Genomic DNA, 72,089 nt, shown 5'->3' on the forward strand with positions numbered 1-72,089 from the left:
GTTTGAACCCTACAAGAGGTCGATCTAGAAGGCCGAAATTCCACTTTACCCAACTTCTCATCTATTCCCCGTGCCAACCTATGTCCCATGCTGAAAAAAGACATGGCAGTGAAATGTTACAGTGCAAAAAAGGTTAGCTGCACTGTTAGACAGTTGTCCCCTACTACAATATGGGCTTGGAGGCCAGTCTGTAACGTCAGTACTATGACATCAGTACCCATTGTCAGTACCACTGTAGAACTTGATGTGAGCAGGGATTGAGAGAGTAATTATACTCAAATAGTTTATGACGGTAGTCATCTCTATGGCATCAGTACTGTGACGTCCGAGCACACAAATGACAAATAAAGCATCTAACCAATCAACTATGTGGGCATTAATGCTATTAAGGCAAGGCATGTGTGTGTGTCACAGACAGACGCACCTCATCGATCACACGCATCCATTTTCCATGTTATCTTGCTGTAGGCAGTGCCGGTTTTATGGCACATGGACACTAAGCCCCTTTTCTCCCATATAATGGAAGTGAACGGAGAAGCTGCCCCATCTGACGCGTTTTGAATATGCACAGCCAATTAAAGTGGTCTCACTCTGGAAGCCTAGACAATGAAGGGTTGTTCAATAGATACTAGTATTAACGACATAAACCTGAGTTATCATTGAGGTGTTCATGTTATCATTGTTGTGAGCTTGTAAATCAGCGAATGTTCCCCCCAGAATAGGCATGGTGGTGGGTGGGGTTCAAGTGGTTAAGTCCCAGGGTGTGTCAGTTAACATGACGCGTAAACATGGAAGTAGGGTGCTTATGACCTATTTAACTCCATGTATGTATTTTCAGGTCTTTGTGACTATTACAATGATTGCGCAATGCCGCTTTAAGCCAGAAATGTAAATAAAACAGTCAATGACAGACCATGTGCAGACAACAGTCATGCCACACCTCCGAGTCCAAAAGGGGAAAGAAAAGGTTGTTAAAGTTGAAACTTTATTCCACAAACTTATTAAACTTTGTCTGTGTTTAAAATGCATTCTGTTAAAACCTTGAATAACTTACAGTAGCATACCGAGTTCTTTACATCTGGAGCCTTTGTCATGTGTTCTTTCCATTGGCTATTGTGTCACTCATGTTCAAGGTGAAAGCCAGCAGATCTCTTGATCAATCAAGAATACCCAAACACAAAGGCGATGCATGCAGTCTCACACACACACACACACACACACACACACACACACACACACACACACACACACACACACACACACACACGTTGGCACCATCTACAGGAGACAAGTATATTGTCCTATACAGTACTGTATGGATTCAGTTGGAGAATTAGATGTAAAGGGAACTAAATAGGACTTTTGTACACTTTCCAAGACAAAACTCCATTGTCTAGACCCAGACATGTCTTGGTTGAATAAGAATAAAATGCTACCTTGCTACATACAATACAAATACACATGCCATGACCATTCAGCGTCAGTCAATAATTCTACTGAATACTCTGCCAATTATGGTGAGTATGCTGTTAGGTTCACCAGTGAATCTTAAAGTGCCTGATGGAAACCAGCAGAGTTGTGGGTTCATCCAGTTCACATCCTGCCTAGGAAGGAGTACAGCAATGGTTGCCAAGGTGCCCAGATAGTCATTTAACCCTCATTGGCTGAGAGAGGAGCTGAGGTCAGTCATTGTAGCCCCTTTCACTCGCTGCTCTTTCCAGCTCCATTTTCTCTACTGTATCATCCCCCCAGACCCACCAATATGGAGCCTTTGAATGGCTTTATCATTCTTTTATATGTAAATACCAGAATGTGCTCTTTCAGCCTGGATTCAGAGTGGCAGTGGAGATTAGGTTTGATGGTTGTTGTTTTTTTTTATCAGTGTAGTGCTGGCTCTTGGGCAAATCGTTTACCAACCGCACTAACGGCAGCTTGGCCAATATTAGAGGTCTTTTTTCCTTTAGAGGCACAATCTGTTGTGTGAATCACTGGTCACATTTAACAGGAAAATATCAAACCGATACTGTGCTCTGGCTTGGTTTTTGTACCATGTGGAAATCACGTCTTGTTTGGGACCAATTCTCTGTACTAGACTGTGTAGCAGTGATTGCTAAATGCAATCTTTGTCATCATCACTTCTCTTCATGGGATTTTATAAATTAAGAGAATACAAGCATATAGAATTGGGTTGCTGCAGATGTCTGTTAATGAAGAGGAACACACACATCCAATCCCAAATAAGGCAGGTGCTGAGCCGAAGATAACAGACTTGAGAAAGAAATAAAACTGCAGATGTCTCTCATCGTGGTAGAGGTCACAGAAATCCGGCATGTAACCAGAAGGTTGCCGGTTCCAGTCAGTGAAATGAATGGGAAAATCTGGTTGGGGAAAGTAAACTAAAAAAAATGCTCTCTGTTACTGTTGAAGTGCTGTTGTGCAAGGCACAGCCACAATCACTTCACTAGCGGTGCCCAGCGCACAAGCCATTTCCAGCAGCTTCCAGGTTTGAATGTGATTTAACTGTGTGAGTGAGTGTGAAGCAGAGAGTTGCTGAAAAAAGAATTACAAAAACAGGTTCTGTTAACTTTCCAGGATAAATAAAGTTAGGGAAAAAAGTAATAAGGGGAGACCCTTGACCACACAGGCAGTTCCCAGAGCCATAGCACATTTTGGACTGCAGTGATCATGCATTCCAGTAGAGCTAGCGCTTGGGGTTAGCCAGGGAATGGCTATCACAACAATTACCCTGACAGCTCTTTTCTAAACTGCCCTTGATTTATTTGATTTAGCTGAGATTAATGTCCTTCCTTTTGCAGCCGGTCTGGCTGAGATGTGCAACACAGCAGAGCGCTCTGAAAAAGCAGTTCATACAGGTACTGATTGAACACAAACATGCTTCACTGCGCACACGCTCACCAAAGCAGCCTTGATGATATCAGACACGAGTGTCAGACTGGTTGGGTTTGCGATTGAGGTTCATAGACATTACTAATCATTGCAACTGACAAATATGAAGCAAAATATGCACATCCAACATTTTAAAACAAAAATTTTGCCTAGAACAACTGCAGCTATATAAGGTTTGTTTACCAACATTATTAGCACCCAACCAAAACTAAAGCCTAAATTATACTCCGTAGGCGTAGTAGGACTGTGTCCGAAAATAACTGATCTTCAAGCTAGCGTGTTAGCTTGAACTGGAGTGTACATTAGTGTTAGGAGAACAAAGGCCATCGTGGTTTCACTGGTCCTTGACTGATCATATAAGAGGTCCATAGGGGGTATTGACTCTATGGATTTTAACAAGCTGACTCTAATAAATACAAATACAATATATATGCTAACAGATTGATTCTGCTCTGTCCCTCTAACAAACACATGGACATATGAGCACATAGCCACAGCTTGGTGGTAGGGGGAGACACCTGTCCCCTTCATCCATGTGCCAGCAAGCGCTCATGTCTGGCTGGACTGGTTGACAGTTGCCAGGCCAGTGGCCCCGGTACGGTCCAGCGCAGGTTGGCACCAGAGCCTGCCCATCTGCCTGAGTCCACTTGTCTGCTCCCATACCGCTTGTCCGGGCTGAGTCGAAACGGCGTGCCCACGGAGTTCTGGCATGGCTTCTCGAAATGTCAACCGACCTGGCGTGACAAACCCAAAGGCCGGAGGCCCCTTCGGCCCTCTCGCAGGGCCTCGGTGTGGCGGGGGCACTGCCCCCGGACCAGCAAAGAGAGCCAGGAACATGCCAGGGCAACAACAACTGCTGATGGACTACCAGGGGTGCTGCCATCTTGTCCTGGGTGGGGCGGGGCAGAGTGTGTTCGGTCGGGCGGAGAATGACCCGTTCTCATCGTTACATTGAACCTCACTGAACACTGCCATTCTGGCCCCGTACACAAGCTGATACAGGACAGTTGGAGAGAAACGTGACAACACCATGGATAGGATGTTGTCTGCTGGCTGAAATTGTTGTTATGGATGTAATCAATTGTAACACGGCAATCGCCTTGTAACATCCTCCAAAGACAATGGGACCAGAAAGAAGAGACGAGATAGAGCAGAGTTTTCTGTTGTTGTTTATTGGCCGGATGGACACAGGGTGCTGTGTGTGAGTGTACTGTATGGCCCTCAGGGTAGCCACAGTGAGCAGTCGTTAACGCGAGTAGGGGAGGTGGGAGAGAGTCTGGCACTGGTAGTTAACAGCCACTGCCCCTCCACCGCGTGCGCGCACACACACACACACACACACACACACACACACACACACACACACACACACACACACACACACACACACACACACACACACACACACACACACACACACACACACACACACACACACACACACACACACACACACACACACCCCCCTCGGCCCCGAACAGGAACCAGTAACAGCGTTCCTACTGGTTGCCAAGGCTCTAAAAAGCAGCTCATTAATTTGAGCATCACATAAGGCCTTTACAAGAAGAGCGATTTTTTTTAAAGGAAAGAAACAGTGTTGTGTGAGCAGAAACAGGAGCAGAGTAGGGTAAAGGGTGCTGCTGGTGTCCACTCCTCTTCATGGCTTCATTTTGCTGAGTCTGGGGGTTGTGGCAGGGGAGGGGGAGGGGGGGGGGGGCTGGGGCCATGTGCCAGCTATCCACACACATACTGGAGCTCTGTGTGTGTGTGTGTGTGTGTGTGTGTGTGTGTGTGTGTGTGTGTGTGTGTGTGTGTGTGTGTGTGTGTGTGTGTGTGTGTGTTTTTTGAGGTTGTATGCATGTATAGTGTGTTTTTGAGGTTGTATGCATGTATAGTACTATGTGTATAAGTCCGACTCCAGCGCTTGCAGGTTTATGCACATATATTTATATATATATACATGTTTGGTTTTGTATGTAATGTGTGTGTCTGTCTACTCACTGTGTGTGTGTGTGTGTGTGTGTGTGTGTGTGTGTGTGTGTGTGTGTGTGTGTGTGTGTGTGTGTGTGTGTGTGTGTGTGTGTGTGTGTGTGTGTGTGTGTGTGTGTGTGTGTGTGTGCGTGCGTGCGTGCGTGCGTGCGTGCGTGCGTGCGTGCGTGTACAGTGGTGTAACTGTAGACAGGTTCTGACAGCATGACCTCCACATGTAGTTGAGGAGAGCGAGTTTATGTTCCAATGTTAGCTGTCATAACACAGCCCTGTCTATCTGTCTGTCTGTCTGTCTGTCTGTCTGTCTGTCTGCCTGCCTGCCTGCCAGCCAGCGCAGCAGGATGACCAGACGACTGGCCAGGCCACACACACATAATAGAGACTGGCAAAAAGAAAATAAATCTAAAACAGTGGAGAGGTGGACGAAGGGAGAGAGAGAGAAAGAGCAGAGGTAAACGGGAGAAGGGGAAAAGCTAGCAGAGAAGGAGGGCAGACAGAAAGGTGAATAAGAGGAAGAGGAAACTGGGGGAGAGAAGAGTGGAGTGACAGGAAAGGGGGATGGAGAGAGGGATGAAAAGGGGAAGTAGACGACAGCCTTCACCACAAGTAGCAAGAGCTGGTGCAAGACCATCTTGTGAAACTAATGTCCACAAGACAGGCGGACATCCCAACCATCGAGGGCCAGGGCCTGTCAGTGCTACAGCTCAACATCGAGGGCGTCACCACTGCCAAATCCAAAAAGGCAGCGGTCGTTCTCCTAAATACACTGCGAAGCCTGAAGCAGAAGCCCACACGTCAAAAACTTTGATGTTGCCATCAAATAATGAAGCCTGAAGCCCACTCCTGCGTTCCACCTGCTAGTCCTAGAGGGAATCGCCTTGGCCGGCCTCCGACAGGAGGCTGCTACCCTCGCCCTGGCAAGGAAAGCCCCGAAACATGACAGGAGCGGGAGATGACCGGGCTCACAAGAAACCATCACTACATCTGGGACCCGGGAGATGGAGTCAAAGTGAAGACCTACCACGCCGGCAATGGACTCTGCTGAACCGCCTGCGCACTGGGGTCGGCTGCTTGCAGAGATGGGAAGTACAAGTACTTTGTTACTGTACTTAAATAGTTTTTCGGGTATCTGTACATTACTGAGAATTAATTTTTCAGATTTTTTTAAAGCTTTTTCTCATTACATTTTAACACAAGTATCTGTACTTTCTACTCCATACAGTTTCAAAACAGGCTCGTTACTTTATAGTTTTAATGTTCGAAAAGAACCGCCGCTGTACAGGGTACCAACATGTTATCTTATCATTTATCTATAGCGTCAGTTATGTAACATACTACAAATGTCTATCTACTTCCTGTAAGTAGACTAAAACATTTAACTAGGGGTGACTAATCATTACAAGTGGCTTTATTTTGAAATCCTCTGTTTTTAGAGGAAGTTTGTTTCTGTTGAAAACAAGCTGTTGACAACTCAGCTGATGATTCTGCGGTGCCCGGTCTCGAAAATAAACGACAACCCATGTGGATTAATCGCAAGATTTTGGCCAAACCATGCACCTGTGACTTAAAAATTGTACACACTTTGGAAGTGTGTTAGCCTTGGATCAAGACGGTCATCGGTCATAGTCTTGTATCAAGGCTAGAAGTGTGTTAAACTCTTTGAACCTCCGCAGCATGGTGAGTTAATCTTACAACAACCAAACACAAAGTGCAGACACAGACAAATCACTTGATTTCTTAACGAGACAAATTGAATAAAGTCTGAAGTCCGATTAAAAACTGTTACACCAGTAGCAAATTTAAGCACATATCAGCCTCTCTGCATTGCAAAAGCTGTGTGTGTGTGTGTGTGTGTGTGTGTGTGTGTGTGTGTGTGTGTGTGTGTGTGTGTGTGTGTGTGTGTGTGTATGTGTGTGTGTGCGCGTTTACTTTGAAGTAGGTTTGTATCTCACTTGCTGTGTTTGAATGAAGTACAGTACAGTTGTCTGTCTGTCTGTCTGTCTGTCTGTAGTATGGTAACTGGATAGGTGGGCACTAGGGACATCTGGGCACCTTGATGTAAAATTGGCTATTTTCTTAGTTTTTAAGCAAAGTAAAGTATACATGATTAGAACATGCCTAAACATTCGACAATTATGGTCTAGAATTTCTACAATTGCTACAAATTGCTACAAAACCTGTATATTTTGGGGCATAAACAAGAAGTTGAAGGATAAAATGAATTCTGTACGGTGCATGTTCACATCATGTATACTTAACATTACTTAAGACCATTTTTCAAATATTTTATTTTGTAACAATACTTTTTGGACGAAATAGCCAATTTTACATTGAGGTGCTCAGCCTCAGATGTCCCTAGTGCCCACATACCCTGTATCCTGTAGTATAGCTGAATAGGATGGGGTAGGACTACGCTACTGTATTTTAACATGAGTCATAATGGTGGTAGCCTACTTGGAGAGCCAAATATTTTCTGAGGTGGTACTCAGTCAAAAAGGTTGAGAACCACTGCTGAATTAGATTTCAAGAGGTGGGTCTACTTGATTCATCACATCACAGTTTGGAAACCAATCCTGGGCCAGTTTTAAGACGTGTGTTTGGTGGGATCTTTAATAGCCTTCAAATTATATGACCGAGGTTACAATTGGCTTTGCACAGGAACATCCGGTAAAAATACTTTTTACTTTTACTCTTCCAGTACATTTCAGTACTGTACTTTTTTACTTTTACTTGAGTAATTAGTTGAATGAGTACTTCTACTTTTACCAAAGTAATTTTTTACACAAGTAACTGTACTTCTGCTTAAGTAAAGAATGTGAGTACTTTTCCCTACTTTTGCTGCTTCAAATCATCTATGAAGAAGTAGGGCTTGGCAGACAGCGCGGCATGCCAGTGCGGCGATCCTGAGCAGACTGCCGAACATATAATCACCACCTGCCCCCCCATACAGACAACCTTAAGAAGCCAGCCTCTTTGACGTAGGACCAGAGACGAGGGCACGGCTACACGACACTGAGCTGGCCATCTGATGATACACGAAAGAAGAGGAGGGATGAAAGACAAGACAGATGGAGGTTGGGGGTAAAGGAGCGGAGGATGAGAGATGAAGGCAGGAGAGGATGTAGGCAGCAGTAAAGAGAAGAGGAATTTAGTATGACAAGACGAGAGGGAGACAAGAGAGAGTGGTCAACATGAAGAACGAGAGAGAGAGAGAGAGAGAGAGAGAGAGAGAGAGAGAGAGAGAGAGAGAGCGAAATAATGAAAGAGGACAAGATAAGGGTGTAAAGAGGAGGATGTTGCATATCACTTATCTGGGCCACAGCCTCAGAGGAGAGGAGAGGAGAGGAGAGGAGAGGAGAGGAGAGGAGAGGAGAGGAGAGGAGAGGAGAGCGGAGGAGAGGAGAGGAGAGGAGAGGAGAGGAGGAGACTGCATGCCTTTTCACATTCTTAATTCTCTTTCTTGGTCTTGATGCCCTTAAATTCATGCATAAAGTGCAGGATGCATGCACACACAGGTAGGTAAACAGACGCACAAACAAGCAAAATTGTCTCTGCTTTCTTTTAGCCAGCACTAACCACCTGGCACTCTCGCTTTTGTTTTGTCTCTAATCCTTATCTGTGTGATACCCAGTGTGATGTTACCACAGGCCTTTTTCAGGGTCAGAATCTATCTTTGCCCACAGTCCAGCGCCAAGCCCAATTCACTCAGGGGCCGGCGGAGGCACGGCCAGCCAATTAAAGCTGGCGGATAAGCCGGTGATTGCATTCTGTGTCCTGAGGAGGCGCTGGCTGCCATCTTGAGAGGTCTCATTAACATGGCCGCCAGGGGGGCAGTGCTCAACGTATGCCTCGGGCACTTAAGAGAAAAAAATATATATTCAGAAGCTATCAACCTTAATGTCTCCTACCTGGAGCAGGCGAGGGTTTGGGGGGTGGGGTAGGGGGACATTTTATAATCAGTATTGTGACGGGTCACGGGCTGCCAGTTGTGCGAAATGGGGTAAAAGGTGGGAACAAAGATAACCCTTTTTTATTCCTCCCCTGACCAGACCCCAGTGGATCAATTTTTACACTCTCAGAGTCAAATCAACACTGTATTCCAGCATGTGTTGTTTTCTATTTTCTCTTGTGTGTTTGGGGGCGCTGGGCGTGTGTGTGTGGCGGGGGGGTTTGGATGGTTGGTCAGGGAATACGAGCAGCTGGATTTCATTAATTGAGTGCTGGCAGCATTCTGCTCCGGCAGCAAGGGGTGAGTCACACTGGTGGGATTGGGAACGTTTCTCTCCCTCTCTCCATCTCTATCCCTCTCTCTCTCTCCCTGATATCATCTTCCAACCATAACTACAAATAATTATTCACTCAAATCCATTACCAGGGGTCAATCAAGTTCCCCAATCACTTCTAAAGTCCAATTACTGGCGCCAAGGCTCTATTCACGCCTTCCTGCGCTGCACGAGAGCACAGGACCCTACAGGGCCTGACCAGTAAATTACACGTAGCAAACAGGATGAGTGTGTGTGGTTTTGCCTGCACAAGCACACCCACAAATATGTATGTGAGTGCACAAATGTGTGTATACATGTGTATGACTATGTATGACTATGTGTGTGCGTGTGTGTGTGTGTGTGTGTGTGTGTGTGTGTGTGTGTGTGTGTGTGTGTGTGTGTGTGTGTGTGTGTGTGTGTGTGCCTGCGTGCGTGCCTGTGTTTGTGTGCATGTGTGTGTGCACGAGAGAGAGTGTGAGAGAATGGTCCTGCTTCAGGTAGGTAATAAAGCAGAGAGGCTCAAACACACCCTGGCCTCCCTGAGGCATTGTGACTGCACTATCCAGCAGAATTCACCAGGTTAAATAGAATTACCCCATACAATGACACACACACACACACACACACCAACCAGGGTCCTATATGGTACAATAGAGTAGACAGAGTATGCCGTATGCACCCTGTAGATTAGTATCAGAAAGTATGAGATCAGCTGATGTAAGACAGAAGCACAAACTGGACACAATGGTTGTGTAATGAGTTATACAGTTAGACATACAAGACGTGTGTTTGAAACATGTACATACACATACAGTACACTATGGATGCACACACACACATACAATGCACACACACACAGGTACATAATGATACAGAAACATGAACACAAACACAGCGCCTCTTCGGTCTGCGCCCCTCCCAGGGATGAGGAACAGAGAAAGGAGGAAGAGCAGAGAGAAAGAGAGGGATTATGCCTGTTATGTGTAAGAGACAAGACAGGCAGGCAGGCAGACTGTGTGTGTGTGTGTGTGTGTGTGTGTGTGTGTGTGTGTGTGTGTGTGTGTGTGTGTGTGTGTGTGTGTGTGTGTGTGTGTGTGTGTGTGTGTGTGTGTGTGTGTGTGTGTGTGTGTGTGTGTGTGTGTGTGTGTGTGTGTGTGTGTGTGTGTGTGTGTGTGTGTGTGTGTGTGTGTGTGTGTGTGTGTGTGTGTGTGTGTGTGTGTGCGCGCGCGCGCGTGCGTGAGAGATGGAGAGTAAGACAGAGAGGGGGAGAGGATGGAGGGGTGAGGAAGATGGAGATAATTTAAGATGGCAGTGACTGTGTGCAAAGGCAAAGTGAGAAAGAGAGAGCGATAGAGAGAGAGAGAGGGTGGGGGGGGTTAGAAGAGCAAACACAACAAGGGCGGGTGGAGGCTTTGTGGGTCGCCAGACCATGACCACCACACTGTACAAACAGACACACACACACACACACACACACAATCAGCGTGGTGGGAGGGCCCCTGTGACATTTCATTCAGTGTCAGGCTTCCCTCACACTCTGATCTGAGCGGATGACAACGATAGAAATCACAACGGTAACACGACGGACGGCAACCCCCCCCCCCTCCCCTCCCCACACACACACACACAAAATACAAAATAATCCATCGACGACGACACTCTGGCTTTGTTTACCGACAACGTAACAAACCCATTGTCCTGCATTCACTCTAGCCTTTGAGGTTTTCAAGACAGGAGGGGAAGAAAGAGGGCTGACTTTTGGACGCCAGTTACTACAGTATGAGAGAGAGAGAGAGAGAGAGAACATTTGTTTGTGGTGTGCCAGGGAAGCGTTTGGACGAAGGGTATGCTGCTGACACAAACAGGGGCTGTCAATGGAAACCCCCTCCCTCTCCTCTCCATTAAACATGAAAAAAAAAATGAAAAAAACTCTCGACCTCATCAAAGCTTCAGTCTCTGTCCCTCTGCTTACATTCTCCAGCTCCAGCCAAATGCTAAACACATGTGGATGGCTTTCTGTGTTTGGGCTGAAACAGCCGAACACGATACGGCAGCATTTGAGTTAATCTTTCTTCCTCGATGAAGCCGAATGGTGTGTTTACACTGGAGCCAGTGTGTGTGTGTGTGTGTGTGTGTGTGTGTGTGTGTGTGTGTGTGTGTGTGTGTGTGTGTGTAAGAGAGAGAGAGCAGAATGTCCACAGATGCAGAACTCACTGTTCCCTTCTCAAAGCCAGAGCCGTACAATTTGTGTGTGTGTGTGTGTGTGTGCGTGTGTCAACGTGATGGAGGAGAAGAGCGGTGCTCAGACCTAATGAATCCATCTGCATTCAAAGGGTGTTTCTTCCTCCCGTGCGCGTCGCAGACAGGAGCAAACGACCAGCGACCCGGGAGCCAGTCCAGCTGCAGAGAGGGAGATCTCTCTCTCGCTCCCTCGCTCTGCTTCAAAAGCAGACCAACATTAAGGGGGGAAACAGATTAGTATTAAATGCAGGGACTTGGGGATCGTTTTTGCCAGAAAGAAATAAGGAACAGGTCCCAAGTGGGGGTTGAAAGTTAACCCTAGCCCTAAGATTGCCCTGCAGCAGTACAGTGTATCTTTCCCAATTGTGCTCATCAGTGAGGCCTAAGAATACCCCAGTACCCCAATATTGACCCACAGGATAAGGATTACAGTATGGTCTGAGTGGCAGGGCGTGAGTTACTGATGGTCCAGTGTCTTTGTGACCCGCTGGCACCTATCAAACACCCACAATGGAAAAAATGTCTTGGAGTACCTAGGGGAGGGAGAGACAGGCTGGTTAAGACCTGTCATTATGATAATGTTCCGAAAGGATAGCCGAGTGGAGTTTGGGAGACCTCTAGTGGTTAAGAGGGGCTAATGTATATCAAAGGCGATTCTGGTCATATTTTTCTTGAAGGAGAGCGGGCAGTCATGTTTTTTTCTTTTTACAGCTTTGGAAATAGAGGACTGCTGAGAGATAGAAAGCATGACAGATACACATGACAGATAGTTGTGGCATGATTCTATCCTGTACTAGTCAAGGTACACACAAGTGCAGACCTGTAAAAGTCAAAGTCAAATTTGATGAAGATGCAGCCATATGCCAGAAATAAAAGAAACTGAAAAAGCAAACCTAGTCAGAGGATTTCTGTCTTGTGTCCACAAATAACTATGAATGAAACATTTGAATGCATTTGCATGTGAAACATGAAAACATCCTTGAAACGAAGCAATGACCTGGTTGAATGCACGTCCCAGAGATGTGTAGAGGCAACAATAATCATTGTAATGCCAATGCAATTTTCATATCACAATGGCCAGAAACTAGACAATAAATGCCAAAGGGTCCAAAAGACTCAACCAACACATATCTGGTCACAATTTAGAAAAGATTTATTGTAGTCAGGGTAAGCTACCTGAAATGAAAGCAACTATGACAAGCAGATTCAAAGGTCGTGTCACCCATGGGTGGCTCACCCCATCTCCACTGTCCACGCCACAACTGACTCATGGGCAGCAACAATCATATCAATGATATGACTGATTTGATATCAATGATATGACTGAGTTCATATCAATCTAAAGCAAAAGTATATTACACAAATAATATAAATGTAATAATGTATTCCATTCTAACAACAATCAAACTAATGTCTGTTCAATCAATTAAAAGCATATTATATTAGAATGCATAAAAGCTTGTGCCGGCCATTAAATCAGGACAATGTGTTATTGTTATGTTTATTTCTTTGCATGCAACCCTGTCAGAACATATCATGACCCATATTTGGGTATCAACCAACACAAGTCAAAATTGTAGTGTTCAGTTATAACTGTACAGTATGTGTTGCTCAAACATCAGAGGTCAGAGATCCTCCCAATCTGTCATGTTCACATTTTGTCATGAAAGGAAAAAAGCCCTTAATAGCACCTTCCACTGAGCCTGGATGGCCAGTTATTAATTCACTATCCTCACATCTACTGGGTTATACTTACAACATATTTTAAAATGCCGGTCATGGAACAATTAAGCTGAAATATTTATATTATATATAATATTATTATCACAAGACCAGCCATTATTTGCCCTGGGTGAGGGGAGTTAAGGACAGAGGGCAATAAGCTTGTGCTATTTGGTCAACTGCCATCTTCGCTAAGTGTTAGGCTACAGCTGACCAGCAAAAGCTAAAGCCATATCTCTCCTAGGGGTTAAACGGCAGCTGACAAAACAGCAAAGCTAAAGTGCAACTGCAATCTGTACTGGCACCGCAACGGCCCAGGCTACTAAGGAATTTGCCAAGTAAAACATGGGCAGAACTTGGCCGCCAAACACGGTTGCTGGGGTAGGTTTGGTTTAATTCATGGCTGAGGAGACACTGGAGTTTATCTGGTCATGTGAAGCATGGCAGCAACACACCTTCAGTGTTCGAGCCAACTCTCCCCCCACACTGTCTGGGAATACCAGCGGGACCATTTTGCTCGCTGTGGGACTTCCTGGTTGCCAGATATCTATTAACTTACAAAGTGTTGATCAAATTATATGTTCTAGTTGTCTTTGTGAATAAATAAGGCTATGGGTATGTGACAAGTTATCACTTGGCATTTGTCATTGCCCCAATATTATCCAACCTTGCTCTACCAATAAAGGTAGACCTTTATTAATTCCACAGGGGATATTCAGTTTCAGCTTCACCCAGCTGATGGCTGCTCAGATGGTCGTGAACAGCGCTCGGGGGGAGTTGTTCTGGTCAGGCACACCTCAACATGTACAGTATAGTGGGCAGACAAACTGATTACCAGATGGCCTCTCTAACCACTAAGATAAGGCAACCCCACAATTGGATTGTGGGGTTGCATATACTTGGGCAAAGACAAATACCTGGCTGATAAGTCTATAATATATTTATATAAAATATTATCCATAAAATATATATAAAATGTTTAATATTATACAAATAACATTTGTGTTGTCAATTGATAGATTCCTATTCATATGAAATTACATCTTCGTCTGCAGTCTAGATTGTCTAATATTGAAAGTTACTCTGCAGTATGTGAGAACTGAATACTGGGAAATTATGTATGTCCTTTCCTTATATTTGGAGTAAACACGTTTGATTCAGAGTCTTTGTGCCAACGGGATTTAAAGTATGGATTTAAAATAAAAGGCTGAAGCTTCGTACGGCTTCAAACTAGCTACAGTACTGCTTTCAGGTCTGTTCATATCCACTGGGTCCGACAAAGTTCTGTATCTTAATTTCATTAACACACTAATGATGGGGCAAAAATGTTGAATTCGCCCTTCAGACGAACTTGGCCATACAGTAAGAGGCACTGATCCAACACCAGGCACCAGTAGGCCCCTCACTCTTCAGAAGTGCAGTGGTCCCTGTGCCAACTATGATGAAGCCTATAGGTCATCGGTCAGCCCTCGGGAGGAGTCTCCCTTGGCGACAGTCCAAACTATGATGATGATGATGATGAAGATGAGAAGGCTTTGAGCAGCAAGTCAGCGGCCAGTCCTGGGGAGATGGCTCCCCTGGTGACCCTGTCCTCCAAGTGGGGCAGCGCTCCTCTGACGGCTGGGTGGTTCTGGAAGTGTTGCAGGACGCTCTCCTGGATCAGACTCCACATCCAGACTTTGTGCTGGGCCCTGCGGCGGAGTTGCAGGTCCCCACTGTCCAGCATTTTGTCCCGAAATGACTCCATCTTGGCCCAGAGCTCAGGGATGCCCTCCCCAGTCTGAGAGGACACTCGCACCACCTGGTGGGGGGGTGGGTGGGGATATAGTATATGCGATTTAATAGGTAGCATGCCCATGAAAAGAATTATTGGGTAAATCTTATGCCAAGCCTGGGTATTATGGAATTACATTTTAGGAATACCCCTGAAGTTATAATGCATGGTGACTTGAATTGAGTTACGATAAGGCTTCATGATAAAGGACAATTCGATGGGACAGATGGCTGCAAGGAGAGTTGAATTTAGGACATTTCTGTCACTTTAACCACTTGAGTTTAGGGGGGGGGGTTACGTGGAGGTTGTGCTTGCCCTCTGTTTTTTTGTGGCACTTAGGAGGCCAGCCGTCTAGAACAGGGTTGGTCTGTATGTCTCCACAAAAGTTGACCATCTACCTTTGTCACTGCAAACATATGCTGCCACATGCATACTGTGAACCACACAGCGCAGCTGATGCGGCTAGGCCAATCACAGCTCAGTGATATTAGCAATCAGCTGACCCTGCTACGCCAATCACAGCTCAGCAACGTTAGCTAGCCGTTCTATACTAATTTAGTTGTTAGGTCAAATATTGTACCTAGGAAGGTAGTTCATATTAGCATTATTACTTGAATTTATTTTTATTTTTGTGTACAGTATGTATACTACAGTAGTTAACTATGCATTGGTTAACTATTATATAAAAGCTATTCACGATTTAGAGGTTTCTTTGATGATGTCGATAGCAGTCGGTTGTGCTTTGTAACGTTGCTGCACAGTCCCATATCCCAGAATAACAGTGAAGAATGCCCTCTTGGATTTGATGGCAACATGAAATAAATCCTTATTTAAGATTTCAAGTCTCAGTTTGAATAAATGGGACTGCCCTCAGGACAATTAAATCACTCGGCTTAATGCATTACACTGAGACGTGGAGCTAGAGGCACAGCTAGATCTCGCAGCGTACTGCTGTCTTCAGTAGCGGTATATTGAAATGTAATCATTTTGGCTTGATAGAATTGTGGTTTTAAACGAATTCATTACACAACAAGGCCACCCCAAAATAATTCTGCTGACACTTGGCCTTATTCTAGAACAGCTACTGTATCTTATTTTTTGTGTGTTTAACAGAAGACATTATGCTGAAGAAAATCAAGTCCTAACAGCCACCTATCACACAGCCAGAGGGGTTTCTCTTTGACTCTATAACATCTTGATCAAACACTCATTGTTTTAACCTACAAATGACTTGTAAGAGACAAGCGACTTGGATTCATAAAAATATAATTCCAACAAAAATAACTTTACCTAAGATTCCAAAAACATTATGATCAAATTAAGGATGGATGAAATCGAAAGAGGAAGGCCGATTAACGAGAGAGAAAAGACAGAGAAAGGGAGCTCATATAAAACAGCATTAGACATAAGCAGCAAATTGAAGATTAAAAAAATGTAGAGAAAGAGAGAAAATAGGCGATAAGAAAAGAGTCAGAGAAGAGAAGAAAGAGAGATGGGGGCTTATCTAGAAATTGTGTTAGGCCTAACCAATAGAGCGAGGCAGGGCAACCAGTTAAGAGTAGGGATGGAGAGAGAGAAGGAAGAGAGAGAAGAAACAGAAACAAGATGGGAACAAGAGTGCAAGACAGAGCATGTGACAGCGAGAGAGAGAGAGAAAGAAAGAGAGAGAGATCAGGCTTTTATTCAGAGTGTGTGGGCTTCTAATCAGGAAAATGCATGACACAGCAGCAGCATTCAGAGCAGCGGTGGTGGTGAGGGGTTGGATGGGTTGGAGCTAGGGGACTGGGGGAGGGGAGGGTGGTCGCTGTTTGGCCGCCTGCCAGGTGGGCAGATGCTGCATTGGACCGGGGAGACAAAGGGACAAGGCCAGCGAGGCGAGCAAGTGAGCGGGGAGGGAGGGAGGCAGGCGTGAGGAGACACTGCAGTACTGATTCTGTGAGGCTATGACATCATCAACTACCCCCCCCCCCCCCGGATCAGCTGACCTCTCCATGGGTTGTCTTGTTGGGGTCGGTTAACAGTGTCTGTGTGTGTGTGTGTGTGTGTGTGTGTGTGTGTGTGTGTGTGTGTGTGTGTGTGTGTGTGTGTGTGTGTGTGTGTGTGTGTGTGTGTGTGTGTGTGTGTGCGCGCGCATATACAGTGTGCTTTTTTTTTTAAGGACAGACTCATTTCAGTAAAGCCCAGCATGTACTCAGTTGAGATGTCAACTGACAACGCTTTCAATCTTCTCAATCAATTTGAATCTTACCATTTTACCGTCTAGTATAACCTCCAACCCTCCACCCTGCGCCTCAAGGTTTCACACACACATATGCTCCTCACATGAAAATGCACTCTCTCGCCCACACATTTTAAACATAAAGACTCCCTTTCCCTGTCTATTACGCACTCTCTCTTTCTATCTCTCAATCTAGCTGCTTTCACACATGTGCTGTAACCATGAACTTATCTAGACATTAGCCAGAGGGGCTTGTATGTGAAAATGCAAATGTACGAGTCAAATAGACCAGACATAGAACAGACTTGACACTGCCAGCTCCCAAGTAAAACCTGCGTAGGGCTGTATCTATCAATTATTTTCTTAGCAATTACTCCATGAATTCCTTTTTCAATGAATCAAATAGTCGAGAAGCATGGGGATTTATAATTTGTTATATTTTTTATATATCAATGAATTTTCACGAAACAAATCGAATAGATTTTTTATAATCGACTAAATTGATTAGTCTGACTACTTAAGCCCTGTTTTATACTTTGTCGTACAAGTGTTGCATAAAGATAGCGAAACTAGCAGATCGACAAGCTCACAATGGGTCGCGAATCACGATGCGATGCATTGTGAGCTTTTAGATCTGCTATTTTCGCTAATAAACAATTACAGTTCGATTACCTATTGCACCCCGAACAATTAGTGTAATGTCCAACAGAGCCCATGTGCATATATACAGCAGGTCACTGTCTGCTGAATTCACAAGCCGGAAGATAACTGGAGAGACGACGATATTCAGGAACAATCTCGTAATTTGCTTGTCGAGGAGAGGAGATTCTTGGACACATAAGTGGATCCTTTGCGGACGATTTTTGACGTATGAACTGAAATCTGTAGCTATTGGATACTGCAGCCGACCACCTCCTCAGGCTATGGGATCTAAACTCTACACTTTTCAGGAGATGGGATCCAAAAGTCACGGCAATCGCAGACTGTGAAATGATGACACACACACACACACACACACACACCTTTGGTTTCCAGGTCGTGGATCTTGTCCTGAGCAGTTTGAGAGCGCTGGTGTACTCTGCCTGGATCCGGCGTGCTGGCACCAACAGGTCTCCATCAGACTTGGTCACCACCACCAGGTCGGCCATCTCTATGATGCCCCGCTTGATGCCCTGCAGAACCAGAGGGCTCGGTCAGTTCATGTTACTGTACACAAATCTCATGTCTAGGGGCACTGTGAATGGAGTAACAGAATGATAGTTTAGTTTCTTCTGTTGAGTCAATGAGTTTATTAGATGAATGGTCAGAGCTACTGTTTACTGTATGTCTGTTTACAGAGATGACAAAATGCCATGATGCTGTTCTTTTCTGACTGGGAAACCAGTCCTACATTCAGACGTCTTGAGATTGACGTCTCTGGGCAGTTTCCCGCGATCTTTTGATGATTGGGCCGATTGACAGCCAATGGCATGCTTACAAATGTGTTCCCATCATGGTTACCATGCTCTGGGCGGGCGGAACACAAATATTACTCAATATACTCAATAGGCAGACTGCGATCCGCATGTGGACCGCGGCACAACTATCCCCGGACTTTTCACGATATATATTATTTGTGTTATCCGCAAGGTGTTAATTACCGTGAGTCAAAAAAAGCTCTGTTCTATCCACTGCAGGCAGCGCTGTCTGTGCCTGAGGCTGCTTTTCTGTGTGAGGAGCCGACAGGTTGTTGATTGGGGTCATTGAGAGTTCAGAGTACCAACGTTACTTTCACTTTTGACCAATAGTGCTCTAGTACTTTTAGTTTTTGCCAGGAGTTTAGCAACAGTAGAAGCCTAGATTCCAAACATTAATGAAAATGGCATGATCAAAGTTTAGTGCGGTACGAGGTGTAGGATTTATTTGCTAAAATTGACAGGGTTCAAATTTACAGACCCCTCCTTCACTTTCTGGATAGGGTCACTTCTGGAGAGGTTCTGACCCTCTCAAAAATATTTTTGCATCTATTTGTCCGATTTGCTAACCATTTTTATATAATAGAAACTTTGTGTATGTTTTTAAGTATACTGGGATTATTGTGTATGCTTTCGCCCCTGTCCGTCCGTCCGTCTATCTCTGTGTCCGTCCGTGTGTCAGTCTGTGAGCAGCTAATCCCTGGCACCATTGGACCAATCATTGTGAAACTTTGCACTCACACTCCCAGTAGGCCAAAGAAGAACCTCTGTCCCAGATTTTTCACATCGGCCTCATGGTAGCACTATAAAAGGCTGCTTCACATTTTGGCCTATAACTCTTGAACTGTAGGTTGTACAATCAAAATCAGACCAGAGACAGTTTTTCCGCCATTTCGTGTTTTGTTCAAAACACAGTTTTTGCTACTAGTCCTTAACGTTTTATCCAAAGCTCACACAAATCGGTACACATTATCTATGGCGTATTGTGATCAAGATGTATCAGAATTTTCAGATTCCGTTACGATTGACTATGCCTGCTTTCCAAACTTTGCGGGCCTTGGGTAGGCAACCCGACCTAGCGGAGACCCGTATTCTAGTTTCATATACTTTCAAAGCACCTGGAAGTGTCTTTTACCTTCAGTGTACCTCCTCACCGATTGGAACCCTTGTAGACACCATTATGTATGCCACTAATGGTCCAACTCACAAAGGGTCAAAGTAATCTTGAAAAACATTTTAATTAGTATTCTTAGTTTATTTATAGCATTTCTGTTAACAGGTGTTGATAAAGTAATTTCAGGAATACATAGGGTGATCTATTCATCATCATTGTCATCTGGAATGTCCTCCCTTATAGTGTTTGCACAGTCTCCACCATAGAATGTGCAGAGAGGAGTGCAAGGCAGGTGATTGAGCATGTCCCTTGATGCAGGTATCATATACAACAACCCGCAAGAAAGAACGGTCCTTAGAGAAATACTCAAGCAGTCCCTGGCTTAACATGTCTTTTTTAATTATGCAGATAGGAGTTCCTTGATCGACATAGTGAGCTTCATCTCTGGATGGATTTCATATTCTACAGAATGTAGTCACTCTTCTGTCGAGTCTAATTCTTCATTAAGACTCAACCTATATCAACTCGCTCCATATATTGATCAAAGACAACTCGACCCTCATCATAGCCAGCCATCATGGTTTGATGCGTTTGCTGAACGTCAACTATTAGAACTCTGAACGTGTGTGTGTGTGTGTGTGTGTGTGTGTGTGTGTGTGTCCGAAGCTAATCTCGCAAAACATTGGATTGATCAGTGGCAAACTTTGTATGCACACTGCAGAGAGGCCACAGACATACCACCACTATTAAATTTTTCCATGTTTATACATTTATAAAATATTTAAGTTGATCATTTTATCAAGGAAGTCAATGGGGCTCTGATCTTGAGTCCATTGTGAGTCATAGACGACTGATGTCATAAATGACAGATGTCACAGGATGGCTACATGAAATTTGAGATCCACATTGGAGCCACGCTGTTCCCATGTGGATTAACTGTCACTAAGTCTGTTTGATGCTTTAAAAATATCTGTAACATAAATACAGAAGCCCAATGGAACATGATAAGTATCTTGTATATAGTAATTCATTCTACTTTGTACGTGTTGAAGCTAAATTATGCGCGCAAAACCACTAGACTGAGTGACCCCCACTTAACCTGCAAAATGTGTTACAGAACTCATGTATAGATGTATACAGTATAGTTGCCTAGATACAGCTAGAAGTCACTCATACATTAAAGGAATATACATTTAATATGACAGCTGAAACCATTACTGAACCACCCTCAGTTATAAATATAAAGATCTGTGCATTTTGATCTGCAAAGTGGATGCTCTGTTTTCATGCATGTTGCCCTCTGAAATTGGCAGAGCAACTCCATTCTGTTTTATGTGTGAAACAGTTAATCTGCAATCTCTTGACTAAAGTTTTGCATCCCATTCTCAAATTGTTGCTCTAAAATGTCTCTCTGGAGTTAGTGAAACTGTCTTGTACTGAAAAGAGAAGAGTTCATATCACCGCAACTGCTATGTGTTCTGTCATGGGGTTCTAGAGTAACACACCGAACATGCCTAATCACTGTCAGTCGCTCTAGATCAGGGGTTTTCAACAGGGGGTCCGGGACCCCAAGGGGGTCCTCAGAGTTACTACAGGGGGGGGCCGCCAAAACTTTGTGTGATTGGATTTTTTTTTACATTAACCACTTGAACCCTATTATCCCTATTCTGAAGAGAACTTAAGCCAAAAATAGCCGATCTATAAGCTCAGAACGCCTTTTTTGGCAAAGAGGTTTGGTGTACAATTTTATACAGTATGTAGTGGGGGTCCCTGCTTCAACTGCTAGGGGGGTTCTTGGGCTGAAAAACGTTGAAGACCCCTGCTCTAGATCAATGGTTCTCAAAGTGGGACAATTTGGGTTCCTTGAGGGGGTTCCAAATGGACTCTTACAAGTCTGTTATGGGGGTCCTTTAAAATATGAGAACCACTGCTTTAGATGAGAGCATCAGCTAAAATGTCTAACACATAAGTCAGTGGAATCTGGCTGGCGTGTCACTGTGTTTTTCACTGACCTGGAGTTCGTCGCCCCCTGCTGGTGGGATAAGCAGAACAAACATGTCCACCATGTCGGCCACCGCAAACTCTGACTGACCCACACCTGGAAAACACAACCCATGGCTTCAGGACAGTGGTTAGGACAGGGTAATACTGTTCTGTTGACAGCGTGGTCATTATTCTTAATCACAGCATTTCATCTAGCTGCCATTTGTTTTATTTGTTGTTACTATATGCCCACTGTCTTGATAATTTCCCACACTTTATATTATGAATGTTTACAATAAATTCATTCTTTAAAAGGGACCACATCACCTTTTTTTCTTTTTAAAGATATTTTTGGGGGCTTTTCTGCCTTTATTTTATAGTTTTTAATAGTGCAGACACACAGGAAACAGGCAGAGAGAGATGGGGAGAAACATGCAGCAAAGATCGTCGGGAACGGGACCAACACATCACCCATTTTCAACCTTATCTTTGTATAATTGGTCCTCATTATATAATATATAATGCTCATGATACATCTCGTCTTAAGATGGCACCATTTCTGTCCCGTGTCTCAGAGGACGGCTGTGGACAGTTCGGAATCCTGCCTACCAGTGACATCATCGGTAGGCAGGTTTGGTCATTTTAAACAAGATTTTAAACTTTTGTATTATTATTATTAATTAATGCAAGAACAATGGCTTTTATTTCAGCATGCTAACTTTCCAGGAAGAGAAAGGCTGCAGTTGCCATTAGCTTGGAATCCCCATCGATAGTGTCATTGGTAAGATTCCTGAAATGTCCATAGCCAACCAATGAGATGCAGAGTGAGTACACTTAACTCCTTTAAGCATTAATTTAATGTCTCTTTAATTGTTTTGTGCAAACCAAGCAACCACTGGAGGTACCAGGTAGTCTTACCTACAGTCTCTACAAGAACTATGTCATAGCCGGCGCCCTCACAGAGGACGATGGCCTCATTCGTGGTTCTGGTGACGCCGCCTAGAGTTCCAGAGGCCGGGGATGGTCTGATAAAGGCATCCATGTCCCTGGACAGCTCTGTCATACGAGTTTTATCACCCATCAGAGAGCCTGGATGGAGAAGAGTGATTTATATATCAATCAATCAATCAATCAATCAATCAATCAAGCAAGCAAAATGGCATTCCATAATTTATTTCATTATTTTAATTGCAGTGTCATTACATATATTAAGTGCACTGAATCCACCTATGACTCAAGTTCTTCAGATATTTACAATTCTTAGAGTTTGTATGTAAAAGATTAAAGATTTAAGGCCTGGACCTCTGCCGTAGCGGTCCAGGCACCTAGGCTCAATGTAGCCTGACAGCGTGTTGCGGGTTCAAGTCCCGATCCCGACGGCCTTTGCTGCATGTCACTCCCCATCTTTCTCCCCATTTCCCATCAGCCTACTGTCCTATCCATAAAGGCATGAAAGCCCCAAAAAAAAAATGTTTAAAAAAAAGATTAAAGATTTCTTTCCCAGTCCCCACTACTGCGCCTCCCTCCCCATTGGAAAAAAAAGGAAATCCCATTAAAAGGCACCATCTGTAACGTATGCTGCCGCAACCTGTCCTCACTTCAAGCCTCTGCATAATCTGTGTCATAGGATCTAGGGGAGGAGATAGTTAGACACATGTACGGCATGTCTCTACTGTATTCCTGATTGACCATCAACACATTTTGCAGCGCAAGTTTGTCCATAGGGTGTGCTGGTCTAAGTGCAAACTTGCTCGTATCTACCGTATCATATCGCCCTCCAATGTGACAGGTATCATCAGCTTCATACGTATAGGTCTTGCAACTCACTGTCTTCATATTTGAAATTCACCTTTGACTCACTCTCCTTCATCCATCACTTCTAGTGACATCCCTCCCTCACCCACAGCTGCCCTCTGCAGCTGGAGCCCATCTTGGCTTCGTGTGAGTGTCACTATCAACTGCTTTGGTCTATAAGGTGCTAGTCTGGAAACCAGACAAATCTGCCGGTGCAAAAACAAATAGCCTATGCAGTGATATTAGTCTGGCCATGCCAGTGCAGCACATGGTCAATATCCCATTACTGTATATATCTATGTATTTGTTTCTGATGTGCATTTCCCATTTAATTATTTTTTTTCATTGTTTGTTTTCTGTTCCTTGCGGTATTTTCTCGGCTTAGCATTTCTCCACCGTGGAATGCTGTTTAGCGACGCTGTTTTGAAACTGCTACTACTGCTAAATGGAATTAGCCTCGCGTGGCCAGACAATATCACACGACACACTGCGTGGATATTAGTCTGGTCCTTATCAACGATAGATTTTTTTCCAAGGGGCGGTTACAAAAAGATCCAAACGGACTCTATTGGTTAGACCTAAACCAATCAGAGCAGTGCTTCCTTGTTCACGAACTAATCAGAGCAGTGCTTCCTTGTACGTCATTGCTCCAAATAAGGTGATAAGCCCGCCCACATTTGGATACTGGGCCCTGGTTGGCTCCACACCACTGCGGAGGGAGAGAAGTGGAATCTCTATGGAGGGGGGCCAGACCTAATCTGCCGAGGGCTAAAGTGCGATGCGATTTTGCAAAGGCAGATTCGGCTGGAACCAGGCTAAAATGGAATGTCACCGATTGAAAATGTCTTCTCTGGGCCACTCACACAACTACCCTGTGTGTCTACAAATAGTTGAACACGCGATCATAAGGGATTTAGCGAGGTCTGTGGCGAGGTGGAAAAAGTAAGTGAGTTTTCCGTTTACATAGCGAAACATAGTGTTTTTACGCTGGGCTGGAGGAGAGAGACTCCGCCCCGATCGGAATGTTTGTTGTTTGAGCGGCGTGCACGACTCGCCTGTGTGTTTAGAAACGATTGCACTTGCGATCATAATGAAAACAAAATATGTGATTTTTTTAAGTTATAAAAAACACTAAATCGCTGGCAGTGGGCAAACACAGCCAGAAATAAGTCTTGCAGGGAATGAGTTAATGGTCAATATCCCATTATATAGCTTATGTCTTTTTTTCTGATGTGCATTTCCAATTTTCCAATTGTTTGTTTTCTGTTCCTTGCTACATCTGTCCTTGATTCCTGCTTTTAGCAATCAATTAAAAATACAATCCTTCTCCATAAAGATAATATTGATCTTTGCCACTGAAAATATCCAATGAACACGTACAGTTGCCAATGACAACATTAACATCATGTTGGTGACGGTGTGAAAACTACCTCCTGTGTGGCAGGAGGAGGGGTCGACAGCCAGCACTGACACTTTGTGTCCTCGTGCCGTCAACATCTTGCCCACCACCTCGATGAAAGTAGACTTCCCTGCTCCCGGTGGACCGGACAGACCTGGAACAAACAATCAGCATTGTTCAGCATCAAACAAAATCCACAGCCGAGTAAGCAAAGTATAAAAATACATGCTAAAAGGAGTAGTTCACCCCAAAAAACTTATTTTCTCAATCAATTTATCAAATCACACAACCCATGAAGCCTTGAATTCATGGAGTTTTATTTAGTTTTTGTCGCATTCCTACGCCTGACCAGCAGAGACTCAAAGGATCTCCTACTGAGTCTCCGTTTGACCATTGACCCAGTCAAATTATTGGCTCAGGAATGCAACAAAAACAAAACAAAAATCCATGAATTCAAGGCTTCGTGGGGTGTGTAGTTGATAGAAAATAAGTATTTCTTTGGGTGAACTACTCCTTTAACAAGAGACAAAAAAAAACACAGCAAAAACCTACAGACCTACTCTGAAGGCCAGCGGCTTCCCTTGGTTCCTCTGTTCCTGTTCCTTCCTGTAGGACAGCACCCTCTGCAGCAGCACCTGGGACAGCTCCTTCTTCCTGGGGTGCTGGGTCTCCACCAGGGTGATGGACTCGGCCAGGGAGGCCCGCTGACCGCTGATCAGTCCTTCATACAGTTTATTCAGCAGCCTGGTTTCAGGCGCGCTCAGATCTTGTATATGTTGGCTCAGAGCTGCATCCACACCTCCACCAGCAGACCTCCTGTGCTGCCAGATGTGCCCAGGAGGAGGGGTGCAGCGGTGACAACAGGTGAGGAGGAGGCATCGGGTCTTGGTGGTCGAAGGGAATGATGATAGGTGCTTATATTGATAAGACACGTGGCGGAGGAGAGCAAATCCAGTCGGCCCCATTTGTAACACACCACAGGTCGTCTAAGAGGAGAATTATTATGGCGTTAAACAGTGGTGGAAGATGTACTCAAATGTTTTTGCTTGAGTAAAAGTATCAATACCACAATGTAGAAATACTCTGTTACAAGTAAAAGTTTGGTACTCATAATTTACTTTAGTTAAAAGTACAAAAGTATTGGCATAAAAATATACTTAAAAGTACTCATTATGCAGAATGTCCCATTTCAAGTATTCAAATTCAAAATGTATAAAAAAACTTTTGAAAATAGCCAATGTATATAGGACTGAAGTGGTTTGTGTATGTTTTGTAATAATAAGGAAAATCTTCAAAGTAACTAGTAATTAACATTTTCAAATAATTGTAGTGGAATTAAAAGTACAATATTTGGCTCTGAGATGTAATGTAGCGGAGTAGAAGTAAATGTATTGAACATTTTGAAATACTCCAGTAAAGTAAATAATATATCAAAATGGTACTTCAGTACAGTCCTTGAGTAGATGTACTTGGTTACCTTCCACCACTGGCGTTAGACCCCAGTGAAGACGTTCAGGAAGGCAGTGAATTATTTACATGAATACATAAGCCAACTAACATTGATATGTTTCATCTGGAAACTCGTACTGCTGTATATTTGAACATTTTGGTTAAGTGCTAAATGCATACCAGGTGTTAACATAAGTGACGTTACAAGTGTTAATATAAGTAACGTTACAGGTGTTTACTGTTTACATAAGTAACGTTACAGGTGTTTACATAAGTAACGTTACAGGTGTTAAGTAACGTTACAGATTGCTTCTATAACTTACACACAATATAGTAACAACATTCACTGGCTAAAAGAGGAGCACACACACTTTACCTAACTGCGTCAAATCCACTTGTAGCGTTGTGTCTATCTTCAGATATGGTGTGAATCTAAACTACATCTTAATGAACACATTTGAATAATAACATCTATCTGTTATGATGTGATTCACGTTGACCTCCCAACACACAGTTGTCTCCCACTCTGACTGGCTGCTTTCACTTCCTCCTACTTCCAGTGTTGCCAGATTTTGAGAGAGAAACCAGCAACCTGGTTTGTGAAAACAAGCCCATAAGAAGCAAGAGCACTTTTTAAACATTGGCCGATCTACAACAAGCTCACAACGCGTCACGATGCGACCGTTGTGAGCTTGTAGAACAAGCCCAAATAAGCAACTACACATTAGAAAAAAAAGAAGCCTAAAAAAATAAACACAACCCGCAACTACCAATATTTACAAGCAACTTTACAGGAAAACTAAAAGAAAATGTAGTCGCTTATAATAAGCGGACATGGCAACACTGCCTACTTCCTGTGACGTAGGGTTTCGCCCCCTGCACGTGATGCAGCTCCTCGCCTATTTGAAATGACAACATATTATGTTCATTTCATAAAATGTTTTATAATATATGTATATATATAAATACTGTTTCACTGGTTTACGAAAAAGAAGCGACAAAATCAATCACTGGGTGGGAAAAAACACATGCTAGGACAGTTGTGTTGCCTACTCTGCCCAGTAGGTGGCAGCAAATATCATTTTTCCCCTCCCCATCAGTGCTGATTTTTAAAATATTTGTATAATATACAGATCAGCACTGACTTTAAGGGTAAAATCTGAATATGGGGTAGAATACTTTTTATGCTTCTACCCCATATGGGTAGGGGACTTTTTTTTCCTATTGCAGTAAGTTTGGGATATCATAGGAATATTAATTTGTTTATATTGGTTTCATGTTTCTATTATGGCTTTAACAGTTTGATAGATGCCATTATTTTAACAAGTATCAAGGTTCATCTTGTCATTGTGGATGTACCACTTTTCAATAACTAAACATAATGGCAGACAAAGCCACAGCCTGAAAACCTTTGGTCTTTCATGTTGACCTGGACGACCCAAGTCAAGACCAACCTAAAGCATTGCAGGTGAACAGATTTGAATCATAAATAGGAGCTTGATATAGCTACACACACACACACACACACACACACACACACACACACACACACACACACACACACACACACACACACACACACACACACACACACACACACACACACACACACACACACACACACACACACACACACACACACACACACAGACACACACGAAAGCCTGCGTGTGCAGTGGATGCTCACACACAAAATATAGACCTACATGTGTGCGTGCTGTGCACACATGCTAACATCAGTTTATTCTTTTTTTGTTTGTTTTTAAGACAAAGAGAGGCTGTGTGTAATGAAACAATTTTATTGAATCTTCCAGTAGAGACTTGATATTCATGGAATAAATCTGCTTTTCTGGGAGTGCTACAGAAAGAGAGAGAAAAAGAAAAACATAACAAAGGAAAACAAAACAGGGAGGCAATCTGTGAAAGTGCAGACAAATGAAACAACAGAAAACGTTCAAAAATACAAAAAGAATATAAAGAATATAACATATTCTTGATAGGAAATGGGATTGCTCAAAGCATAAAAGAATTCAAAGTCAAAAATCTGCATTTAATAAAAAAAATCTTATTACAACCATCAGTAACTGATAGCTACCTTTTTTCATTCAACAATTTAATAATTTTGTATGTTCAGGCAAAAAACACGTCCCCCCCAACAGTCTTTTCGCACATTTTTCTGAGTCAACGTAATAAGAGAAAAAAGCAGAGCCGATGAAATATCTATCCTCAATGTGACTCTGTGGTTGATGTGTTTTGTTTCACTGTAAAGCCTGAGTTATACTTAGTTGTGCACCGAAAATAGCCGATCTACAAGCTCACAATGTGTCCCAAGTAACGCGACTAAGAATAAATCAGGCTCAACTTACTGTTTACTACAGCAAAAGAGACAGACTGAACTGGACTTGTATTTTGCATCTTGTTCAGTGTCACTTTAAGCTACCGGCCTTCAATGTGTAACACTACACTAACCAAACTGCGCTTTGCAAAATCAGACTGCACAGCACGTACTCTAATGGTGAATATATCTAAACACTAGTCATATTTTTATTCTCTTAAAATTCAGTTGAACACAAGTGTAACACAAGATGAGCGCCATTTTTAAACATTACAGGTATTATTCTCATATGCCCTCACAATGCCATGCCACAGCACTAAACCCCATTTACCAACTACAAACTCTCCCCAAATTAAGCCCTCATAATAGCTTTTTAATATTTTGGATATCATTTTGCATTCACATTTAAATGCAAAAGTTACATTTTACGCTTCAATTAATTTTTCCAAATCTAAAAAGAAAGGGGAAAAAAAAGATTTCTAGGAGACGTCTTGATTCAATCTAAATAGGTTTCAGACTTAATATTTCAACATTTATTTAAATTTGTTTGTATTTTCGGGCCTTATAGTTCATTGACCAAACCCTTGGTAATTCGGTTTATGTCTAGTCAAGTACATTTCATGCCAACTCCATTGCAGTCTGGCAAAGAGTTAGCTGGCAGAGGCAGATCTAGCGAGCGACTGCAATGTAGCTGACCTGGAATGTCCCGTCATCATTGCTAACTACACTTCGGTATAAACTGGATGATTCCCAGTGGAATATTGAGATGCAAACTAGGTACTGTGTGAGAGGGGGGAAAAGAACCATGAGAAATGATGAGGAGAAATTGTGGGAGCAAGACCAGGGGGGATACTTGCGTCACAATTGAGTGCGATGGTCTGATTATTACAGTTGGTCACAAAGCTCAAGTATCTTCCAGTTGTAACATGCTCATTTTTCTTGCCCGATCACCCACCCGCCCTTCCCTTCCCTCCCCTCCCGCCCTCCCCTCCCCTCCCGTCCTGTCCCCTTCCCTCCCCTTCAACCTGTCTGCAAATGTGCCCAATTCAGACATCCTTCAAGTAAGATTACAAATAAAACTGTTCCAACAACCCCCAATCCCCCATCCTACCCGACCCAACCCCTACTGGCCCGGAGATCAGCTTGTGTTTCAAGCAAACAGCTCTAATGATCATCGATGAGAGCGGGTTGACTGAAGCACCATGCACAGTAAAACCCTCAGTGTTGTTAATTCATCCATTTGTAACTCTGAGAGTCTACAAAGAGGAGCTATATCAACTAATACAAATAAAAAGATGTCTGTCATCTTGTCAATGGTGACGTTCTTTTGCCAGAAATGAGTGCGTTCCATAAAATAAGTGTCCGTGAAGTGCCTGCACGTCTCTCTCTCTCTTTTGCACAGTCTCAGAGTTAAATTAACGCTTGAGGATTTTACAGTGTGCCAATCTAGGGACCAGTTACAACAACAACTCCCCTCTAGTATTCCCTCGCTACTGGAACCAAAATGCTGGGGTGTGGACAGCCTCGGGGCTGAGGACAGATGACGCCTAGGACACGGAGGAGATGGGGTTGTGGGGAGAACCCATCTGGGTGAGCACCTTGTCCAGCCACTGCAGGGGGCCGTGCAGGTGGATCTCGATCCAGCAAGGTGTGCTGGTCACATCCTGCCGGTGGTACTCGGCGCCCCAGCCCTAAAACACACACGCACACACACAGTTTTAGATTATGGTAATAATACTCTTTACTGTATTTATGGGCATGGTGTTGAAAAGCAGTGGCGAACAATGAGCATCAGTGAAGTGCCTCTTATCTTAACTTTCTCAGAGATATCATAACATTTATGCAACAGTCACCATTTCACCATTTCAAGTACTGACAGAAATGTTTTCAAATAAGAAAGATCACTTCCTGGTCACTACGTGTTGGCATAGAAACCAATCAGGCAGGCTTGGCAAGCCTGCTTTATGATGATTATCTGCAGTCTGCTGCACAGTTGGAACGTGCCTTTGACCAATCAGGTTACTTGGGTGAAGCTATCCACAGTATAGTGCATTTCACATCAGCCCTCTATCCTGTACAACAGAAACACATTCTGCAGACCCCGTTCTGGCCACCTAATGTCTAATACAGACCTGTGACACCAGGCAAATGCACTTAACTACATTGTAGAAGGAGGCATATTGCCAGCACAGAGAACTCATGCAGATGCTGTGTGTGTGTGTGTGTGTGTGTGTGTGTGTGTGTGTGTGTGTGTGTGTGTGTGTGTGTGTGTGTGTGTGTGTGTGTGTGTGTGTGTGTGTGTGTGTGTGTGTGTGTGTGTGTGTGTGTGTGTGTGTGTGTGTGTGAGAGAGAGAGAGAGAGACAAAGTATGCAACCTTGACAAAGCTCATGCGGATAGTGCACATCTTGGTGAGCTCATAGACGGCCTCAAAGCCGTGGTTGACAGACTGGGCCAGCAGCTCGGCAAACTCCTGGTTGTTGAAGATTTTGAGGCTGCAACCGCTGGGGATCTTGCAGACGGTGGTGGGATGGAAGCCGTGATGGTAATTACAGTTACGACTCTGGACAAAGATGCTGCTGTCACTCAGACATTCTGCATACACCTCCCCACCGACGTAGTACAGATGGACCCCTGGAAGGGAACATATCACAGAGGTGAGGTTTAAAGGACATGCCTTTGATTCGTGTTTCAGTTAATTGTTGATGGGTATCATAGTCTATGGAAACAACAATATGGATGACAGAGAAAATTCCCTTTTCTGTGTGTTTTTGCCTTACTTTGTGTTCCTACAATTCCCATGAGGCACTTTATGGACAAGCATTCGGCGGTCTAGGGCCGCCATTTCACAATATATATAAATATTTTCCTGGGTCAGGTTGGCTATAAACACAGTGAACAAAGACAATGTCACAGCCACCAAGTGTAGCGGCTATGAATCAGGATGTAACGGTTCTCACATTCATGCACTTTACACCAGTGTCATTGCTGGAGTACACTTTTCAGCTCATCTTCTGTGACACTTCAGTCCTATATTGTCCTATATTAATTCATTTAGTGTGTTCAGGTGGCTAGAGGCCTTGTATAATAAGCCCTGTGGGCTGCTTGCCTCCTCCTGGCACTCTTTTTTAAATTTCTGTGCACACATTTTGTGATGTTTTAAAATAAATCAAATCAGAGACACACGGGAGACTGCTCCGTTTTATGCTGATAGTGGAACATTAGAACCATAAACAAATAGATTGCAAAGCTGAGCAGGACACAGCGTATGTGAGATACAGGAAAGGAGAGGGGCTTCACGTAGGGTTCGATACTCTTCTTCACCGCAGACCAACACCTAATGAGAATCGACTCGATCCCACCTGTGAGCCAGATTTTGAACTGATTTGTCATAGGCTCATACATCAATAGCAATGACAGACTGACACTGACATCGGCCACACCTTTGCCGATGTGCCGCCGGGTGTTCTCGATGGTGGAGTTGCGGTTGACGTTGGAGAGTAGGCCGAGGCAGAAGCGGTTGCGGTTGTTGGAGGGGTCCGTGAAGCCGTCGACCAGCACGCTGGTGGAGGAGGCCTGGAAGGCTTCGCCCACACGGTTGTTGAGCTCGTAGTAAACAATGGAGCACCAGTGCTTCGGCTCTTCATAGGCTACCGGCTGAACATCTGCACAGGAAACACATTGATATGTTTCACACCATCAGCACAATGTGACTCTCACACAAACACAAATGCAGACGTGCACATACACACGCACGCACGCACACATGCACATACACGCACGCACGCACATACACACACACGCACACACGCACACACACACCATAAGGGTCTTTCTACTACAAGGGAAGTTGCACAGCAATCCATCAGAGCAGTAATAATAATTGTATATAGCAAAGACAGGGTTTACAAAGTGCTTTCCTATAACATTAAGACAAAGGAATTGTAGAATGCTGTGAATAAAAGGATGCAGAATTTTATATAGAAAAACGGTTACAATGAGTGGATGTCTTTGAGTGTTAGATGTAGAGGAACACACACACACATATACAGATTTACTGCTGCATTGGATCTAAAACAGGACCTCTGTGCAGGTCTAAGATGAAGTGTCAGCAACCATAGCCAGCTGTGCACATCTGCTGAAGCTCAGCTATCCATCTATTTCCACGGTAAAGGCGAATTCTTCTAAAACAATCCCCTGTAAGTTCTAACAAATATTTGATTCAAACACATGGGCCCCACGGGTTTCACTAGTGTACACTCGCCCGACCAAAATCAATGCAGAGCAATGCAAAGGCCAACTCATGCGGACTGCCTTGCGGTCTGTGTGCCAGCCTTTATTAAGAAGGAAGGGCAGTTGAGTGCCCTGCCACCGTGGCCTCTTATGCTTGGTATATTGGGTGTGCCTGTGCCAGCTGGCCTCGCCCCTCTCTCGGGGAGGAATAAATCATGTTTATCTAAGCGCATACCTCTCCTAAACTTCCTCTGCAGCATGGCACTAGCTTGCAGGTGTGTTTTGTCTGCCCTGTTCCCAGAGTTGGCCGACAATGGAAAGGCCTCTCCCCTGCACAGGATGCAGCTTGTGGAAAAGAGCCGAAAAACTCCACAAATTCCCACTTCCATGCAGCGCACTTTTCATCAACAACAGCTCCTTCCCGCCAATACTGTCCCTATGTGTGTGTGTGTGTGTGTGTGTGTGTGTGTGTGTGTGTGTGTGTGTGTGTGTGTGTGTGTGTGTGTGTGTGTGTGTGTGTGTGTGTGTGTGAGGGGGGAGTGAAGTTTTGCTAGTCATGTGAAAAGGTAATGTGACACTGATAATATTTGTAAAAAATAAACATTTATATAATTAAATAATGTATAATAAAATCAAGTTTAGAAATGCATACAATTATTTAAAAAAACACATTATAAGAGATTAAAAAGAGATTATTTTATAACGATCAATAAAACGACAAGAACAAAAAACGGATTAATAAAAAGATACCCTAAATAATCATTATATCCAACAGTGATATTTACTTTTTATTTATATTGTTCAAGACAAATGGCACCGTCAAATAAGCCTCGTGCGTACATCAACTGCATTACAAGTAACCAGAAGAACTTAAAGGGATATTTCACTTTCAAAAAAACTTTTGGTCATTTTATCGTCTACTCAGGCCGTTGTGAACCCCCCAGACAATCTTTAAGTTGCTCGATTCACTATATAGATATTTGATATTCATTTAATCAGCCATGTAGTTTGAAGTTACCCATTGTAACTTCAAACTACATTTTAACCATGTTAGATTCATCAAAAACACCCGTCCTTGGTTCTGGTGACTCATACCGCCCCCCTAATACGCAAGGGGGGCGTGTTTTTTCAATTACTTTTTTCATTTATTTTTTATATTTTTTTTTGGAAAATGAAAAAAATTAATAATAAAACGTGAAAAACATTATCGGAAAAACACGGCCCCCTCATGCATTAGGAGGGCAGGGTGAGTCACCAGAACCAAGGACGGGTGTTTTTGATGAATCTAACATGGTTAAAATGAAGTTTGAAGTTACAATGGGTTTGTATAGGAAGGGGGCGTGTCTGTTAACACATCGGGTGCCAAACACGGTCTGAACCGTGTTTGCGCAGAGTAGCGGTCCGGTGCCGAACACGGTCCAGACCGTGAAATATGTGTTTTTGTTTTTTTCGTTTTTCTCCACACGGGCGGGGCTAGAGCAGCTCTGGGAGTACCCATTGTGATCCTGAGAAGGATCGGCCAGATAGATCACCGGAAACAAAAACATGGCTCCCATCCACTTCCTGTCTATTTCCTTCTTTAAAACGCCTATATCTCCGAATCTGTTTCCGGTGGGGAAAACCGGTCATGCGCGATGCGCGATCCCCCCCCATTGTAACTCGCGAGTGAAATGTTATCGTTCCAGGCTGTAGCCAGGGTCATCGCGCTACATGAATGGATGCTTTTTTTTACATGGATTTGCTCCTCGTGGAGTTTAGAGCTTTAAACATGAAAGCGCAGTCAATGGGGAGAATGCTGGCACCCAACGTAAGTTGTTATGAAAAAATGCTGGCACCCAATGTGTTAAAATGAATATCAAATATCTAAATACTGAATCAAGCAACTTAAAAACTGTCTGGGGGGTTCACAAAGGCCTGAGTAGACGATAAAATTACCAAACGTTTTTTTGAAAGTGAAATATCCCTTTAAGTATGACAAGGTCATATGAAAAGCCCTTCCCACTGTATCTTTTTGTCATTTCTTGTCTTTTTTATCCTTTATCTTTATACATTCATTCCTTGTGTGTGCAAATATATATAATATAAAGAATTCTGATTCTTATTAAACAAACGCTTAACCTTCACCTATCATGAGTGCAGGTCCATGTGCGTAGGTCCATTATTTATTCATGAAAAATGCCATTCGGGCGTGGGAGGCAAAGCCTCATCCAACTCACTATAGAGCTAAACCACAGAGCTGAGGTAGCGGCAATTATGGTAGTAGACATTTCACATGTAGAAGTTTGGAGGTAATTAGTGAAGTGGCTCCTTAACGAGTTTCAAGCGATTACCACCGGCAGAGATGACATAAGCCCAGAGGTTTTATGGGGGCTCATAAAAGCTTGCTCTAAGACCGAGCTTAATTGGCAGAGGCTTTGAACTTCCCCTGGGGGTTGTACATACATAGACAGACCCTAAAGTGCCATCCTTTTCCACACGTCTTTGATTGTCGAAATTACTCGCTAAAGTATGTGGTCTGCCAGCTCAGCTGAGGTTCTATTTCTGTTTCCAGGCATTTGTGCATAAAGCCTTGACACCGCATAACAGTGATAAAACTCATTCACAAACTCTGGGTTCCCAGAAATCTCTGCACCTGCAGAGCAAAAGGGAGCAGGTGCAGAGATAGTTGTGGGGATGATGTCACACCATGCACAGACAAGCGATACTGTCGTGGGAGAAACTGTGTGTGTGTGTGTGTGTGTGTGTGTGTGTGTGTGTGTGTGTGTGTGTGTGTGTGAGAGTGTGAGTGTGTGAGCGTGTGTGTGTATATGCTGGCAAGCGTCGCCATGGTTACCTGGCCTGTTGTTGGTGCCCTCTAGGGGAAGAGCCGGTACCAGGAGGTTGGTGTCCATTGGCTGGGGGCAGTCCTGTGTCATTGGCTCTTCAGGGGGCATGTACGCTGGAGGAGGTGTCTCTGCATTGGGGAGGTGAAGGGAAATGGACGGGAGAAATATGTCACGAATAATACTCACAAATGACTCTTCACCCCATTTCATGCCAGACCTCATTTTATGCACTTTCCATTGATCCATTTTATGTGAAGTATGTTTCTGCTTATCTTGGCTATTCTTGGGGAGTATCGTGATTTTATGTCCCACGGCTGCAATGCCAATATCCCTTTTCTGGAGTAATAAAGTCAGAGACCTGGAACTTGGAATCTGAATTTGACCATGACTGTTCACTTATTGCAAAGACATATTCACCTTGAACAGGTTTTATTTTGACAATGTGGACACTTTGTTTTTTCCCATCTATTCTTGCTAGGCCTGACACTCATGCACTCATGAATATTAGGGATTCGCAGCCTGATCTCACAGAACACGGTGAAATAGCACGGAATGAAAATTCCGTAAATAGACGACTAGAAAACCCGAAAAGCTTTGCATATGACCCGCGAATCCCACGGTGAAATAACACGGGTTGCAACCCGGAAGCAGAGCAGTCGTCTATGTACGGAATGTCAATCCGTGCTATTTCATCGTGTTGTGTGAGATCGGGTTGGGATTGGAGATTAGGAACCAAACAAAGGCAATAACTGCAAACTGCACACCAATAGAAACCACGGCTGTGGGCATCGCTGTGGGCATCTCACCGGGCATCTGGAACGGACTGCCAGGGTCAGAGCTGGTGGGCGAATGCGGGAAGGTGGCACTGCTGCTGCCGCTGCCTGGCGAGTTGGGGTAACTGTTTCCCGGCGAGTGGGGGGGGAAGGGCATGGTGATGGTGTTGTTGGCCTGGGTCTGGCCAAAGGATTCTGGGAAGGTGGCGTTCTGGGGCATGTGTGGCTCATTTTGCTGCAGGGGGTTGCGGAAGCGTGGCAGCATGGTGTGCTTGGCGTTGAACTCGCTGTTCCTGGGTACCAACACAGGGGGCAGCACTGAGGAGAGAGGTGATAAGCGGAAGATTGGTTAGCAATAAACACCAACATACTGGGTTCAATAAGTCAACAGGTGTTATACCAAAAATAACTATTGAGATGTGAGTAGGGCTAGCCGATATGACTTCCAATCAATATCATGATTATTAAAAACAGATCTGTAAACTCACGATGCAATGCATTGTGAGCTTGTAGATTGGCTATTTTCAACAAATGTGTACGCCACCACCAACAAAGTATAATAAAGGGTTAAGTGGTTAATCAGACTATCTATTTAGTCGTTTAGAAATGTTTTGTGTCGATTCCTTGATATGTCTGTATAAGAAATAAAATAAATTACAGCCTCAATCAAGCCTATTAGTCTCAATGACAATGGGGAACAAAACTATTCACATCAACATCTCAACTGTTTTGTTTGTTTTTTACTTGAAATGACATTGAAATTAATGGTCTAAATCTACAATTAGTTATAGAAACTAGAACAATATGACAGAGGATTTATTTTACAGCTTTCCCTGTGCAGGTGTGCTTTTTAACAATTCACACATGATGCACCATTAACTTTTATTAACAGTGCATTCTGCCTCACCCTCTGATGTAATGTTTGACCCGCTAGACGAGGAGAGGCCGGGTGCTGGTTAGCATTCTCTTTGTGTCAGTAAGCTCCATGAGTCTAGCTGACACTGTTCACACACATACACATAGACACATGCACACGCTCGCGCACACACACACACACACACACACACACACACACACACACACACACACACACACACACACACACACACACACACACACACCCGCGCACACACGCGCACACACACGCGCACACACACACACGCATCATGAATCCTTTCTTATCTCCCTGATTCATACTTCATTCATTCAGTCTACTCATTTGTTTTCATGGACACTAATTCCCATGTCATTCCAGATCCTGCCATTCCCACATGCATGCAATGCCGTCACCTCATTCCCTTCACCTGGTTTTACCCACCTGTAGCTCTTTCCCTCTTTTAGTCCCTCAGTATTCGGATATCCAAAACCGTTTAATCACATAAACCCCATATGGGTAACTGGAGTCCCTCAGGGCTCAATACTAGTCTTTTCAGTTTTAGCTGAAAATAGCCGATCGATCGACTTGTCGATCGGCTATTTTCAGCTAAAGCTTTCCCCACAATACGAGTGGTTAAGAACCTTTGTTCCAATCCAATATAGTTATTATTTAGTCACAAGCTCTTGTTAATACCTTTCATTTTCAGAATTGTTCAAAGATTTTCAAAATGTTTCAAAAATAGCGACAATAGGCAAACTGCAAGCTAGAGCAATCATAGATAGGCTATGTTCAATATTTTTGTTTCTGCCCAACAGCGACGATATATATTGACCCATCCCCACTTCTTCCTCGATTGTCTTTTGCATTACGCTAAGCCTTTCAGTATTTATTACCTGATTCTGAACCTGATTCTCTGCCTGATCCCTGCAGATTAAATTAGCCTTCCCTGATTGATCTCCTGGTTGGTTCTAACCCATGCCTGTTTACCGGATTAAACCTTTTGAACTTTGATTTCTTGACTGATCGTGTCTTTGTCATGCTTGTGAGTTCTTACCTGTCCTGAGTCGTTAGTACACATACATCCACAAACGCTTGCACAGACAGCCACAAGCACGCATGCACACGTTTTAATAACAACTACGAAATAAATCTCCCCCCTCCCTATCTGACTGTATCTATCATCCCACCGGCCGGGTGCAGATGGCCCTGCATTTTTCAAATGTCTGCTCACAGCCCTGTTGGTTTTAGCCAGCAGTATTTGGCCGTGGCTCTCAGACATTCTCCTCTGAAAAAACATCTTTGAGGTGAGCCTCTCTGGAGGAATTCATCACTTGGGGCAAAGATCCCCGGCTGCTATTCATGTCGAGGGCGAACGCTGAGGTGCAAGGAGATACAAACCACAGAGATATGCTCCGCTTGTGTCTATAAATACCTGTGTGGACAAATACAATTTGTACTGACATGCGAGAAGGGGGGCCCTTGGCTTGTGTGTGTGGGGCTGTTAGCCTGTTACAGTAAACGCATCTGTTTCTCAACCAGGAGCTCGGAGCCCGAAAGTGTGTGAGATGTTCTGAGATGTTCTGACACAATGTTCGCACACAATGAACAACTTTAACACTGAAACACTGTGTTAATATGTGTGTTTAACATATTAGTTACAAACTTCTTGCTTACAAGGTTACAGGTCCACAATCTGGGCCTTGACACTTAACACTGTTGTTTGATACAACGGGAAAGGGGGGCAGACAGGACGCGCATGTGTGTGTGTGTGTGTGTGTGTGTGTGTGTGTGTGTGTGTGTGTGTGTGTGTGTGTGTGTGTGTGTGTGTGTGTGTGTATGTAGGGGTGTCAGCCAGGGGGGTGTAGCAGGGAGTGGTTCAGTGTAGACAGACAGGTGTTCTGGGGTGGGTTCACCTTTGACCCCCTGTCCTTCGCCCGCTGCTCTAACAAAAGTGTGCGCGGCCGTCAGCCCCTCCTTCCTCCCATTGTGTGTGGGTGACAGGCTTCCTGTCCCAGCTATCCTCAGAGAAACACTCTGCATAGTCCGCCGTGTGTGTGTACAGTATGTGTGTAAATTTGTGTCTGTGTTAATATATGTGTGTCTGTCAATGTGTGTGTGTGTGTGTGTGTGTGTGTGTGTGTGTGTGTGTGTGTGTGTGTGTGTGTGTGTGTGTGTGTGTGTGTGTGTGTGTGTGTGTGTGTGTGTGTGTGTGTGTGTGTGTGTGTGTGTGTGTGTGTGTGATAGAGAGAGAGAGAGAGAGAGAGAGAAAAAGAGAGAGAGAGATAGAGAGAGAGGGGGAGAGAGAGTTTGGGCCAGCCGTGCAGAACATGGCCAAAACAAAGCCCTCATTCTCCCCCAGCTGGAATTTCCTGCCCCCGCTACACACACACACACACACACAGATGCGCGCGTGCACACACGCGCACGTGCGCGCGCACGTGCGCGCGCACGTGCGTGCGCGCACGTGCGTGCGCGCACACACACACACACACACACACACACACACACACACACACACACCCCTGTGGACAGCTGTTTCTGTCTTGTCAGCTGACCCTGATCTTCTCAGAGCGACAGCAGATTGTGTTTGGTCTCTCTTTGAAAAAATACATGAAGATCACAGGAAGCTAGACTTCAATCCTTCTCTTTTCTCACACACACACACACACACACACACACACACACACACACAGACACACAGACACACAGACACACACACACACACACACACACACACACACACACACACACACACACACACACACACACACACACACACACAAAATGACTCACTCTCAAACATGCACACACACACACAAATATACAGACACAGACAGACACACACACACACACACACACACACACACACATACCTACAGTGTACACAGAATCCCACACAACACAGTAACACTCTGGCCTGTCCTCAGCTGTATGGATAAAAGCGGCATGGTGCTTTTGGCTCTGGGCTCAAACAGATAAACTCCTCGTTGACAGGAGGAGAGGATATCAAAGACGGAGGATCAGAAAGGAGTGAACATCTGCTGAAGCTGTTGTTGGGGGGGGGCATGCACTTCCAAGGTTAATGCTCTACAGAGCGGCCAAAACGGCTCCCGGAGTTCGTCTTTTTAAGTCATTTGCTCAGTGAAGCTTAACTTTATCTCTGGTGCAAAAATGCAGCGAGTAGAGACAACGCAGTTGTTGCATGAAAATGTAAAAGTGCCTCGTTGTATGTTCTGAACTTTAGTGAAGCCAATAAATCAATTCAGACTGGTAGACAGACAGCCAGACAGCCAGACAGACAGACAGACAGACAGACAGACAGACAGACAGACAGACAGACAAACACATTTGACACAATTATACATTCTCTAGACTTTCATTCACTACCGCCACACTTTTACTGTGTTCTGAAAAGTGCTTTCCCATTGTCTGATTGGGTGTTGCCAATAACATGTCACAACAATGCAACATGTGTATCTATCTTGTAGATCTGCTATTTTAGCTATTTTAGAAAAGCATACTCGTAGTGACGCCAGGTTGAAAGTCGTTAAGTCTGTGGGTTTTATTAATATTCTACCAATCAAAATAATTAACAAGAGCTTGTTACTAGATAATAACTACATTCAATCCATTTGAAGTTGGAACACAGGTTATTTTTTTTCCCATTTCAGACGCATCATGCATCAGCTCACCTGGGCTGTCCACCCTCTTATAGTGGTACGGGTTGATGCACACGTCCTTCTGCTTGGCTCCGAACGGGAACTCGCAACACTCCAGGGGCTTCAGCTCGTGGTGCGACTGCAGGTCGGGCCAGCGCCACACCCTGCAGTAGATGACGTGGGGCAGGCCCTTCCTGTGGGACACCTGCAGCCGGCCGTCCAGGGAGCGCGGGATGGTCACGCAGTTGCTGGGCTGACCGGGGCAGCTCAGCGCCCTCTCCAGCTCCTCCATGGCTCCCTTCTTCTTCTTCAGCTTCTTCACCAGAGCGTCCACCGCCTTCTCGGCCCACTTCTCCTCCTCGTCCCCCTGCTTCCAGCCCAGCAGCCTCTTGACCGCCGGGCTGGTGAAGGAGAAGAGCGAGGTGACGTTCATGTTTTCAGTAGGGGGCTGCTGGCCTCCCTCCCGCGCTTGCTCGCTCGCTTTCTCTCTTCCTGTTCTTTCACCCTTCTTCTCCCTTTTCTGAAAAGGTCTTTCGGGGGACAGAAGGCCAAAGGGAAGTTGGAGGGGGAGGCTTGTGGGAATAGTTCAGTTACAGTAGTTACAGAATGTAAGAATGGTGTCCTGGTAATCCTTGCTTGCAAAGCTTCAGCCGAGGTCTTCTTTCCTAGAAAGAGAGACAGAGAAGGAGGTTAGAAAAACTAAGAAAAAACACATTTACAGTCAAAGTTAAGAGTTTAGAGTGTTAATTGACCAGATTTGAGCTAGAGGCTAGTTGGTGGTGCTTTACATGGAAAGGTTCGGGAACCCCTGGGCTTGGTTACTTGTGCTGGTGATGCAGAACATGTGCTACTGTCACACTGAGTAAGTTACTATAAGAGTAACTTGCTCTTATAGTAGCTGATAAGAGCAGCCCCGCCTCAAATGGAATGTGGACAGTAGTGTGTGTGTGCTACGTTAAGGGCCAGTGTGTCATCAGATCACTGACCCACTGGACACAACAAGATCCAGGCCAAGGCGCGGACTGATGATGTCATCCTATTACGGCTTCTGGGAAATATACAGTGGCAGAGGAGTCAAAAAAGGACACCCGCTTCTGGTTCAGCCCCTGAATCAGACATTCTCTGGATAGCTTCCCGTCTATATGGCTCGTCGTCACATTACCAACAGTGCTACCTCACAAATATCACTTACAGCCAGATAAGTCAGCCCCAGAACCAACAAAGCAAGATGATTCACTGTATGACAGGAATGCTGCAACTGATCCAAGCCACATACACATTTAACCACTCAAACTATATATGCTGTAGTTTTTCCCTCTACACCAAATATATTTGCTGAAAATAGCAGGTATACAACACTCATACAACATGAGTCACCAAATGTTTGCATATTTTTGCAGAATGGTCACAGTATGACATGTCCAGAATAGGAACACTAGCGTATAAGTGGTTAACTCTTGAGTCGGGACATTATCAATATGAGATTTTTCTCTGTGTAAAACTCTTGCTTCAGAGAGACTTCTGGTGATTATGCTCTACAAAGTTGAGTTGGATGAAATAATTAGTTTTACCCCAAAATCACAGCCACTTCACAGCTGTATTATGACAAGAACATTTTTTAAACAAAACATCAACACAACCACCACTGGCAGAAGCAACCACACCACACCACACTGGGCTTGAGCTGGCAACGTCTCTGAAATTGTTTTTAACAAAAAACAACGGAAATGCATTTGGCCCTCAGGATAATACGGCCATTCACTGAGGCCCCACGAAAGCCATTATTCAGCCATGAGGTGTACACGTTGTCGCTTTTAAGATAGACAAACAAGAACATTTAGTTATCACAGCTCCAACTCCTCTCTGATGACTGTATGGAAATAGGTAGAGGGGAAAACAACTTGATTCAAGATCTGAACATTCACACAAAAACAATGGAGACATCCTCCATGCAGCTGGAGACCATACTGCCTTCCATAGTCCAGAAGCCCATTTCCAAACTAAATACTGACCACAGGCTTACGCACGCACGCACGCACGCACGCACGCACGCACGCACGCACGCACGCACGCACGCACGCACGCACGCACGCACGCACGCACGCACGCACGCACGCACGCACGCACGCACACACACACACACACACACAGACAGACGACAGTTTATCAGAAGTCCGCCCCGTCTTTTTATACCTCCTGACTTAGGGTGAGGATGCGTCTCTCTCTGACAGTAAATAGAGTGCTGGATTGGATTTCCTACGAGCAGGAACGAAAACATCACTCGTGGCTCACTCCAGTTATTCTGGTCCTTTCAGATTACAGCCAGGATAAATAAATAGCCATTTCTATCTTTATCAGCTACTGTATGTGTGGGCCTTACACGTCATACAGACAAACAGGCAGGCATGAGAACAGGTGCTGTTTACAACACACATGTTGTGTTGTGGAGTCATTGGAGGCCTACTATTGCCAACCACATGGACAGGAAAGCTACGAGTTGCACTATATTTAGTGTGGCCACCCCAATCACATTGGCTACTCTAAAAACTGAGGACTGATTTGCCAGTAGGTTGCGGAAGGGGAGGGAGTATGAGCTGGGTGTGTGTGTGTGTGTGTGTGTGTGTGTGTGTGTGTGTGTGTGTGTGTGTGTGTGTGCGTGCGTGCGTGCGTGCGTGCGTGCGTGCGTGCGTGCGTGCGTGCGTGCGTGCGTGCGTGCGTGCGTGCGTGCGTGCGTGCGTGCGTGCGTGCGTGCGTGCGTGTGTGTGTGACTGTGTGTGTGCAACTCTGCGTGCATGATATATATATAAATAAAAAATATATAAAAATATATTAAGAGTGCGCGAGCAAGAGACAGAGACAGAGAGAGAGCCAGACAGAGACAGAGAGAGACAGACAGGCAGACAAACAGACAGACAGAGAGAGTGAGGGAGAGAAATACAGAGAGAACGAGAGTGCGCATGACTGCGTGTGTGTCTGGGGGGAGAGAGAGAGAGCGGGAGGGAAAGCGAGACATGAAGGGAAATATGTTTAAGAGCAGATGTGTGAAGTAGGACTAGAGTCCCAGGTGCCAGCATGGTTGTATTGTCTCCGTGTCTGTCCGGTGAGCAAGGCAGGAAACAGGCCCCAGATTTATTTCAACATATCTGTCATCGCCAGCACACATACACATCACTTCCTGACTGTGCTGATGACTGTAGGTCGCTACACAACAAACACACACACGCACGGCGCACGCACACACGTGCACATTGTGCAATTCACAGGTGGAGGGAAGGAAGTAGAGAATGCAGGCTATTTACGAAACAACTCCACCACTGACTCTTGGTCTCTCTATCTGAATCTTTTGGTCCTCTTTTCTATCATATTCAAATATGTTTTATTGGTGTTTCATGGGGATAACTGTCAAAGAACGCTTACAAGATGGATACGCTACAATTCATTGAGGTAGCTTTCCACCAAACAGACTAGTTCAGACTAATTCAGACTACTTCAGACTGCAACAGACAGGCAAAAGTTGGCATTTAGTTCAGCATAAGCAGTCGGCCGATGCGCACATTGTTGTGCTAATGTGTTTAGAACTGGCAGGTTGGACTGCCAGTGTTGCCAGGTCTGCTTATGATAAGCGACTTTGGGCTTGTTTCCCTGCAAAGTTGCTGGTAAATAGGGATGTTCCCAGCGTTTTTTCTTCACTGATGTGCAGTGGTGTAAAGTAACTAAGCAGTAAGCACATTTACTCAAGTACTGTACTTAAGTACAATTTTGAGGTACTTTTACGTTACTGCAGTATTTCCAATTGTCTATACTTTTACTGCTCTACTCCACTACATCTCAGAGGCAAATATTGTAGATAAAGATATAAATCAGCTATAAATCAGATATAAATGTAAGCTTGTAGATCTGCTATTTTCAAACATTTTGGTACTTTTACTTATGGTACTTTAAAGGATCTACACAATGAATTAAAAAAAAATGAAAATTTTCATTTTCATGAAAATGAAAATTGTGACTAAAACACGAAGACCCTACGAGGGTTAAGAGTATATGAAAGCCATTCAAAATGTATATACTTTTGGAATCTTACACACCTGCTCCCAAATAATTAATTACATCATTCCAGTACACGCAAAAGTAGGTCAAATCAATCAGCTGTCACCAGCTGCAGCGCAAATCAGGTCTGAACTGAGCTGTCCTTAAAAGTTAAACCATAACATGACATATAGAATGGATCTTCATTCGTTTGCACTCAATTGTGAGTGCAAACGTAGGCTTATTCTCTCTCTCTCTCTCTCTTTCTCTCTCTCGCTCGCTCGCTTTGAGAGACGGAGAGAGAGAAACAGTGAATGTAGGTTTTCATAGACCTGGTCGCTGATTTCACTCACATAATCTGGCAACCTCGAAGGCAGTGTTGATCAAACCTTAGCTCTCCCCCCGCTTCAACACCCCATGGCTCTAGCTCTACCAGTCGGCCAAAAAACGGAACAAGTCCGGTCTGCCCTGAGTCGGCCGAAAAGGTCCCGACGGACCACCCGACGGACCCCTAACCGACGGGACGACAATATCCAACGCTTCCCGACCCCAAGTCGGCTCAAAATCGGTGCGGTGGAAAGCTACCTTTACAATCATCCTGAACGATCTCAACCGGGCAAATTAGGCACAGCTCACATGTGTCGATAGGAAGATGTGAGTATGTTCAGCATTGTCCAACTCCAATAATGTTGCTGTTGGGTACTGGGCAGAAACCTTATATGTCCACATTTTTTATGAAATGTATTTTTTTATGAATGCCCTACTTTATCGTACAAGAATGTTGTGCAAAAGTAGCATAAGTAGCCAATCTGCAAGCTCACAACACAGTCGCAATGCAACGCATTATGAGGTTGTAGATCGGTTATTTTCACTATTTTTGAAACATTTTGAAAGTGAAAGTGGTTCAAAAGTATAATCATTGAGCTTGTGACTAAATAATAAATACATTGGATCCATCTTTTTTTATTCTATTTCCTGAAAAGTAACAGTTTTGGACATAGATGTTTTTTGCCCAACACACACACAGGACTGACGTCATGTCACAGTCATAGTGACATCATAGATGCCTGATGTCATAGACTGCTGGCCAAGTACTTTAACAGCTTGTGAAGTTTTAGCGCCATTTTTAGAGTTATACGCATATCTTGATGAATATTGGGATAGTATCGTTCACAATTATGTTGGTCAGGACATGAAATTGTCATATCATCCCATGCCTACAGTACATCAATGTACCTTGGCATAGATTGTCTGTGAAACATAACTGGGGGGATGGAACACCATTCTAACAAACGATATTCCCTCATTTGTTGTTTTGATAATTGTCTTGGGGGAACGCTTTCACAACGCTTTCACAACGCTTTCACATAATCACCTCTCTACAATGAGCCCCCTATGCTGTAGCCAATCTAGAGCCATACAAGGTTTTGTGAATCCAAACAAAACTTAACTGGATGAAATGCAAGACAGAGCTGTCTGCTGTCTGCTCTGGTCGGACCAGAACGCACCTGCAGAAGCTCGTCCCCATGACGCACACATTCATCGGTGCACGAGCAGTGTTTCTTTCATCTTTGAGGTGAATGCTTTTAAAACCATCGGTGACTGGCCAAACGCAGCACAAAACTGGTTATAAAGAAAACAAAGTCACTTGAAGATTGGAGGGAGAGTGACAGCGAGCGAGAGGAAGAGGCAGATAAAATGTTATCCACATTGCCTAAAAGTCATTAGATGGTGGACCAGCCGCCAGAACATAATCAATGTAATTTAAGAACTGGAACTTGCGGCAGACCATCTTATATACAATAATAACTATATTGTATAAACTATATAATAACTTGATATAAAAGTTAATGAATAAGAATTAGTGTGGTATAACTGCACACTGATAGAACTGTGTGAGTAATCAAATGTTACAAGTGCAGATAGAAAAGACTGGGTTTTCATTTTGTGCAAGCCAAATCCTTGAACGTTGCATTTGAGGACATTTAGTTCATTAAAAATAATAAATTACAAGTTTTAAAAGAACATTTCATTTGGACCCAGACAGTCATACTCCCTTTCGAACGGAGATAAACAAGCTCTTTCATAGAATAGGAGCTCAAGGTCTTTTCTTGGATATGGAGAGAAACAATGTGAAACACCTGCCTGTCATTCACTCTCAACATGGATAAAAGCATTCTTCAGGTGGGGTTAGATTCTCTATTTGGACATTATAGCCTATGTGGGACAGTCAGATATTGTAAATTACTTACAACATAATTTACCGGGCCAGATATTATCGCTGCCGGGCCAGCTATTGCCTACCACTGGGCTAAAAGTTAGAGGCTGGAGTTACTTGTCAAATATAGTGCAGACTTTTGTCAGATGTGCAGATCAATGTCAACATATGCGGCAAGTAAGTGAAGTAGACTATTTGTTATGATTTTTATTTTAACAAAGTTGTTATATGGAAAGACATGAAACAGAGGAGACAGAATAAAATAATAGAGCACAGCCACGGAGACGAGAGGAAGCCATGACAGAGTAGAAGGGAAAAGAGACAGACTAAAGCATAGTTAGTCACTTAAATTGGAGCAGAGAGACAAAACTTACTGAGGTAAGAATAAGACAGCATAAGACCTTTAGTTAAGTTCACAAGTAGTATCTCTCTCTCCCAAATCAATGATTATTTCAAACTTTTGCCTCTATTGCGATTAATGAACGATTCATTTTTTTATATAGTGATAATAGCAGATCACTGTTTTCATTATTTTTTACACAACCATTGTACAACAAAGTATAATACAGGGTTAAGTGGTTCATGATTTAGTCGACTATAAAAAATATTGTTTTCATGTTGATTCATTGATAAATAAGAAAAACTAAAAAAGTCCTCGCTCCTCGATTACTCGGTTATAAGTCGGCTATTGGTTCTAATATCAGTTTAGATATAGTTTTGGTTAATTGCCCAGACAGCCCCATACCTCCAACCAACCAACAGTCCTGCTGATGGTGGCTGGTCAGTCACTGAAAGTCCAGTCCAACCCAACACACCGCAGTCTGCAGCACAGCCCTATCAGCAGCGAGGCACATGTTTGGGACCAGCAGAAAAACAACATTTAATCCAATTCAGATGTAGAATTCCAGGAAAGAAGGTAATGGAACATCTGGAGTAGGCTTCACAATCCTCTCCGCTGTCATCCTCCATGCAGCTGGAGACCATATCTTTCCCCACCCACACCATAGAGTCCTCCTTGGGTATTTCCAAACCTTGACAGCACTGATATCGGATATATCAATATTGTCAAGGTTTGGAAATACCCACTACTGAGAACTGACCCTTTTGCTTACTTACTTTTTTTTGCTTACACACACACACACACACACACACACACACACACACACACACACACACACACACACACACACACACACACACACACACACACAGTATGCTTGCAGCCCTTTTGTGTTGATGGTTCTTCAGACAATGCTAGTTTGGAGTTGTCTGTGAAGGAGTCAAAATACGATGGCGCCATGGTTGCCTCCCTTGCCCAATACCTTTGTATAGATGTAGGATGTTTTGTAAGGGAGTACACAAACTGAATTTTATGGAACAACTTTCCCGCCTTATCCCCTGAAACTGGTACATTAAAGAAAAGAACAGATGTGAAGTGGTTGCGTACATCAATATATTTAGCTCACGGATAGTCTTATTATCAGTCAAGAAGCTCCAGTGCACACATATATAACAGTTGTCAGTTCAATAGTATCCCTGCTATCCCACCATTGTGTCAAAGAATCCATTCCGAAACCAACACATTTATACTCACACTAATACATGAAAAAAGTCGATGGAAGTGTCTTGCTCTTCAATAAATTAACTCAGACACTCTTGGCGAGCTGTTTCGATATTCCATTAAAAAGAAAAAGGGGAAAAAAAGTCCAATCACCTAGCAGTTAGGAATACAAGATCAATTGATTCGGCAGCTAAATAAAATGAGCTAAATATATATTGATGTTATGACTCGAGTCAAACTACTCTACACAACGATCCAACTCTCAGCTAATAAGCTCATATTTGTTTTCTAACAGTTTCCATAGCATCAACTCCACCTGATTAGCTAAGGATTACATTATTTTATTTTATTTTATTGTATTTTCTTTTTCCCGGGACATTTCCAAGCCTTTAATTGATAGCGACAATAGAGAGAGACAGGAAATGGCAGAAGAGAGAGATGGGGAAGGACATGCAGCAAAGGGCCTCAGGTCCGACTCAAACAGTGCTGTGCAAGGACTGAGTCTTAGTTGTATGCACTCTACTAAGTGAGGCACCAGGTTTTTTTTTTTTACATATAGACTATTTATAACATTATATTATGGATATTTTGCCTACGCCTATGCCTTTAGAACTGAGACAAAGACATATGAAAAAAGGTAGGATATGCACATCCCCACAGTTCTTTAAATACGGTGCTGGACCCAACAATAATCAAGTGAAGAAAAAAGGAATGTCCGCACGCGATATAAACTGCTCTGAGTGCTCTCCCGTCTTTTTTATTTTAGAGCAGATAAATCCAATTAGAACTACTGAGACACACACCATTATTTGATCCTAGCTGGACCTTTACATTAATTGAAGGGGACACAAAAGGGTTGACCTTTGGGTGGACTTGATCTCCTCCTGAATCATGCAAAAAACTGATGGGATTTGTATTTTGTGACCCAACTGGTACTACTGTAGCTAATAGATAGCCCACTCCGCAAGTCCCATAGGCCATTCTGCACTGCTTCACTGTCCGTTAATCAGTTTAGGTTTTAGTGCAGGGCTGATGGGTAGGAGGATGCGAACACAACAGAAACTGAACAGACCAAAGCTCTGAGCCCGCCTGTGTTGAGACCACAAGCCTCCTTACCCTCCTAAAACATCCGTTAATCAATTTAAGTTTTATAAGAGGGGGATGTGTAGCTATAGAGGCCTCCGCGACATTTACGAGCCTAAAGGATTTGGCCCACCTGGTGCTACTGTACTGTGTACTATGGACGTAGCCTGCTACGCTGCTAGCCCCGTGGATCATTTTGCACTGCTTCAGTGTCTGTTAATCAATTTAGGAGCGGGCAGTGGAGGATGAGGAGGCAGTAATGATGCTCTCTGGAGGCTCCCGGGGGACACAGCATTATAAAGAAGCTACATTATTTATCAGCAGGGCCCTGGACGTGGGCCTCCATTAGCCCCCCGCTCAATGGAGTCATCGGCCATAAACAGAGGAGTAGGAGGGAGAGAGGGGTGATAGATAAAGAGACAGGGAGGTAGAGGAGGGGGTTGATGTGGAGATGGAGAGAAGGAGGAAGGGGAAGAGAGTGATGTGAAAGCCGGGGATTCAAGACCTGCTGTATGTATGCGCGCGCACGTGTGTGTGTGTGTGTGTGTGTGTGTGTGTGTGTGTGTGTGTGTGTGTGTGTGTGTGTGTGTGTTTTTGTGTGTGTGTACACACAACGCGCGCACACACACACACACACACACACACACACACACACACACACACACACACACACACACACACACACACACACACACACACACACACACACATAGACTGTCTTAACGGAGCACTTCACCATCGCTTTCAACAGCATCACAGCTTCACAAGGGTATCATCTCATCCAAGAAGCAAAACAAAATCAGCGACACTTGAGCGCCCATCCATAGAGCAATAAACAAGTGTAAATCACAAAAACATGAAAAATAAACGCAAAAACAAATGAAAAACAAAAAAAGGCTAGCCCGGTAGCCAGTGAGTTCATCTTCCATCGCAGTCGGGACGCTGGTATCATACCGTACAGTAGCCTAACACAGCAGAGCCTGAAATAACTTCATACAGACACGAGGTGCCTGCCCCCTCAGAGACTAGACATAGCATTGACCTGGGGGGGTCCTGGAGCTACACGGGGTCAGTCCCCTCACCCACCACAAACATACCTCTTTTACCGCACAGAGCTAGTAAAGGCTAAGCATGAGTGTAATGAGTGAGTCTATAAAAGTGTGTAGTTCCTTTTCAAACTGCTTTATACCTAAATCCACCAGAAGGGCATCATTCTCTATATTACATTGCAGAACACTGGACCTGTTACCGCCTTGTCGATAAGCCCAAGCAGTGCAGAACACCCTGTAAAGCCCTGTTGCAATCTAACTGTGATGGTCAATAATGCCGGCGTCCCGCTTCACACAGACAAGAACAAGAACGCAATGATATTGAGGGACTCTCAGGAGGAAGAACTAAGATCGGATGGATTGTGCATGAATCCCAGACAGGGCTGGTCCACACACATGACCACAGACATAACTACCCGACACATGGAGGTTTCATGCAGCAATCCCAACCATGCTTGGCACTCAGTGTCGGGTTAGTGTTGTGTTAGGGGGGTGGACACCTCAACTCCAATGCATGGGCCATGGTGTCTGGGCCACACGGACAGACAGACACATGCACACACGCGCGTGCATGCAGACAGACAGACAGACAGACAGACAGACAGACAGACAGACAGACGTGGGTTCTCTTACAGTGACCAGTATTCTTGTAGCAGGCTCTTTGGAAACACAAGAATGTGGCTATACTACTGCAATTGGTTAGTCATACAGTTGTTTAGTTCCATACTAATAATGTGAGTTATTGGTCTAAGATTACTTTGAATGATATCTCAATGTGAGAGTATTATTATAAACACTATTGCACCGTATGTAACAACACCACTAAAAGGGCTTGTGTGTAAATATACAGCTTTCATGTATCTCTCATTAACATTGAACAGCACTTGTGCCTTCCTTCTATTTTATTTTTGTCTTATTATTACTTAAGATGATGTTTGGCAACATATGTGATGTCTATTGTTTGTCTTTTGTTTTATGTGTTTTGTCCATGAAAAATTAATAAAATTTAAGTGGAGGGAAAAAAAAGGGCTTGTGTGTTAACTGTTAGACTTGCAGTGGTTTGTGGGGTCTGGGACGGGGACCCCCAGGGATCATTGACGGGGTTCCAATGGGGATGAAACCTCACCTTCACCTTTATAACATGTAAGTACAATTAGAGTCTATTTGGCTATTTTGAGTTTCATGGTTCTCTCGCTACATAGCATGCCGTATATACACACAATTCTGAACCAAATCATATTTTAGAAAAGGGTTCTGAAGGCAGAATCTTATCAAATTGGTCTGTGGCCTAATGTATATCAAATTGGGGGTCCCTGAAAGGAAAAAGGTTGAGATTCAAACATACTCGTAAGATAAATACAAGTTTTCCCCACACATTTGAATTACAGTTTGTCCTGATATCTTATATAAGATTTTACCTAACCACTGAATGGACTAATTTCACAACACTATTTAATAAATTCCCACACTGTATGATGTTTTATGTTTACGTCAAACTAACCATGCGTCTTCAATGAAATACAAATGAGGCTTGATTATTTTTTCAAATATATATCTATATCTATATAGCCTATATATACAGAGAAGGCAGAGAGCTAAAACAATTGAAGTAAATCACGGACAAGGACAAATTCCCGTCCTTTCAGTAATCTGATATGTCATTCTCAATAATGTCAGGAGAGCTGGCCTTAGCTGCTATGGTCTGTCTTTCTCTCTCTCTCTCTCTCTCTCTCTCTCTCTCTCTCTCTCTCTCTCTCTCTCTCTCTCTCTCAAACACACACACACACACACACACACACACACACACACACACACACACACACACACACACACACACACACACACACACACACACACACACACACACACACACACACACACACACACAGTTTATAAAATCATCAACATAGGCCTAATTGTATATAAAGCCGAAACACCACAATAAACTGTTAAAATCATGCACATAATAATCATACATAAAGCATTGCACATACAACTGTAGTAGACCAATGCACATGATGACAGTCTGAGGTCTGAGCCAAGTGGACATCAGTCACAAGACAAACTGTCACTGGGAAGATGGTTTGTTGCTGTCAGTGACTGTATTCTAGTGTGGTTCTCAAAGTGGGGTCCAGGGAGTCCTTGAGGGGACTCAGGGTTCCTTGAGGGGGTTCCAAATTGACCCTTACAAGTCTGTAACTCTGACAGTATACAAATGGAACCAAATGGACCCTAATGGGTCCATTTGGTTCCATTTGTATACTGTCAGAGTTAAGGTAGGTCCTTGAAATGTTTTAAGTTTCAGAGGTGTCATGGAGATGTTGGTTGGTTCCCCAGTGTCCAGTGATATACTGCACCATACTAGCCTTTATCCCATCCCAACTCCAATCAGTCCATCCCATAACAATCAGTCTTCTGCATCATGCAACATCTGTACGCAGACTTATGAACACAACCCACCCATCTATGATGTGAAAGGTGGAAATCTAATTGTAGTTAAATAAATCTAATCAACAAAAGTATTCAACAATAGATTAGGAGGGCTATTTAAAAAAAAAAGAAATGCAAGTTATGTTCATACAATGAGAGCCAAATTCAATCTGATCCAAAATGCAGATGTTGTAACACACAAACAACAAAATAACAATAAACAAACAAACAAAATAATCACTCAATAATCATAATCACTCCCAACTACGCATATTATTACCGTGTAATAATTGCAACCCTAGATAGGCTTAAGTTGGCATCCTGACAGTCAGACAGTGAAAAGTTTGGCTTCCCAAAAAAAAAATAGTAAGATTTCCTAGATGATAAAAGTTGCCAAACACGCCGTGCAAAAGCGTGGAGAACAGCTGGAGAACTCCTTTATATTGTGTCCATTATGTTTTCAATGTAATTCCCAGAAGTTTAAACTTTAACAGTACCTTTTGTGCCGCTTTAAAGACGCTCGTCTCGTCGCTTTGCTGCTCCAGTCTCTCTCTCTCATACAGCTGCTGGTCTAGTCGCTCTGGCGTCAGTGAGTCGCGGGGCCGTCGCACCCTCCGCTGAGCGCCAGTATCACGCCGCGGGATACAGTACAGCTCGAGCCGAGGAGAGAAGAGTCTCGGCGTTGCCATGTCTGCTTATTATAAGCGATTTTGAGCTTCTTTTTCTGTGAAGTTTAGGGTGACCGGGACCCTTGGCTTAATTCAATACGCACGTCCATGCGCGCGCACATAGGTGTTGATTGAATACAGGCAACGACTCAGCGTTGAATTTAGACACGCAATGCATTTGTGCATGTTTTCGGATTGGTTATGGGTGAGCATGTTTATATGAAAAGTACATGATGAACGCCTATGCAACCACTGAAACCAAATATTATTATTTTAATTCTGGCAAAAACCGGGACAACTGTGAAGTGAATGTTGAAAACCGGGACATATTGGTGTTTTAGAGATATTTGTCGGGACTCGGGAAACACAGCTTGAAAACGGGACAATCCTGGCCAAACCGGGATGTCTATAGATAGATAGGTAGCCAGCCGTAGCCTGCTAATGTGACCTACTGGCTTCTTTTTCTTTTCTTTTTTTCCTAGACCCGGTTGCTTATTTCTATCACAAAATCTGGCAACACTGAAGGGTCTATAGATCCCATAGCCCGGAGTGAACGTCGCGCGGTGATTGGCTGGTTGTCAGTAAAGGCAGCAAAAAAAACAAAAAATTAAATTAAATTACAAGACAATGTATGTTGTGATTATTACGTCAGAAATATTTACAGGAGAATATCGTCGAAGTGAGTCATTCATACTCTTTTGACTGAAACTACAATGGCGCAGATGTAGCCTCGAACTATTGGATAGTTATTTATCTGTAAGGCAGTGGTAAACTGGTAATTAATAAATGAATGAATAAATAAATAAATGACATCTACATCGTTCCGTTTCAAGTTTCAAAATTGATTGATTTATCTTGAATAACGGACAACAGACTTGCCAACCGTGTTCTTCCAGGACATGGGATGTAGACCACAGTTAGAGGCGGTCGTCGATAACAACATGGATAGCAAGGGCTACTTTTACACATCTATCATTTTCATGCGCTGACTGACAGTGTGTGGAATGGATTATGTAACTGTCAGACAGTGCATTCTTTTAGAGAAATGAGGCGAGTCTTGGTGACACTTGTTAGCAGTGGTGGAAAAAGTAGGCTACTCATATGTTTTACTTGAATAAAAGTATCAATACAGCAATGTAGTAATAGGCCTATACTGTTACAAGTAGAAGTTAGATATTCACAATTTACTTGTGTAAAAGTACAACATTTTTGGCATCAAAATGTACTTAAAGTACCAAAAGTTAAAGTTCTCCTAATGCAGCTGTCCTATTTCACAAGTTCTACAAGCACACAACACATTGCATTGGGATGCGTTGTGAGCGTTGTGAGCGCATCTATTTTCAAATAGCAATTGTTTAAATGGGGCTGAAGTAGTTACTCTAACAATAATCTAAAACTACAAAGTAACTAGTAACTCAAATTGGCAAATAATTGTAAAGTAAAAGTAAAAAAAATTGCCTCTGAGATGTAGTGGAGTAGAAGTAAAACTATTGAAAATTGGAAATACTCCTGTAAAGTAAAAATACCTCAAAAGTTGTACTTAAGTGCAGTACTTGAGTACATGTACTTAGTTACTTTCCCCCACTGCTTGTTAGAAATACTAAATTATAGGTCTACTCGTTAAAATGGGCTTGCTGGCCTGGGGATGAAACCAGGCAACCAATGATACATCAATGTAATCAAAAGGGGGTCTGGCTATTGGCTACAATAACAATAGTGAAATGAAACATTACTTTTAAGTAGCTATAGTGCTACATAATCTACTGTAGGCTATGGGAGGACATTGACAGCCTACATGTTTTTTTTGGTTTTTGTTTTGGAGGGGGGCATTTTCTATGGGACCCAGCTCTTTCCAAAAATAACACTGGAGAATCATAGATGGCAACATATGTGTTTCTTTTCTTTTTCATAAAACGTCAGTCACTCTGCAAAGAGTGGTTTGACCCATATACACCTAAAACAAAGCGGCCTACTGACTCTCCAAACAGACTGTAATCTCTGGGCAGTAGATGTAGTGACAGACAGACAGATAGGGTACGTCTAGTTGGCTGTGGGCTATCTGATGGTGAACTCCTGAACTGCACTGTGTTAAACTTGCCTCATGCTTTGATTGGGATATGATAAGCACTGTTTATGTTGTCAGGAGAACAAAAGTGTCTAAGAGAAGGGCTAAGCACTGGAGCATGCCGGTACATGCCATCATCTCAAATTCTCACCTCAAGACAAAGCCTGTATGGATGATGCACACACACCACACTGGGTCTGCACACTATAGGCCGCCAGAGGGAAGATATCATGCATTTGTGAATGGTTTTGAAACTTTTAGGCTATATGTCAGGCAGGACAAGACAGTGCGTCTCTAACTATTTCATGTCAAGGACCCCCACATTAATATGTATTTGGCCGCAGACCGCCCCCCCCCCCCCCCCCCCCCCCCCCCCATCTGAAACTACTTCATTCCAGCCAGGGACCCCTACAAGATTTGTGTTGTTAAAATGTCTCAAAAACATTCAAAATGGGTCAAATGTTTTCAAGATTTGAAAAAAAAAGCAGATATACAAGCTCACAACGCATCACAATGTGTGGCGTTGTGAGCTTGTAGATCGGCTATTTTCAAATAGCCATGGCCCATGGCTATCTGCGGGATTTAAGCGGTTAAACTGTTTTTGATGCTATTAATGCATTTTGCTGGGGACCCCCTGGGACCCCCCAGAGGACCCCACTTTGAGAACCACTGGGATAAGGAATAAGTTTGCACTGTCAAGAGTGAAACTTCCACAATTCCATCAATCCATCTCATTAATATTGCATGCTAATGCATGAAAATAGACTGCAGGGCAGCATCAGAGGACAGGAGCACAACGTGTCATTTCCTCCTCTCAGATGTTCAGATAGGTCAGTGCTAGCTAGCCTGTTTTACACATGCACCTTAAGGTCAGGAAATGAGTAAAATGATGTTATCAGATAGGCCTAATATAGCCTACCTGTACCATAGCCTATTAGATCATTCTTATTTTGTCCATTCGTCACTATAGGCCTAAAGGTGTTTATTAAACCTTTTTAACAAACCGCCCTAAAAAAAAGGAAAATAAAATATGAAAATCTATTATAAGATTGTTTAACATCATGCAAAAATAGCAACAATTAACGCCGTAAATAAAATAAAAGTAACTATTTTAAGTTCATTACATTAGTCAAGTTCAGCGCTGCACAACTGCCAAGCTGTGGCCAGTGGTGTAAAGTAACTAAGTAAGTACATTAACTCAAGTAGCCTACTGTACTTTTTTAGTTTTTTGGTATTTTTTACTTTACTGGAGTATTTCCAATGTTCAGTACTTTTACTTCTACTCCATCCTACTGTTACTGCACTGCAATCATTTGAAAACTTTAGTTAAGCTGCTTTGTATATTTTGATTATTATTACAAAATATACATTAAAACACTTCAGCCCACATTTCGGCCATTTGAAAATAGCCGATTTACAAGCATTGAGCTTGTAGATCAGCTATTTTCAAAAGATTTGTATACATTTGAAAACAGTAAAACATGAGTGAGTACTTCTTCCACCACTGCTGCCAAGCTGAGGCAGCAAACTGCATGCGAGGAGGACGGACTATATTCTCCGCAGGACAACAGTAGTGCTGCTGGTAGAGCGGCGGAGGGAAACCATGGAGAGTGCAGCTAGGCTCCTAGCGCAGGTTACGTCACGCGGCTGGCGACAGCATGTCTGAGTGAGGCGAGAGCAGAGCTGCACGTGAATGTGAAATCTGGGAAAACAGTGATGAGAGGAGAATAGAAGGAGGAGAGACAAGAGCTACACATGCCTAAATTAGACCCAAGATTTGTCGGCAAATTTGATTACTCGACTCTTTTAAAGGGAGAGCCGTCAGTATTTTTTTTATTGTTTTTTCCTATGGCGGGCTATCTGACTGTACACTTATAATACAGATGCTTTTAGTCCGTTTGTTTGCAGAGGAAGTAGACAATGCAAATATTTGCATCTTTATATGAGTGGACTGGCCTACAACTAAATTAAGTTTCACCCACAGCTACTTAATGCAGTTGTGGGGGTTATTCAATCACATAAATTGTACCTCAAATGTATTTGATTTGGCTACTTTGTGCACCCCTTTTTATTCAGTCTGTGGAAGAGATAGACGAAATGTTGAGATTTAGAGGTCGTTTGACTTATAGGCTAGTTCTTTAACTTTGCCTTTTTTTAAACAGCAGGTTCAGATTGTTTGGCGTCATTTGTGGGCATGTATTTCATACAAACTAATAGACCTACTTCTAAATATCAATATATGAGAGCTCACTATTCAAAATGACCTGACACTGCTAGCTTCACAGTGATACGTTCAATATCAGTTGTATCGTTAATAGTCTCAGTAATATCCTGGCATGGCCGCCAGACTAATATCACTGCGAGATATTAGTCTGGAATCTCTGTGTGGAACCTGCATTTCCAAGGGGCAAATAAAAAAAATGGCTCTGGTGATAAACCCGCTCCATATTTGCATACTGGGCCCTGATTGGCCCCTCACTACTTCGGAGGGAGTGAAATCCAAATGAGCGGTGCCAGACCAAATCTGCCGAGGGCTATTTTTTTTCCCGCACTGGCAGTTTCGTCTGGTTTCCAGGCTATGTCAGTAACTGTATTCATAGGATATCCCTGGAAAGGCAATGAGAGGTTGTTTTCAAGCATATGGATGATAGAACTTGAGATTATTGGAATATATACCTCTGGAGAATGACACACAACAAGATTAAAGCCCTGCGGTTCCTTTCACTCTCCCTATCTCAGTTTACAAATAAAGTGATCAAAAAGAAATAAAATGTACAAAGATGATTGCTCTGTCCACTCTCAATCAATAAAAAGAAAGATTCTTGTCACTCTATCCATTACTCAGGATGGGCTCATGCTTTGTAATGGCAGAGCTGAATGTGGATGCAGTTAGATGACAGGTCTCATTGTTAAGCCATCAACACAGCAGGATGGCAGCCTCTGATGGAGAAGACAAAGGCCACTGGAGGGGTCAGCTTCTTCCCACTCCCTGCTCCCTAAACGCGTGCTCGTGTGCTGTATGTGGCGATTCACATGTGACCGGGAGAGGTATGCAACCCGGGGTTACCTGGGGCCGAGAGGCTCGCTCGGTCTAGCGACAAACCGAGGAGGCCCAGAACCATAGGACCCACTATAAGTAAGTATGGGGTCAACTCATTATGTGATTCACTTCCAGTCATATACTCAAAGACTTAACAAACCCTAGCGTCCCTATTCTCACAACGTGTCGGAACCGGGAACCTGATGCGTTTTAGATCAGTTATTTTCGGTGAAGAAACTAGGTGTAGAGGGAAATACTAGCAGACCTAGAGCTTAAGGCAGCACACCTCACAAAGCTACATCCCATTCCCAACAGAGACATTTTTGAGTGTCGAAGTACCTTTACACCTTTCAGGCTGTAAGAGATCATCATTACTTGTTTGTGCTGTACTTGACTTCACTATGTCTTTAGGTGCTTTCATAGGATATCTATAATGTCCAATTCTATTATACAGCCCTTAAGTAGGCAGTGCACTACACACATAGGGCCACAGAGACACATCTAGAGATCTACAAGAAGCTATCAAAGGTTTCTCAGGTACTAAGGTAAATCCATTTAAACAGCAATTTGACTGCATCTGAGCACATTACCAGGATTCACAGTACATACAATCCATGAAGAGAAACCCCAGCAGAGCCATTGGCGGGGTTCAGTGGGAGGATGTTCTGGCTAAGGTGAGTTCCTTGTGTCTGTGTTCCAGCTCTGTGTGCATCAGAGTACATTACTAGGCAGTGTAAAAATGCACACCCCCTAGGGTACTACAGCTCAGCAGAATCATGTTTGGGCCAAACAGTGAGCGATCATAACTCTCTGCATCTAAGATGATGATTTCCTCTGCTGTCATACAGTATACTGTGAACTGTGCATTGAATTATATTACAGTTCAGAGCAGTGCCGACTCCCACAAAGAGAACGCCATAGACAGCTATTGGTAGGGCTTTGGCAGTGACAGCACAACAATTAATTATTAATCATGTCTTATGTGTTTAATTGTGGTTTATATTTTATATAGTGAGGTTCAAGTTGCACAATGTGAGGATAGAAGCCAATATGAAGTTCAGCTTCTCTTTAAAACATCTTTTAATTTCATCTGAAATTAGACAAAGTGCCACAAATGACCACATCATATTTTCTGCTCGTAACCTTGCAAAACCCATAATCGTTGTGTGATCTTGTTTGTTGTCTATACTGTATGCAGCATTTCATCCACACTACTTACTGTATCTCAACCAAATACAGACATCTTAATGAGGTGTACATTTGGGGCCAAGATGGGGCAGTGTACTGCACTGTAATCACCTATATATGTGTAGACACGGGGCATTCACATTTGGTTCACCTAGTGGTAGTTGAGGCCTATCAGGTTAGGGCTCACGGAGTTCGGGAGCCATTTAGAAAGCTTGGATCCTTGCCTGTCTCTAGCCAGACTGAGGAAGGAGTGGAGCCATGGCTTGGGGATTGATTACAACATAGCTCCATGGGCTTCCATGAATTAGCACGGGTTTGAAATGCTTAACGATGAATGACACACATGTGTTTAGATGACGCTTGCCTCACACATGCAATCCATTTGGCCATCCCGAATGCCATCAGAGGACTCTTGGCAAGCCCCGGTGAAGTTTTTGCAGTAACGCGAGGCACAGTGGCAGCGCATCAGGCCAGCTCGCATTTCAAACGGGCGCCTAGCTCGACGCAGCTTTCCGCAAGTCCTTCTAGAAATAATGTCTGGGGTGGTAATATTTGAATGCTGTCTCCAAGGGCTCTCAGTTTACCCCCCACATCCACACCCGTCCACCTCCATCCTCTTCGCGTACTGCATAGAGACAGAGAATGCACCAATAGGATGTCACGGAGGGTGTCACTCACTCAAGCCCATGGCTACAACCTCATTGCCTTGTCCATCATTAGGTACGGTCACTTTGAGGCCAATGCTACTTACTGCTTAGGACTAAGCAGCATTGGCAGCAGGTAGTGAAAGTTTGATACTGTAGTGTACATGCATATGCATGCACGCAATTGGAAAGTCACTATATACCTGTACACCTGGATGCACCATTCTCTCTATCTTTCTCTCTCACACAGGGGGGCTCAAAGATGAACTGAAATGGTTGTTACATTTTATGATGTAATCAATTTACATCATAAAATGATTACATTTCCATAGAATTATATGTTGCGACAGCACCCAAAATTCAAAGCGGCACCCCTGTAATACATAGACAACAGTCACACACACTGCCTCGATTGGTTTTCACTGTTCTTCCTACAGACTTGTCAGATTAGCCTGTCCTCTCAGCAGACAATGAGCTATTTCTAATCTAAACCTACTGTGTAAAATGACACTCCCTTATGGACCGTTGGCTGTGTCCAACCCTCCACACACCCCTTTGTCTGCCCCCCCCAGCTGAGAGATCCCGGGGGCTGGCTGGGTATGGGTGTGTGATTTAGGGTGGTCAGACCTCACTCTCCTCCCCGGGGTTTGGAGGGTGGCTTGGACCATGGGAGGAGGTGTGGCAACGCCTGGGGTGCAGGGAGGGATCCAGAGGCAGCTGTCTCAGTCACTTGCTGGAATGGGACAAGTCCACTCAAGATAGCGCAGCTGCCAGTCAGTCAAAAGCTGTCACGGTGCTTTCTTGCACATGGGGGTGGTGACATGTTGAACTTCAACCAACTGTTGGGGCTCGTTCATGGATAGACACATGACAGTGCACCTGTATCTGTAGCCAGCTGTCCCTCCAGTGTACAGGTGCTCTCTCTTTTATCCAGTTAAAAAACTTTTACTGCGGCATGTCTAACTGATGTTGGTCAAATAACCATGGGCAGGCGCTACACTCCTGACTATATCCCTGAATTATTGCCCTTGTGAGACCTGTTAGATCTTCAGACAGTCCTTCAGGGCAACACTCAGTACTCAGAGTGCTCCCCCCACACACACACACACACACACACGTTCACGCACGCACGCACGCACGCACGCACGCACGCTCTCCCTATTTCTCCTTACCTCTATATAGCCTACAGATCTAAAGCCATCTTTCGCAGCTGGATGAGGACTCATCATAAAAATGATTCCTATTAAATCACAGAAGGCTTTAGGCTGTTCAGTATTTGTCTTCCAGGGGAACAAACCTCCATCCTGCTCGCTCGATCTTCACAGATGTTCCCTTCAGCATACCCCTGGGTGAGGTCATCCCTGAGGGGGGGTGGGATGTACATCTGGAGCTCTCTGCCTATCTTATTGTAAGCGATAGTCATCATGACATCACCCTGCTTCCTGGTTTGGCCTCCAAACACCACGTCGGCCGGGGGGGGTGGGGGTTTGGGGGAGGGAGGGTATTGGCGCAAAAATAGAACTGTGCCCAAACAAAGCATTGTGATGGCTGATTTAGGTTTGCCACGAAAATGATCATGCGACCGAGAACACAAGGGAATTCTGGGGTCAAATGTTAAAAGGAGAGGAACTGCGGTGGTCATTAACAGAAAGAAATAGAGGATTTAGTACATCAGTTTGCGATGCATTTAAAGCTATAACAATAGGACATAAAATGCTCTCCAGTAACCTGACCAGGGGTGAGGTTGCCTGTTTTCATGGCAGATATCACAGCGTTGTATAAAATCCATGATGTCAGAATGATATTATGAGTCACATTTGTAGCGGTAAATCACTTGAAACCTGAACTGTAGTAGTAAGGATTCTCGGTTATTGGGGTGTATGGATGGTGGTGGAGGGGGGTCAGACGTGTTTTATTCCTCTCCTCACCTCATAGAAGTGCATATTCTGCTTTGGTTTTTCCAGGCCTGGGGGTTTACAGCCATTGCTCCAGCTTAGAGCAGGAGATACAGGAGAGGTCAACTTGGGGCTTCCTGGTCAACGTGTCTCTCTGGGAGGGCTTGAGGCTGAACCCGGACACCACAATGATGTCACCAATCCTGAACCCTGATCCATGAGAGCGCAGCTGTCCAGTGACCAGGACAGGTGTACATCTGTGTGTGTGTGTGTGTGTGTGTGTGTGTGTGTGTGTGGAGATGAAGATGTGGTGGGCCACGGGGGGGGGGTTGAAAGGGCTTTGTAGAGAGTCAAGTGTTGTTCTCTAAAACTTTGTAAAAATCTTTGCCTACGGATCTAAAACTAGAGAGAGATGGTAATGTGTTTAAAAGGGCTCATAATATGGTTGAAATCAAATCAACTGCTCACATGAAGTTTGACTGGTTATTGGAATGATTATATCTTATCATTGTTTCACAGGTTAATGTATTGGATCTGATTGATTAATGGTTAATTATTACTATTATGATTGGGTTTTAGATTAGTAGTGTTATTCTACTTAGAAAAGCCTCCTGTGGACAGGTGTTAAATCATCACTCGTGCTATAACAGTTGTGATGTCCATGTCAAATCAAATAAACATATCGTAACATAATGATTGCTATGGGAATACAGAGCTATTTAACACTTATTTAACCAAGAAAACATCACACTGCTTTAAACTTTATAATTTGGTACAACCGGTTATACAATCATGACATTTTCTGGTTCAACTTCAGACTGAATTTACCTGGATTGTAACTAGGGTCCAAGTGCCTGCCTTGTGTTCAACATAGAAAAGGCTAGTCTCACTCAGGCAGCCCACAGGGCTCAAGCCCACTCCTGGTGGTCTGTGTTGTATACAGATTGGACTGAATACTTGATTGAATACTTTATTAACACAATTATTAACAGTACAGGTAGTATAGTGAAACTAAAAGCCCCAGGGGCTGTTTACATTGTACTCAATTCATCAGAAATACATACTTTAAAGTGCATGAGCAAACACGGTTTAACATAAGTTTCATGCTGTTACATATTTATAGAAACGGTCAAACGTTTGTGTGCTACCAATAGTGTAGGCTAGGCTAATATACAGCAATGTTGTTGTTGGGCAGATCAGATGTCCCCGTCTGAATTGAATAGAGACAATGATAGGTCTTTATTCCTGAGGTGGGCAAACAGGTTTTCTGGGAAGTTTTAAGTGGTGCAATATCTAGTAGGTTGCTTTATTTAAAAAATGAACATCATATTGCACCCATCTTATGGAATAACCTGATAGATGGTTACTGAAGTATTCAACTCCATTCAGTGTCTTGGAATCAATGCAATTTGCCCAACACCATTAGGCGTAATGTGTGCAACACCGCCACCTCCTGTCCATAATAATTTACTACCTGACTCTTGTACACGAAATTCCAACATTAACACTATCCTAAAAGGTCAAGGGCCGGTGTCTCGACCCCGAAGGTTTAACAGTTTGCAAAAAAGGTACAGTTATACAATAACACAAAAAGCCCTGAGGATTTGTTTCCATTGTGGTCCTATGTATTCAATTAATCAAGATTGTATATCAATTGTATATGGATTGGAATGATGCTTCTTTAAAAGTGCATGAGAAGATATTAAAACACGGTTTGAATTGCTTCAATATTACAATGACTATTTAGGCATTTAGCAGACGCTGTCATCCAGAGCAACTTACAATAGGCAAGGTAAACAGTAACACATACAAATGCAGAAACAGTAGTGCCTCAGTAAACTAGGATCACAGGTAAACCAAGATCCTAGCATCAGTCTAAACAATATAGTAACAAAAATAATAATCTGTACAATGAAACTATGTGATACCAGGTAAATAATGAACCTAGCATCTGTTTCAATAACCTGCTATCTAAATTACAGTCTTAACATTGTCAAGAAAAACAAGCCTAAGTAACAAAAACATGAGAACGAATAACCAAGATATATCTGCAAGCAAGGTAGCCATGTCTTGGTCAGTGGCTAGCATCAAGGGAGGCAAAGGGTGGCAGGAAGAGGTACAAGGAGAGTAAAGCGCTAGGGGGTGCTAGGGGGGAGGTGGAGACTCTCTCCCACCTTTGGAGTGAGTCTGCAGTTCTAACTGCAATGGTGAGTTTGTTCCACAGTTTGGGAGCCAGAGGGAGAAGAGTCTGGGATGTGTGGAGCGTCGTCCCGGGGGTTTTAAGAAAGGTTCAGACAGCTTTCCTGCGTTAGCTGATCTGAGTGAGCAAGAGGGGTTGTAGGTTTGGATCAGGCTTTGAAGGTATAGTGGTGCCATGCCTTTGGTTGCCTTGTAGGCAAACAGCAACTGGGAGCCATTGGAGGGAGCGGAAAATGTGCGAGACGTGAACATTTTGGCTGGTTGAAGACCGGGCGTGCTGCGGCATTCTGGATCATTTGGAGGGGCTTAAGTGAAGCATGTCGGGAGGTCAGTAAGGAGGGAGTTGCAGTAGTCAAGTTTTGAGATGACGCCTGGATAAGGAGCTCTGGCTGACTATTCTGGTGCTCCACCTGGAGGTTAAAAAATAAATATGAAAATAGATTACTGGATTGTCTAACTGCAACCTAAATAAAATCAGCTAGAATGCACTCTGATGTTCAATCCACAGAAACAAAAATATGAAGAAATCCATCTGAAAACAAAGAATTGAGTATCACCTCTTTCTCCCTGTCCAGCTTAGCATGGAGTCCTGACACATCACTGGTACTGACATGGGCTGTATTCAGCAGCTGGAGGGGACAAACACACAACATCACATTAAGGTAATTTACAGCAGAATAATTACTACAGTGAATGATTGCTAATAAATCTACTTTGTGATTGATTGCACACCCGTTCCTGTATGGTCTGATGAGAGAAAAGTGTTGCTCCTGGTAAAGTCAGACTGGGATTATCTTTCTCGTTGCTGCTGTGTTGAGGTGCATAAAGTCAGAAACATTTACATAACTGCATCCCTTAACTTTTTTGTCTTAATGCTTATAGCAACACAACATGTCGCAGTAGAAAAACAATTATAGTTTTCTTTATAGTGATTGTGTAGGGCAGGCTATACATCATCATAATCATTATTCTTTTCTTTTTAAATCAGAAAACTTCAGTTAGAAGGCATTTTAGAATTGCCTCAGGTCTAAACCAAGTAAAAAAGGTAAAACTAAGGGTTTCCAAACATTTCTGGCTGTGACTCCCCAAAATAATCATATTTTTTACTGGGGACCCCCCACCTTGACAAGCACTAGGAATTGTAGGCATTACATTTACTTGGTTCCTCTTTCTTACATAATATTTTACAATTTGGTATTAAAAGGGTCTTAAAAGTCCCTAAATTGTCACTTTAGAAATGTGCAGATACCCTGTACACACTTATACTGCATGTTGGTTTGTTTACTGTTGAGTGAGAAAACAATGTTGCACATTAAGCTAATCTAGGATGATTAGCCCCCCCCCCCCCCCAAAATATTTCGGGGACCCCCAGTTTGGGAACCACTGCTATAATCGATGGTCGTCATCAAGGGAAAACAAGATGTTTGTAGAAAGAAATGAGCTGTAATAGGCCTGCTGTTCCATTCCAAGACCAAGCGTTTTAGGCTCAGAGGACAGAGAGAACATACTGCAACTCCTACTAATCTTTAGGATCATTTTACACTGGTTGACTGACCTCTGCGACCCAGTCAGTTAAATCTACGGTATTAAAAGCGATGCACCACTCCTCACCTGGTCAGCGGTGCTGTAGGCTACAGCTTCTCCTGGATGGACGTCAGCTCAGAGCAGACAAACTGCTCCTCAGTGAGATGTTTCTTTTGTCTCCTCCAGTGCCTTGTTGGTCTCCTCTAGCCTGTAGTGTGAACAGAAAACCAGGACATTTACTCAATTTAGTTTACAATGCAAGTCCTGCATTGTCCCTCCCAACACCGGTGGAAAAAGTAGTCAAAATGTACTAGAGTTAAAAGTACAAAAGTATTCATATCAAAATGTACCAAAAGTAGGAAGTACTCATTATGCAGAATGTCCCATTGCACAAAGTTTTCAAATGTATAAAAATCTTTTGAAAATAGCAGCTCTACAAGCTCACAATGCATTGTGAGCTTGTAGATCGGCTATTTTCAAATGGTCGAAATGTATATAGGGCTGAAGTGGGTAATGTATGTTTTGTAATAATAATCAAAATCTACAAAGTAACTAAACTGTAGTGTAGAGTAAAAAGTACAATATTTGTCTCTGAGGTGTAGTGGAGTAGAAGTAAAAGTACTGAAAATTGGAAATACTCCAGTAAAGTAAAAATACTTCAAAATTGTACTTAAGTACAGTAAATGTACATTACACCACCGCCAGTGCCCACCACCCCTCTGGTTTAATTATTTTATGTACTTCCTTTTGGACTGTAAGGTGGTGCAGAAACTAAACCATGACAACTCAAGCAAAGACTCTGCCTTAGTGGTTCCCTAAGTCAGTGGTTCTCCAATTGTGGTCCGGGGACCCCTAGGGATCCTTGAAGGAGTTCCGGGGGGGTCCCCAGCTAAATTAGTTAATATCACATACATTGGCTATTTGAAAATAACCGATCTACAAGCTCACAAGGCATCGCAATGCAACACATGAGCTTATAGATCTGCCTGATCTGATTTCTGAAACAAATCTTGTATGGGGGTCCTTGGCACAATATCTTTTCAGATGGGGGTCCGCTAGCAAATATATCAATTTGGAGGTCCTTGAAATAAAAAATGTGCTTTTCCTCTAAGCTTATAAAGAATTATGACCAGCACTCATAATACTTCATAAACCTTGTTGTAAGTTGTTATGCATAATTATAAATATTTATAATGTGTGTTATGAAGCCTTATAAGTGCATTAAGAATGCATTATAGACCCAGCCTTTAGTAAAGTGTTGCCCCAGTTTCCTTCACATCAGAGCTCTGTTCTGAACACATCATAAACAATACTAAAGGAATATTGGCATAATGAGTCATACAACAGTTAAAATAATATAGTTCTTACATATCAGGCCATCTCTGATAGTTTCTTTTGGGTCCAGGAGATTCCATTTCATGCCCAAACCTACCCAGGAGGGGCGTCTACCTTTTACAGGGTGTTGTCGTGGCTGGTACCTCCTCCCTGGAATGCTTTGGTTTCTGTAACATGTTTGTTTTAACTATGGATTGTCCTTAGTCTGATCCCTTACCCTTTGAGCTGCCTGGCATGGTGGCACCTGCCAGGAGCTTAGCTCTCTGGGTCACTGGGATAACGCAAGCTCCTCCACCAACGACAAGGTGACAATCCTAGGAGGAGATCCCAATTTAGTCATCGCCAATTCCCAATTGTCCCCAAGTGTCCTTAAGTCCCTGTTGCTGGCACCACCACCTCCTCCACAGCTGGAGAGAGGTATAAACTACTGTGTGCATCCTCCCATACACACTTGCCAGTAGCTTCTGCAGTGCAGCAAAGAGGACGGTCACTTGATCCAGCGTCAGATTAAGTTACCACCCGTAAACACGGCCAATTGTGTTTGATGGAGCGCCCGGCCAAGTTGGAGGCACCGCCGTTACTGCTGGGTGTTGAACACAGCTTTCTGCTGCGGTGGTGGGAGAGTGCGTTTACCTCTACCACACCCAGGCGCCCCATGGATAGACAAACAAACAAACAGACAGACACTGACAGACGCTAAACACTAAACGCTCAGGTGCAAGACGCTACCTAAAGCCTGACCCCGCCAGACGCCAGGGCTAGAGACAATCACATACAGACAAAAGATTTTTTTTTTTTTGGGGGGGGTGCATTTCCTGAACAACAACACGCATTTCTAATACGACTATTACTACTTGATGTTAAAAGTCAAAACCTAGAAAGTTGTCAGTCAACAGAAAAGCTCAGGCGCAAGACGCTACCTAAAGCCTGACCCCGCCAGACGCCAGGGCTAGAGACAATCACATAGATAGACAGACAAATGTTTTTTTGTTTTTTTTTGGGGGGGGGGGGGGGGTGCATTTCCTGAACCACAACACACATTTCTAATACGACTACTACTACTTGATGTTAAAAGTCAGATCCCTATCAAGTCGTCAGCCAACAGAATTTCTAATAAGACTATTACTACCTGATATTCAAAGTCAGAACCCTAACAAGTCATCAGCCAACAGAATAAAAAGTCAACAACCACCTCTTAAATTTAACCTCAACTTAACATTAAACGACCTATCAATATCACAAACAACATACAATCGGAGCAACAGTGTGCCCCAGAGGCAAATACACACCCTGGCATCAGCCAACCTGATCCTATCACGACGCACTGACATCAGACGCATCCTCTAACCCTGCATATTTCACAGATCACTCACCTTGTGAAGAATAATATCGACACCAAATCAACTCACAAACAGGGCTGTCACGATTATGACATTTTACTTGACGATTAATTGTCAATCAAATAATTGCGATTAACGATAATTGTGTTTCTGTCGTTGAACATTGTTGGAACATTATGAATAATCTGGTTGGCCTTTAGCCTCCGTAAAACAAAAGTTGCACAGGGCAGATATGACAACAAACACATAAAATAAAACATTAATAGTGGAAATAGCTGATGTACAAGCTCAAAACACGTCGGGAGGCGATGCGTTTTGAGCTTGTCGATCTGCTATTTCTACTATTTGTCATTTTTTGAAAACATAAGAACATTTAACATGGAAATGATTACGATTACGCAAAAAACAACTGCGATTATCTAAAATAATTGCGATTATGTAATAACTGACAGGCATACTCACCTACTCACAAACTGCGCCTTTCCTTCAAGTGGTGTCCCCGTCACATCTACACATATCGTTTCCACCAGCATCTAGTCCAGTCCCGGAGCAGTGATGTCCACTGAGGCTACTGTTCTCTACCAGCATCTACTCCAGTCCCGGCTCCTCCTGCCCCTCCTCTCCTTCAGGTGGTGCCAGCAGCCCCTTTCAAGGGTTCCAGGTGCCCCATGCGCCTCCACTTCTAAGTGGTTTTCCCTCCGGCTTTGATTGGGTGTTTCAACAATCCCACGTCTGTCTGCGTTACAGACATGGCTTGCTTCGAGGGGGGCTTCTGACGATGGCCTCATCGACATCAGCCTCCCTCTTCTGCCGGGTAGAAGGGGAAGGCGCCCCGTCTTCGCTGAAGACGATACGCCTCCGTGCCTTAACTACGGGGAAGCTGCAGAACACAGACAGCATCATCTGTCCGTCTGTCCTGTAGACGGACACCCTCAACTGGCGATGGAGCACCCGTCCCCCCTTCTCCCATGTCGTCTCCACACAGGAGATGACTCTGGGCAGCTGCTGACCAGAGACCTCCACGAGGTCGTACTGGTTGCGGGCGTGCCTCCACCCATTGAAGGGTGATGTTAGGGTGGTGGGGTGGGGCGGAGTTACCAGGGACCCGGAGAAGACCTGGTAGAGAACAGTATCCTCAGTGGACATCACCGCCGGTGTCTTCACGGGGGGTGGGGATGGAGCGGGCCATCCCCAGGCTTTGCTGAAGCCACTGTATGTGTAGGTGTCACGAGGCACCGCTGTGAAGTACCTCCCGAAGTCCTTTGGAGGTCTGAGCAGCTCCTTGCCGTCCAGTGCGAGTGAGGAAAGGTTCCTCGTCTGGTCGATGCGGGTGTACAGCTCTGGGATGCACTCTGTGATGACCTCCATGTCGTCATCGGACAGGGGGCGGTCCCTAAGGTTGTCCACGTCCACGATCAACCTGTTCGCCCATCTGGAACGCTCTGCAATGGAAAACACAACATTAGTTTACTATTGTTATTCTTACTAAAGATTCCTTAAATTCCAAATCAAATTGCATTAAAAAAAAGAATGTGGATCTAGTGAGGTGAACGAGCTAAACATCAGAAATTGATTACAGTAATGAATTATTGGTCAAAGAGTAACTTACTTGCATATCCAGAGGAAGGCGACTTGTTGATCAACTGGATGCGATACAGCTCCATCTTGCTCTGTGGAGAGAGAGGAGGGAGAGAGAGAAATAGAGAGCGGGAGCGAGCAAGCGAGCGAGAGAGAGAGGCTGAGAGCTGAGAGAGAGCGAGAGCGAGAGAGTTGAGAAAGAGAGAGCTGAGACAGCTGTGAAAAGGGAAAGAGAAACAGAAAGACATGTCAGTTTATTATGTTAGTGGTGGAAAGTAACTAAACATTTACACAGATACTGACTGACTTTAGCCTAATTAAGTACACATTTGAGGTTGGCTACTATAGTAATATGGAAGTAAAAATGGAAATACTGTACATAGACTATTCCCATTTTTCAATATTGTATACATCTCATTACAAAACATTAGTTACAAGTTACAGTGTAGATTTAGATCATTACAAAACATACATTATTTCAAAAATACAAATCTACAAGCTTGCAATGAGACACATTGTGAGCTTGTAGATCTGCTATTTTTGACATATTGGAGCCAAATCCCCAACAATTGTGAAATGCCATTCATAATGAGTAGGCCTACTGTTACTTTGGTGTGCTACTTCAAGTAATTTACTTGCAACAGAATACTTCTACATTGTTTGATTACTATTTTTACTTGAGTAAATAAAATCATCCGAGTAGGCTTGCTTCAGAACATTCGAAATACTCCAGTAAAGTAAAAAATACCTCAAAACTGTACTTAAGTACAGTACTTGAGTAAGAGTACTTTACACCACTGTACACAGGACCCCAATGGAAACAAGCCATTGGCTTTCTTGGGTTTATCCTCTTAGCATCCTTATGAACCGTTAATAAAGTATATTCAATCAATCAATCAATCCCATGCAGGCTTCTTACATGGACCACACAGTATGACGGTTATCGTTTGCCAAAGTAGAACAGATCTACAAGCTAACAACGGCCCTAGCTCTGATCCATTCCATAGCGTTAGAAGGAGTTCTCCTTAACCTTCTAACGCAGTGGTTCTCAACCAGTGGTCCAGGGACCTTGAAGGGATTCCAGGACCCAGGTGGTCCCCAGCTAAATGATAGATAGTTAGGAACCAAATGGACCCTTATGGGTCTGCAACTCTGAGAGTGTACAAATGTTAGGGTCCATTTGTACACTCAGGGTTAAATTAACATTGATTTTACAGTACAAATTGGGGTCCCAGAG

The 72,089-nt window shown here is 43.6% G+C and overlaps 2 protein-coding genes across 3 annotated transcripts; both read right to left on the bottom strand.

Annotated features, from left to right (window-relative positions):
- Nucleotides 1-12,568: 12,568 nt before the first annotated feature.
- Nucleotides 12,569-26,832, bottom strand: mmaa (metabolism of cobalamin associated A). Its single transcript, XM_080452801.1, has 7 exons — nt 26,686-26,832; nt 25,417-25,846; nt 24,892-25,014; nt 22,586-22,756; nt 21,697-21,782; nt 18,139-18,288; nt 12,569-14,925 (listed from the first exon to the last, which is right to left on the bottom strand). Exons 2-7 carry the CDS (start codon nt 25,823-25,825, stop codon nt 14,626-14,628), a joined length of 1,239 nt encoding a protein of 412 aa, XP_080308927.1. The 5' UTR covers nt 25,826-25,846; nt 26,686-26,832; the 3' UTR covers nt 12,569-14,625.
- A 2,847-nt stretch (nt 26,833-29,679) lies between these two features.
- Nucleotides 29,680-53,966, bottom strand: smad1 (SMAD family member 1). 2 transcript variants are annotated; one of them, XM_080448115.1, is made up of 7 exons: nt 53,874-53,966; nt 41,043-41,674; nt 36,507-36,791; nt 35,709-35,828; nt 32,086-32,307; nt 31,020-31,276; nt 29,680-30,335 (listed from the first exon to the last, which is right to left on the bottom strand). In XM_080448115.1, exons 2-7 carry the CDS (start codon nt 41,440-41,442, stop codon nt 30,192-30,194), a joined length of 1,428 nt encoding a protein of 475 aa, XP_080304241.1. In that variant the 5' UTR covers nt 41,443-41,674; nt 53,874-53,966; the 3' UTR covers nt 29,680-30,191. The 2 variants fall into 2 exon arrangements, with proteins under 2 accessions (XP_080304241.1, XP_080304240.1); XM_080448114.1 differs by having other exon boundaries at nt 36,465-36,791.
- Between the last annotated feature and the right edge of the window lie 18,123 nt (nt 53,967-72,089).

This window comes from Gymnoscopelus braueri (assembly GCF_963280865.1).
Source record: "Gymnoscopelus braueri genome assembly, chromosome: 2".
NCBI classification, from domain to species: Eukaryota; Metazoa; Chordata; class Actinopteri; order Myctophiformes; family Myctophidae; genus Gymnoscopelus; species Gymnoscopelus braueri.

Bases quoted from the DNA above. Each gene is read 5' to 3' on its own strand.
- mmaa (XM_080452801.1), bottom strand. From the start codon at position 25,825: ATGGGGCCGACTGGATTTGCTCTCCTCCGCCACGTGTCTTATCAATAT. The intron at 25,015-25,416 runs GTCTGTAGGTTT...TGTTTGTTCCAG, and splicing joins GCCGCTGGCCTTCAGAGTAG to GTCTGTCCGGTCCACCGGGA. The intron at 14,926-18,138 runs GTGTGTGTGTGT...CCCCCCCACCAG, and splicing joins CCACGACCTGGAAACCAAAG to GTGGTGCGAGTGTCCTCTCA.
- smad1 (XM_080448114.1), bottom strand. From the start codon at position 41,442: ATGAACGTCACCTCGCTCTTCTCCTTCACCAGCCCGGCGGTCAAGAGG. The intron at 36,792-41,042 runs GTGAGCTGATGC...CTCTCTCCTCAG, and splicing joins TAAGAGGGTGGACAGCCCAG to TGCTGCCCCCTGTGTTGGTA. The intron at 30,336-31,019 runs GTTGCATACTTT...TGTGTGTTTTAG, and splicing joins TCCGCATGAGCTTTGTCAAG to GGCTGGGGCGCCGAGTACCA.